Source organism: Streptopelia decaocto (assembly GCF_964273445.1).
Source record: "Streptopelia decaocto genome assembly, chromosome: 16".
NCBI lineage: Eukaryota > Metazoa > Chordata > Aves > Columbiformes > Columbidae > Streptopelia > Streptopelia decaocto.
The window spans coordinates 7869972-7938472 of record NC_138671.1 but is presented as its reverse complement, the minus strand read 5'-3'; the positions used below and the strand labels follow the sequence as shown (position 1 = coordinate 7938472).

At 52.9% G+C, this 68501-nt stretch overlaps 3 protein-coding genes across 8 annotated transcripts; 1 reads left to right on the top strand and 2 right to left on the bottom strand.

The window, feature by feature from the left end:
- Nucleotides 1-21410: 21410 nt before the first annotated feature.
- QRICH2 (glutamine rich 2) lies at nt 21411-30859 on the bottom strand. The gene is made up of 15 exons (XM_082066804.1): nt 27957-30859; nt 26263-27436; nt 26047-26120; nt 25818-25909; nt 25564-25672; nt 25263-25454; nt 24973-25095; nt 24686-24763; nt 24247-24411; nt 23971-24092; nt 23327-23392; nt 23017-23155; nt 22786-22867; nt 22580-22657; nt 21411-22486 (listed from the first exon to the last, which is right to left on the bottom strand). Exons 1-15 carry the CDS (start codon nt 28326-28328, stop codon nt 22359-22361), a joined length of 2994 nt encoding a protein of 997 aa, XP_081922930.1. The 5' UTR covers nt 28329-30859; the 3' UTR covers nt 21411-22358.
- A 157-nt stretch (nt 30860-31016) lies between these two features.
- PRPSAP1 (phosphoribosyl pyrophosphate synthetase associated protein 1) lies at nt 31017-59015 on the bottom strand. Of its 6 annotated transcripts, XM_082066806.1 has the most exons (14): nt 58790-59015; nt 58458-58600; nt 51845-52021; nt 51091-51515; nt 49968-50081; nt 44166-44218; nt 43183-43249; nt 40024-40196; nt 39527-39642; nt 38786-38841; nt 38140-38285; nt 33026-33096; nt 32216-32362; nt 31017-31549 (listed from the first exon to the last, which is right to left on the bottom strand). In XM_082066806.1, the coding sequence occupies exons 5-14, from the start codon at nt 50048-50050 to the stop codon at nt 31391-31393; spliced, it is 1071 nt and encodes a 356-aa protein (XP_081922932.1). In that variant the 5' UTR covers nt 50051-50081; nt 51091-51515; nt 51845-52021; nt 58458-58600; nt 58790-59015; the 3' UTR covers nt 31017-31390. The 6 variants fall into 6 exon arrangements, with proteins under 6 accessions (XP_081922932.1, XP_081922933.1, XP_081922935.1 ...); XM_082066807.1 differs by lacking the exons at nt 51091-51515; nt 51845-52021; nt 58458-58600; nt 58790-59015 and adding an exon at nt 50723-50870; XM_082066809.1 differs by lacking the exons at nt 51091-51515; nt 51845-52021; nt 58458-58600; nt 58790-59015 and adding an exon at nt 50559-50625.
- Nucleotides 59016-59093: 78 nt separating this feature from the next.
- On the top strand, nt 59094-66747 carry SPHK1 (sphingosine kinase 1). Its single transcript, XM_082066815.1, has 5 exons — nt 59094-59565; nt 64135-64284; nt 64606-64700; nt 64931-65046; nt 65478-66747. Exons 1-5 carry the CDS (start codon nt 59151-59153, stop codon nt 66259-66261), a joined length of 1560 nt encoding a protein of 519 aa, XP_081922941.1. The 5' UTR covers nt 59094-59150; the 3' UTR covers nt 66262-66747.
- The last annotated feature ends 1754 nt before the right edge of the window (nt 66748-68501 follow it).

Here is a 68501-nt window from a genome sequence, read left to right as displayed (position 1 = left end):
CATGAATGTGTCCGCATTTTTGAGTTGGGTTAGGTCTAGAGACCTGTGCAAGCTCAGGATAAGATGTGATTCCCATTCACCTGACTCAGTTTACTCATCTCCATGCACGACTCCCTTTAATACCCAGAAGTAGTCATGATATAGTGTACGTCTTGTCTCCAATGCAAATGTTATCATGCTCACACAGAAATTCAAATTAGCTTATGAGAAATCGTCCTGACAAAGCAGACCAAGCACTTGCAGCATCCTGCTGAGCCCAGGTTCTCCCAAAGCCACGCGGACAGCTGGGAATGACACAAATGGCAGCAGCTCCTGAGAAAGATCATCAGTGGGGCGGTTGTGACCCACCGAGCAGGACCTGGCAGTCCCCATGGTCACCTCTTGTTCCTAGGAAAGCTGCATTTAAATCCCTCTGTTCCAGCATTCATAGTATTGGACACATGCAAATGTGATATCCAAATTCCCAGCTGGTCCCCAACTGCTTTTCTCACTCTTCCTGCTATCTGTCCCTGCCAGTGGATGAGCCACCCAAACTCATCCAACGCATTTGGAGACTTCATTGAGCTTTTGGAGCTCTCTTCCTGTTTATTTGCAATATGAAACTTCAGTTGTCCTTTCCGAGCCGGTATGGCTTTGCTCTTGCCTGCTTTGTGTGAAAAGTGAGACTGCAGGGGCTGAAATCACCAGCTTGTTTTCCCTCATCCAGGATCTCTTACTCAGATACCGGGTTTATAGTGACTCTGCTCATGGATGATGTTCATCCCTTGCTGAGCTCTCTACCAACCCCAGAGGATTTGTGTGTTGCTATCAGCTTTTCCCCTGCACAGCTTGAGGAGCGGTGCTGAAATGGGACTGAGATGCTGTCCTGGGTTTTTAGCTACCACATCAGGTGTTTCCGGGCCAAACAGTGTCACTGTCCATGGGTCTTTCTGTACCCGGAACTATATGGCCTTGTGTGTCCATCAGGCTAAATGAAGTGGTTCGGCTTAGTTGTTATTTCCCATATGCAGGGACTGGATATGCATTGAAAAATGAGCATGCTGGTGTATCCTGGCTGCTGTGTGTGTATTTCCTTGCTGTCTGTTGTACCAACACACTCACCTTGCTGGCTAGGCTGGGAAGAGGCAGGTCTGGACCCTGTTTAGTCCCTGATTTTGGTAAATTAAAGGAGATCCTCACTGCACAGCAGCTGGATGTCTGAATGAGGCTGGAAGACAGCACAGCAGGGAGCAGCTCCCTCCGGCACAGCCCGCGGTGTGACTGCCATCTGAGATAAAATGCAGAAAACACCACGGACACATGAATATGGGTGCTTTTTCTAATGCAGAAGCCAAGGTGCCCGGTGTTACCACATTAAACTGGCGCTTGGCCAAATGGCACATCTGTGTGTAAAAGTTTCTGCCAACAGGGAGCCAGAGCAGCAGTTACACTTCTTGGTTGTTTGCAGGCAAAACAAGTTTTTAATGTGCTCCTTTATGAGCAGTATCTAATGCCAAAGCAAGAACTTAAATATATTGATTTACAATATATTTGGGCTTTGCAAGTCTGCTTTGCCAAATCCATTTACCCCTCAGTGTCTGGAAAAAAAAACAAGCATCCAGGACCTGCGAGGAGAAGTTTTCCTCAACTCTTTTCTACTGCTGTGTCAAGAGTTGTTCTTGGAGTACCGAGACATGCAGAGGACAGAGATAAGGATGCTGGAAACCATTGCTAATGAGCATGTATTTTATAAAAGTATAGCAAATCATGGTTAGAGGTGAGTGGTTTTATATCTGACATCAGTGATTAAATGGCTGCTCATGGATTTGTCTCAGTCGAACGCGTCCCTGGCCAGGCGCTGCTGTCTGCGGCGGAAGAGATGGGTCCTGCCTGGGATGGCCTGAGCTAAGTCATAAGCTTGTCTTAGTTTTAGCTGTTTTTTGAAGAGGTTTTAGCCGTGCTAAAGCTATTTCAACAGTGCCCATAGCTGGGTGCTGCTCATTCAAATGAGCTGGTGACTTTCCTGGCAGCCTTCTGCACTACATAGTATGGCCAGTGTGTCATTTGCACAGCTGCCTCATTAAAACTTCTAAATCAAGCCATCCTGCCAGATCTTCCAGGACTTTGTGAAGACAGTTGCCATCCCCACCCCATCTGCACAGCCCCATTTACATTTCTATTTACAAGGTCATCACTGCCCTCTTCGCTCTTGCCTTTTGGGAGATCCTCTTCGGCACAAAAGAGAATTTGGACTGGTTAATATTTCACATTCTCCTCCATGCCAGTTATAATATGAGCATCTTTTTGACAGTATTTTGGGAGTGACTGTGGTAGGGGGAGACAGGCAAATGTTAATGAATTCTCTGTTGGAACGATAAAGGACTCAGCATTCCGATTCAATGTGAATCACGCAAAGCCATTTATTACATAAACAAGCCTCCTTATATACGCAACTATATTCTAATCACGCGTACACGCTCCAAGCATGGATTCGCTAAATGAGTATCATGGGCTGTCCATGCACTGGAGTCTCACTGATGATATGTCCGATGATTCAGGCCACGCCAGGACCCCGCTGATTGAGGACGCCCCTCTTTCTCACAGCAGATTCTGTTCTCAGCTTCTCGAAGCGGCCTTGAGATTCCTTTGAGCCTGACTAATTCAGCAACAAATCTTTATCTATCAAAACCCCTCCACAATTCTCTTTATTGCAAAGCACTGAAGATTAACAAGTGAAAAAAACGCAGCAGAATTCTCCTGGAAATCCTCCCAATCATCACCAAAAAAGCCTTGGGGAGTACAGCCAAACTGCGAGAAGCACCTTCCACGGGCCAAAAACCTGGTGCTAGACTAGAAACAAAAGTTTCCTTGCTGTTATTTGCCATTACTTATATTTTGTGTAGCACCTCCATGTTCTGGTCTGCATGACCGTGCTGACCACAGTGCTGGTTTGCAGGCTGGTTCAGTGTCCTCAGTCATCCCTACTCTTCCCTAGCTGCCCTGTTCCCTCCTAGGAGCTATTCAGTATTTCTCAGCCCAGTTCCTCATAGCTGGGAATCAGAGGATTTAGCGAAGTGTTTTGGAGCCAGAAGACTTGTGGGGAAAAATTCAGGCTGCCACCATTCCCAGCCGAAGCTCCTGTTGCTGGTCCCAGGGGTTTTCTCAGCACGGAGGGCAGCGCATCCTCAGCTCTTGCTGCCTCTGCTTGGCAGCAAAGATTTCTGCTGAAGCTTTTGAAAACCTCTTATAAGATACACAAGACGAAGCGTGAAAGATTGTCTGGCAGCTTGTAAAGAGCAGCAAATGTCATTGCGCAAAGTTGATGGACTGTGGACTCTCTGGTGGCATTTGCCATCCTGCACACAGGGGGGCAGAGCTGGGAGGACCTGGGGATGGTGACAGTCACTGACAGCTGGTAGGGGTCACCTCTCTGAAGCACCAGATGCTAATTCAAATTCTCCTTTAAAAAGCTGCTTTTCTATAATAAACCATACTCCCACATAATACATTTTCTTGCTTCCTCTGATGAGCAACTTCTGTTATGACTGGTGATAGCTCAGTGCTGACTTCTAGTGCCTGTCTTCACATTGCTGTGTAGAAGAGAAGGTAAAGTCCTTTTTTTATTCCTTGTGGCGGTGTCACCAAACTCTGAGCTGGAGTGATGCTGTTTCAGCCCTGTGTGGGTCTGCTTCCCTCTTTCTGCTGTATACAGTGTTCCCTTAAGTCTTTCCAGCTCCTCTCTTGACCAGAAGCATCCAGTCTGTCCCAGCAGTGTGGTGGCAGAGCAGAAGTGTGGGGGTCACCACCCAGGGACAAAGGCTCCGTTCCCCTCCATCAGCCACCCCTGGCTGCAAGATGGACTGTACAGCATTTACCTCCCATGTTCTGTGCACTGCCATGAGGTCCCTGCCAGGGCAGGGGGGAATGACTTCATGCCAGGTGCTCAAAAGACTTGAAGCTAAAAGCACTGCCAGAAATGACAGGTGTTAGTTAAAAGACTCAAAAGCCATTTTAAATAAAGCATTTTGCCCTCCATGGGTTGCTTCCTGTGCTGAGGAGCAGGTAGCAGATGTGTCACTTCTTGGCAGGGACTCCTGCGTCACCAGGATGAAGTCTGGGCAGCAGCGACGGACCCCGCGGAGCACAGGGGAGGTGGTTGTGTGGTGTTCGTTCCTTTGTTTGCTTTTTGATGTAGAAACTGGCTGGAGGACGCTGTGTCAAGCAGGTACGGGACACGGCACTTCACCCTGAGCGGGGACCTGTTCCCCTTGGGCAGCGGTTGCTCCACTTCTTTCATTCTGCTTCTCCAGGGCATGGAGCTCCTCTGCCCACTGTCCCTTCCACCATTGCCTGCTCCTGCCTTTTATAAACCCTGCCTGAGAAGGATGCAGCTATTGGCATTTTATATCAGAAGGGAATTCTCCTGGAAATGGCTCTAATGTAGAAAAAGAGGCTTAATTCCCCAGTTGAAAGCAGTGGGAAGACTGAGCAGGCACCTGGTTTCACAGCTGGAGAGCAAGTTTTATTGTTTGAAGATACTTTTCTCTGGCTTGATTTGGTCTGAAGTAACATTTTGCTTAATGGAGGCTTTCTGGGTGTTGCGTGCTGCCCCACTCAGTGGGAAGGGGCTGCGTGCAGCAAACGGGGGGGACTGAGGATGGGGCTGGGGTTGCTGGGGGCTGCACCCCAGCACTGATCCTGCAGAGAAGGGGTGTGCAGGGGAGGTAAAACCGCCCATTTGCAGCCTGAGAAATGCCCTTCTGCCCCTGTCAGACTCACCAGGCTGGTGTAACGCCATTTACTGTGTGTTTGCGTCACCGTGGTGGCTGAGGCCGCTGGCCACGCCAAGGGAAGCGCTGACGCCCATGGGCTCGTCCTGCCCAGCTGTGCTGCTCCCTCCTGCGCTGAGCTGCTCCGACAGCGCCCTCAGCACAACTAGATCATTTTCCTCTTATTTCTGGAGTACTTGGTGCTCTTCAAAACTGCTCTCACCTCACTTAAACTCTACATATGTGCGCAGCATCTTTCCCGGATCAACCTCACTGCAAATATTTTATTTCATCTCTGCTGCTTTCCCAGCAGCGGCTGAGCCCAGCTGTGCCATATCACAGAAAAGCTTGTTGGCAGCAGCCGCAAAAAAACATTACCATGAAGCTGCCACATAAAAGTCACCGTGAAGCTGCTGCATAAAAAGCCGTAGTGGCTTTAGAACATTTTTATTGTACCATGGCTGCGCATTTGGAGGTCTTGTAAAGTCTTTCTGTTTGAAACGGGCTGTTCCCAGTGGGCTGGGAAGTGCCTTTGAAGCGTGTTGTGGCCTTTTGTTGCTGTGTGTGGCTCAAGAGTGGAGTTTTTTCAGGTTTTGGAAGTGGCGTCAAAGCCACAGCTGGTTTATTGTGGAGTCAAAGGGAGCAGCGTCCCTTGCACATCCTTTGCTTTCCAGGCTGTAAATGCCAAAATATACAAACACCTGCATTAGTGAAACAAAACCCAACCAAAACATTAAAATCTCTATTTCCCACAGAAATCAGTAGTAGGTTGACTTGCTCTTCTTCTGTGTCTCCAGACCCTGAGCACGTCACCTCTCAATTCCCATCAGAGTGATGCGGGATGCAGTTTCTGGCGACGTGACTGAGCTGTCGTGGCTGGTACAGCCGCACCTGCACCTCCTCCTGTTCCATCCTCCTGTTTTGGATCCCGCCTCACTCTGTAGCATCCCGGGGTTGTGCAAATGAAGAGATTTGCAGGAAAACGAAGTGCTTCATTTCCCATGCTTACGAATCATAGCTGTGCTTAAAGCCGTTGGTATTTCAATGCGAAGGAGCTGCAGAGGGGTTTCTCACGCAGCTCCTGGGCTCCGTGTGCCACAGGCCGGTCCCCGTGCCCGCCGGGGCACCCAGCACAGGGGAGCACATCAGCGCCTTTGCCATCCCTGCCACAGAAATGCCCACAATCCCTTCTTAACCCACAACCTCGCTCTTCCCGGGCTGCCACCACCGTTTGATGTCCTCCGCTGACTGTTTTGAATGAAATGGTTCTCCAGGCTAGAAGGGCAGGAATAGACAGGCTCATGGGGCTGGGGCTGGCAGGATGCCTTTAAGCAGTTAGTACTTCACAAGTCAACCGTGTCCAACACAAATGAGAGATATTGGGCACCTGCTGCGTGGGGTGAGCAGTTCTTGCATAGCCCGTCGCTGCTGTGAGCCTTTAAACACCTCAAGTGTTAACTGCAAGCAAAACATTCAAGGATCACAGAGACTTACAGCTACTTTTGCCAGCCTGCATTAGCACTGTGTGACTCAATGCAATTAGTTATCCCACAACTTTTGCAAAGAGGCTCTGGGTGACCTGTGCCGCCCCCGTCTGAGTCCCAGTCCCCTTGGGACATTACCCAAGTGTTGATCCAGGACTGTGTGCCACTGCAACATCTGGCCGTGCCCTTCACCACACAGCTCCTTATTCCTCAGCTGCGCACAGAAAGCAGCGGGAGCTGACAGCATCTCCCTTGATCAGAAGGGACGGGCACCTTTCTGCCTTCGCTGCCTGTGCCAGGGGCAGCTCTCGCCAGCAGTATTGAGCGTTTCTCTTTCAAACTCATCTACCTTTCCCCACCAGCCCCTCTCCGGAGCTGCCCGTTGCCACGGGGTCAGCCGTGCCCGTAACTCTGCAGCACCACAGCCGCACAGTGCAGGAACCCAGCTGCTTTTATTGCCTCAAATTAATTACATTGCAAAGGGCCATCAGGGTATTTGTAAGTGCAGAGGAGTAGTTGCTGCTGGAGTCCTGTTCTGCATGCTGCAGACCTAGTTGTAAGTCTAAGATATTACTGGAATCAAGAGGAAAACCAAATTTTTGCATCTTTACTATCCAGAATCACTTTGTGTCATCAACAAACTTTGTCATTTTCCTGTGTGGTCCTTTTCTTCCAGATCATTTGTGAAGGCCCTGCATGGCTGGACACCACAGGTGACTCTACCTCCCCTGAAAATCGACCATTTACTCCCACACTTTGTTTCTTATCTTGTAACCAATTATTTATTTGTATTATGATCTTTGCTCCTGTCTCATGGAAGATTAGTTGTTGAAGGACCTTGCTGAATGCTTTCTGATAACCCAAGCGAATGACATAACTATATTTTCCCTTCTTATACCCTCATGGGCTCCTTCAGAGAGCTCCAATCTGTTTGAGGCAGAACTGCTCATTTGAACACCTGTTCTGCCTTTTCCCCAGTATACTTATCTATATTCACTCTATTTCAGTTTCTCCTCATTAATCATGTTTACTGCTCTGTAGTCCCCCCGATCATCATTGAAACCTTTTTGGAAAACTGATGTCACATTAACCACTTTCTAGTAATCTGCTACAAAGAGAGCTTTAAGCAATAAGTTAATGTCATAGTTAATGCTGAAGCTATTTCATCCCTGGGCTTCTTTATAGCTTTTGGGTGAATACAGTTCTAAATCTGGCATCCTTGAAATAAGTTCATACAGGAGGGGAAGACCGTAGTCTCGTGTATTTATTTTACTTCATTGACTGTCTGGCCTTTAATTCACTGTATAATCTATGTTTCAGGACATGTGGTGCATCACACTGACTTAAGAATACTTGGGCTGGGAATGTTGCTTTTAAAAATTCATTTGAAATAATCAAGTCTGGACTACTGACCCCAGCTCCTTTCAGAAGGGATAAAGGAGCTGTTAAATGTCCCGCAGAGCATTCTTCAACATCTGCAGCCCTTAATACATAACCCTTGGCATTATCTGGGGGGCTTTCGAAAGAAAAGAAACAATGAACAGGAAGAAAAATAATAATAATCTTTCTACTGTACAGAACACATTCTTTCCTGCTGGGACTGGTCGTGCCCCGGCTCTCGCTGTTCCAGGCTGCCTGTTTGCAGCTCTGTTTGCTCTCTGCCATCATAAATCTTGTCAAGAATCTGACTGGTTCTGTGTCTTTATTCCACCTTCTTAGAAGCACTTTCTGTAAATTTTGCACACACGAGTCTGGAAAATAAATCCCTACAGGTGCTGTTAATGCAAATTGGCTGTGTTTAAGCTCAGTGAGTTGAGTGGCCTGTCAGCTGTGATGAGAGGTGGGCTGCATATATCTGTTTCAGCTGTAATTACAGGGTTAAACCATGGAAAAGTAGCACCAGCGTTAGCTGTGGAAGTCCAGGTTTGGGGGTAGCTGTGGCTTGAGGAGCTGCTGAAACTGCTGCTGAAATCTTGTAGGTCCAGGAGGGCCAAGAGGCAGCAGGAGTCTTAGAGCACGAGCACACAAAAGCTCTAAGGTTTGTTATTCCTTGTGAAAGGTCTTGCTGTGTTTTGTGTTTGTACCCAGTAGTAGCTGGGCCAGGGGGTAGCAGAAGTAGCAAAAGAGCCTTATCCTTATAATAAATGAAAACCATGGTTGATGCTTGAAGTACTTGAGCATCCAGTGTCCCCCAGGGTGGCAGAGCTGCCCCGTCTCTCTTGTTTAGCAGCACCCAGCTGGGTGGGAGGCTGGTGTCTGCTGCCAGCTCCAGTCTGGCCCTTCAGCATGTCCCTGTGCTGGGAAATCCCTTCTCCTCTGTCCCTCCATAGGGAAACTCTTGTTTTTCCTCTCAGGGCCCTGGTTCTGCACAAAGCAGCAATCTTTTTTTCCCTTGCACAGTCTCTACCTGCTGCAGGCGATTACGCTGTGGCCCTTGCAGTCTTCTGAATGCTAAAGCGCTTCAGGTCTTTCCCATTTGAGTCATCCTTCTGCCTTGGATTTTCTGCATTTGTGATTTCTGCTCATTACTATTTTCTTATTCTTTTCTTCCCAGGCTAAGATAAAGTTGACCCTGTGGCTCTTCTTTTTATACATCTCACGTAAAAGTGCAACCCTCCACCTCCCGCTGTCACAGCTCAGACTGTGATAAAGCAGATCAAAGTGCGGGTGATGTTGGTTTTGCCAGGGGAGCCTGAGAATTGGGATTTAAAGCTGACGTGCCGTTCGTGCCCCTGGTCTGACAGCAAACCTGCTGAGATGCTGGGCCTCTGCTGACTCGGCTTCCTCACGCCTGGGAGATGCCAAAATGGGCAAGACTTTTGCTGGGGATGGCTGTATCATGTTCCTCTTTACAACAATATCTCAAAGCAGACAGTGTTAGGTTAGTGGTGCTCCCTCTTTGCTGCAGGTCCATGACACCAAACACTAGAGCTCACTCAGCTCTAGTTCATTACTTAGTAGGTGAAAAAGCTTGATGAAAACCCGTGCCCTCCTGAACTGGAGCTGATGCTCTCCCCTCCTTCCCAGCCAGATGAGGCTGGAACATGAGACGTGCATAGACTCGTGTCTCTTTCCCGCAAAAGCGTCCTACGTGAATAGTTTTGCCAAAGGGACAAGTAAACTTGCAGAAAACTCGCAGCTGGAGCCTGTCCCAAGAGCTGCACTGGCTGTTCCTTGGAGCTGTAACTCACAGCTGAACAGCACACAGCTTTTCCATCAGGGTAATTTTTCAAGACTTCAGAATATATAAGGGGAGGGGGAATGGGGAATGAAAGAGGTTTTCTCCCATTTTGACCAGAGCTCCTTCTCTCAAAATTTGGTAGGGTGTTGTTCAAAAACACCCCAGCTCTCACTGGCCAGCCTTTCTTGACAAAGCTTCTTGTCAGGACATCTGATGAGTTTTACTGTGATTTCTGCTGGTGTCTGCCAGCACCTAGGAGACAACATTTCTCAAACACTTCAGTCTGCATTGCTCATTCCTCCCTCATGTGCCAGATCCCACCTCACCTGTTTATCTCTCGTCTTGCACAACCCTTGCATTGTGCCAGACTTCTCCGTCTCTGTCACTGCTCCTGCCTGCATCCATACTCCCTACGCTCCAGCTGAGCAAACCCCAAATGTCCTTGTATGGGGGGCATCTAGTAACCAGGCAGCACAGACAGCGCCTGGGCCTCCAAGGTCTCCTTGGTGTGCATCTTTGAGGTGCTTTCTTTACTTTCTGTGGGTGCTTTGAGACTTGACCTTACCAAGAGCTGCTGTTCCCAAACCTGTGCCCATCTAAAGGTCCCTGTGTCTGTGACATCCTTGGCAGCAGCAATAATTGGGTGCATTGGCAGATGGCAAGTGGGACCCTTGGAGAAGAGCATGGTAAAAAAATTGAGAGTGCAGAGGAATTAGGAAGGTATAGAGTGAAGAACAACAGAAAATCTGGCAGGTTCTTCTTTGGGTTGCTCCAGTTCAGAAAGCTGGTCAAAATGTCTGCTGGCTTCTCTGAAGGTTGCTAAAGCCCACCCTGACCTTGGTGAAAGCTTGAAACAGTTGATGTTGCTCATACAGATCAGTATAAGCTGGGTAGACACAGGTTTAGTGTGTGGGGACCCTGGTGTTAGGGTACGTGTGTGCACTTTGTGCTTTTAGTTCGAGGGTCAAGGGGAGAAGCAAAGACGCTTGTCTGAACCAGTTAGACTAGATCGTGTGTCTGTCCTGCGCTGTTTCTGACAATGGTGGAAGGAAAACTTCCATGTTCTTTCTCAGACGTGTGGCAGTTGGGATTCACCCCCCCACCTTCCTCCCCAATCCCCCCCCAAAGCCACAGAACCTTCTGGACTGATGAACCACTATGGTCAGACACACGCCTCTTGGTTGGCAGACAGAGCCTTTGGCCAGTGAGACGCCTTGGTTGAGAGAAGTTTCTGGACAACTACCATAAGTGCCCACAGCACAGGTTCAACTGGGGTATAAAGGGGACTGCCAGGAACCGCCATTTTGTTGTTCCTCTCAGAAAAGTGTGAGGGTGGTTGGAGCTCTCCTCAGACTGGCCATCTAAGTAGCCTTGCCCAGGGATTGAGGCACCTCATGGAGCTGGTAAGCAATGTGGGTACCCTTGAGGGTCCTCACTTTGACAGAGAGTGGGAAGATGTATATTCTGAATCACTATTCTTAGAGTTTCGGGGTCTGATCCCCTTGAGCTGGTTGTACAGTAAGTGAGTCCCTAACTGATATCTTAGCCTGCGTCGTAAGGTTTCCAGAATGCTGAATAATTTTGGATAAACCATGTTTGTAGTTGGTTTCTGTTAAACAGCTCTGGTTAGAACAAAGTCTGTTGGGAACTTGTTGCCTGCCCAAATGGACTTTCGGAGTGAACTTTCTGTTGGGGGGAGCTCTGAGCAGACTCATGTGCTTGGCGCTGTGCTGAGCTCCGGTCCTGAGCTCGACAAGCACACGGCTCTGCTGTGGTGCCAATTAGCCCTGCAGCGCATCGCAACTGGTTATAATTCGGGTGCAGATCTGCGCTGATGTGATTATGCTGCTTCTGCTCCCCAAGCAGGCTCCGTGCAGCTTTGCAGTGATTTTGTGGGGCTACAGAGCATCTGGGGGCTTTATATAAAGAAATTACAAAATGAAGTTGCAGGGGGCTGAAATGAGCCCATGAGAGCAGGCACTCAGGGTGACGAGCTGTTGGATTTGATGTTACGTGTGAAGTTTGTGTGGTGAAACGGCTTTGGAGCAGGTTGGACATGTCCCTGGAGTGCCCCGGGGCTGTGCCATGCCGCTGCGATGGGCAGGCTTCCCGGGGGGAATAACAGACCAGCTGAATTATAATAACAGCTCATACATTGTAGATTATGCGCTGGCCTGCCCCTGTGCCCCACGGTTCAGTCCTGCTCCGCTCTCATGCTTGTTTCTACCAGCACAGGCTCCCAGCTGCAAGAAGCGCAATCTGCCAAAACCCACCCCCCAGCCATGGTGTGGCAGCAACCAGGCTGTGCCGACACCTCCCATAGCCTTCTGTTTCTCAGCTTAATAATTCCAGGTCTCAACTGTGTGTGCACCGAATAACAGAATAACTGTGGGTCTAATTCTTTCTCTGATGCATTATTTATAGGTATGAAGTAATAACACTGTCCACGACGGGAACATCTGGGCGCTTGGCTGTCAGCATGTGGTGCAAGTTCTCTTTGGTTTGTCTTGCAGCAGCCTGTACACAGGTATTTCTCTTTTGTTCCTTGGCTCTTTACAGGGAAGTTGGCTAAAAAATACCAAAAGATGAGCCAAAATTGTAGCTAGTAAGTCTTCAACTAAAGAAAAACAAGCATTTATCCCACTTGTACTGATTTACCCACTCACAGCTACCATATTATTGATGTTACCTCTTAGTCTGAATTTTTTCCTGTGTTAACACCTGAATCCCCTAAGCAGAGCAGTCCCCATGTCTCATACCTTTCACTATACTCCCTGCCTACAGACAAAGATGACACAGTCGCCCTGTTCAAATGCTGCTTTCCAGTTCCGAGATTTACAACTCACAGCCCTCATGCCAAGTTAATCATCAATTCATACACCTCTTCCAAAATCTCAACCCTCTCCAAAGCCGCTTCATAGAACAGATTAGAAATGTCAGAGCAAAGGGGGGTTTTTTTAATTGAAAAATGTGGTTCCACCGATACTTTCCATGGTAAAGATTCATTGAGACATTAACCTTTTAAAGCTTTTCTTCTTATTGCTTCATCTGAAGCACAAAAATGTTTGGATTTAGCAAAATATTGTATTTCAATTGAAAAGAAACTTCCAGCTATTCTTATCCAGAAATCTTCAATGTCCTTTTTACAACTCATGAGAGATCTCAGCAGTCCAGCTTTCCATTCCAGTTTGGGGTAGAAAGTAATTGCAAATACCTTAAGATTTTTGAGGGGAATCATCACTTAGCCCCAAAAGGGAATTAAAACTAGAAATAAAATACCTTAGTTAACGTGTGTAAGCACCTGTGCTTTGTAGTGATGCTTTAATTTCACCCAGCACCAGTTTCTGCCTCAGGCATCCCAGTGTGAGTTGTATTGGCGAATCCAGTGGTTTCCTCAGCATTAGCTCTAACAAGGGGAATGCTCCCATAAAGGTAAATGGGTTTATTTAATAGCCTTAATTGTGTCTTCATGTGGACAGAGCCAAATAAAAATGCTATTAAATATTTTTCTTCTCTTCTTCCCCGGAGCCTTATGGGTTGTCACTGCTCTCGTCCATTGAGGGAGTGAGGGGTTGGAGCAGTGAACTCAAACTGGGGTGATTCTGGTGAACTTGGTAAAGGGTCTGAAGCACAAGTCAAATTTTTCCAAATAGGAATGCATACTAACTTGCATCAGCCCTGACAGCAGAACCTCATATGGTACATACATGTCCTGTCCAGAAAGGCTGTGTTGGGTCGCAGGGGCACCAGTCTTTCCTTGTATGTCCCCTACAGATGTGTCCCCTTTGGTGCCAGATGTTGCGATTTGAGTTGATGACTCTAATGGGGAAGGGGAGGGTGGGTTTTGCCTTGATTTAATTCTTTCTCTTCCCCTCTCCCACCCTGGGCTTCTCATGGCACAGCTGCTCCTGGGAGGTGGATGCAGGGCTGGTCAGGAGCCAGGTGCAGGTGAGGATGCTCGGACTCCCCGCCTTCCAATTTCATAGTTCATTGAGATGCATAGGCAGGAGAGGAGGATTACTGCAAAGCCAGCCCTCGCCTCTTCTGACTGCAGAATCGGGGTGGGAAATGGCAGTCTCCGAACCCTGAACTGTCTCACTGAAATCCTCTTGGGTTAAAGGACCTGGAGTTGTAGTCTCTACTCTGCCTCTTCTGGGATGAGCCCTTGAAGAGGGGATCTCTTACTTTGAGATTTTGAATATTATACTGAGGATTTGACTGCAGCTGGTCTTTAGATGTTTTTAGGAATAAGAGCTGACTTCATTTAGAGTGAGAATCTGGAATGTGAGCAGGTGCAGGAAGGGTGAAGCGTGGCTGCCTCCCCAGAGGGGATTAGGGAAGCTTTGCTGGGCTCATTCCACCTGGCAGAGCTGAGACTGGCAGGAGCTGAAGATGAGGGAAGGAAAAAGGTGCTTAAACTGATAGACTGTCGTAATTCATAAATGAGAGAGTAGGTGCCAGTTTAGGAGTTCCTGGGGCATCCTCCGCAGCGTACCTTTTCAGAGAAGATTTGCATTTTCCTGTTGCAGATCCCAGACATGCCTTAGATAAGTGACTAATTCTTGCTCTGAAGGACAAAATGGCTGCAGGTCCGTCGTGTGTGTTCTGTAGGCTGTGTCCTGTGCCACATTGTGCATCACTCCCCAGCCTGGGTTGGTTGTACCCAGACCCCACGCTTTCCCTGCACTGGGTGTAACATCCATGAAGACGGGAGCAATTGAAGTCTCTGAAACACAGAGCTTGGAAAGTGCTTCCTATCTGGAGCTCAGCTCTGGCTCTGTGAACCTTGGCACATTCGGCTCAGTAATTCCTTTCTAATGCTGGGAAACCTTATCCAAGGAGGTGGAGGAGTGTAGCAGGGAGTGGAGTGTGGGGGTGTGTTTGTTATTTTTGGTTGTTTTTTCTTTTTGTTTTGGGTTTTTTTTAAGGCTATTCTCTGTTATCAGCACATGCCCAGCAGTGGCCCTTGGGCAGCTATAATTTTCTTATTGCCCCCAGTGTAAACCTGCCTGGCATCTCAATGCTTCCATCAGCTGTTGCCTCCAAAGGACGGGAGGCAGGAGCTGTGAGCATCCCGTGGCTCTCAGGGAAGATGAGCTGTTGTTGTCTCACCTGCCAGTTTCCAGGATGATTTTGGATTTCCACCCTCTCCCCACCCTCCCTGGGTGGAGGGAGGGGTGCAGATGTCCCTGGCGGCTTTGCTTTTACTTCAGACGGCAGAAGCCAAGAGTAGAACAGGCAGAAAAGCTCACTAGAAGTCTCAGTTTGCTACAGCAAATGGTTTAAAGTGTGGTGAAAAATCAGCCTGGATTTATGTGACCCTGGGAACTATAACAACTTTGTTAGTCCTGGTCTGAAATGCATTCTGAGATACCCCTAAATAGGCAGTGATGAAGCTGACTGATTTGATTAATGCCTCTGCCAGTTCTGCTTTGGTCCAGCCAGCAGCCCTACCTTGCCTGGCCTCAGTTTCAGTGCTCCAGATCTGAATGGCTCTCTGTTACTCTAACGCTGCCTCTCGTGCAGTCTCTTCTATTAAATAATCCAGCATCAGGGAGGGGAGAGGGGAAGTTTTAAAACTGAATATTTTCTTTTATATGTAGGAAACACTTGTTCACAAGGGTCTGTTTTTCTCTCCCTTGCAATGGAGTGCAGTCTGTGTGGCCCTGTGCAGTGGTGAAATAAAGCTTCAAGTCTAGTGTTTGGTCAGGGCCAAGAACAGAAAGCAGAAAAATCACAGAGTAGTTCGGGTTAGAAAGGACTTTCATGGGGCACTGCGCGATGTGGAGACAGTAATGGTGATGGAAACTGGCAATAGGGTGTTGTTTTCTTAGAAATAAGGCTACAAATAAATCTCCTCTTGCTCTCTGTGGAGCAACTAGATCTTCCTTTGCACTGCATGGGGCTGTTGAAAGGCCATGTCCTGTTTCCTTTTGGTTTCTCTGGTACTGCGGGAGCTCAATGGCTCATCTCAGAGGGACATCCTGATGGACACATACTTGGCCACACTCTTATGAGGCTGATGAGTGCGTTTGCTGCTGTGTTAACGATGAACTGGGCTGTGGGGACAGGCCTTGCATCACTAGTGACTCAACATCCCCCTGAGTCATGGCATTAGTATTCAAGAGGGAATTAAAACGCAGGCGGGAGTGCGTGCGCTGACCAGGAGAAAGCCACTCAATAGCTGCACAGTACAGGTCCCATTAGCAGAGTGGTGGGAGCATCGCTTTCAGATTCTCGGAACTACTTACAAAGTTCTAGATGCCTGAAGGAAAAGTCTGCAGGGGAAGAAATACACAAAAATATTTGTAAGGCTTTTGGGTCTTCCACTGTTACTCCCTGGTGGTGGTGTCATTTTTTGTGGTGCGGGGACTGAATGATAATCAGACATCTGGTTTCTGAGGTGATGTGGGGAGCAGCTTTTGGTGCTTCCAGAGCAAGGAAATGAAGTTAATTTTGTTTGGTGGTGGGAGGAGGGACAGTACAGGAAGGCAAGAGGTGTTCTGAATCAGACCTCTTTGCTGAAGGACATATAACCTGTATGAGAAAAAAACGTATAATGACATTTGGAAATCAAATCATGCGTAACTGCAGTGCCATGTTTTAGCCTGATTTCTCCTCCCGTCTTCTGATGAAGCCCGTATGACTCTTCCTCTTCTTCTGCCCCATTTACAAAGCGTGTATTTGTGCATCTTGTTGCCTTGTTGCTGTGGAAGAGGTTGGGGCTGTGATGGGAGGGCTGAGGAGCAGGCTGGGGTCAGGTTTGCCACTGAGCTTGCCTGCGAGCCAAATGTCACTGCTGGCTTTGGCTCTTGGGACAGCATCGCCCTGGTCTCCCTGATGGGTCTCGGCAGGTCCCTGCTCGTGGTGTTGGCCCCATCCTGCCGTGGTGCAGCACAACAGTGTGTTCTTTCACGGGTGTTCATGCTGCCCCAGCACAGCAGCTCTTCACAGACATGACGGCTCCTTCTCGGGCAACTCACCAGGAATTCACCGCGACTTTGAAGTGCCGTGTTGGAATCAGCAGTGTGGATTTCTCAGTCCTGCCCGGCTTGGAGCAGTCACGGTTGGTGCCTCTGTATAGGGCCCATGGTTTGCTGCGCTGACAGTTACCGTAAAACTTCTTTGCTTGCAAATGCTGCCTGGAAGACGTTCGTGTTCGCCAGTTTAGGGAGGCTTAGGGGATGGCAGAGTCAATCTGCCAAATTCTAGTGTCCCATGGGATGAGTTTTCTTCCTGGCACATGGAATAGGGACAGATTTGTTGACAAGGTCTTTCCTTATTCCATATGCTTGTAGCCCTGTGCCCACCCGTGCTTAGTCATTGTTCAAGAATGGTAACATAGCATATTTATTTATTTGCCTAGGTGGTTGTCAAAGGCCTCTCAAAACAGGGAAGGTGGCAGCACTTCATCTGATGTGGAACAGTCTGTCCTTTGTCATCTATTTCTGTCTTTTCTCCCCTTTAACTTCCCTCTGTAAATCAGGAATATTCCCTTGCACTCCTTCGAGGTCAGACTGCATATTTTGATAATAGTGTTATGCTCAAAAATATCTGAAGTTGCAGAATTTTCAACAAAGGAATTGTGGTATTTTGGCACAACCAGCCTGAGGCTTAGTTTTCCCCAAAACCCTCAGCAAAGGAAGTTCAACATCAGGAGTACTCATATAGTAGGATACATTTACGTTAGTAAAGTAAAACTAAATACCACTGATGATCTCTGCTTCTGTGGTATTCTTCTCTGAAAGGTCTCTGGGCTTCTATAACAAAGTTTAAATTTCATTGTTAACAGATGAGAATTTAAAATCTGATTCTGCCACAACCTCCTTTAGTGACCTAGGGCCAAAGATATATACATATATATATATAGAGAGAGAGGTATATATTTAAATTCACTTTATGGCATCCTCTGTGCACCCAGTGACGTTTGGGCTGGGTGAGAAGTTCCCTTGAGCTGCCCCACAGGCAGGACACATCCCCAGGGAGGGGAGAGGAGGGAGGAGAAGGCTCTTGAGTCTCTGTGCTGAGCTGACAGATGATGCAGAACTGCTTTTAGTGCATTGAACTTGTACTGCTGCACCAGAAGCCAAGTAGTGTACTATGGTCTTGAGCATAGTCTTTAGGGACCTGATATAATAACTCCTTGACACATGCTATCCTCATAATGAGATCAGGAGTTACAGTTGTCAGCAGACACATATTATCTCATATTTTGCTGATGAAAGGAAGCAGAGGCTGCAGTAAACGCTGGGGGAGACCGCCAGGGTCAAGAAACCTCTCTGAATCCCCCCGCCGAGGCCCTCGTAATCAAGCCCAGCTCTGTTGTGAGCTGGAGATGCTCACCACGAGCTGGAGATGCTCACCACGAGCTTTGCTGGAAAGGCTCTGTGGTCCCAACCACCAGCAGTGCTACCGCAGCACTGAGTGGCATCTTCCCTGGCTGAGCCAGACAGCTGATGTATTGAGACCAGCGTTAGTTTTGTGTTACATCCCTGCTCTCAGACTCTGAATTTTCTGCCTGTGAGTGCCAGAATGTCAGTCTTTGAGGAGGGGAACAGGGGAAGCAAGGAAAATGGCTCAAGTTTTAAAAACCAAGGCAGCAAATACAGAATCCCATTCAGCCCAGCTCAGGAAGTGTTCTTTTAAAACTGTGGGGAAAATGTTTAGAAAGCACAACAGGAGCACAAAACAAATGCACAAACAAAAACTCTTCTATCCCCAGCGATAATCTAACCACCAAAAAGGGAATTAGCCCGTTCAAAGTGTGACTGCTCAGGCTGGGGAGGTGCAGAATAAATGCAAAGCTGCTTAGAACAGTACAACTCATGTTCCCTCTAATGGCCACTTCTAATTTCACCTCCTGTTTTCCCTGGAAAGCAAGCAGAGTCTTGTTTCTTTTGGATATAATAGCTTTGGGGCAAGCCAGGACATTTTTCATATCAGTTTTCTGTGGTGTTTAAATGTGCGCAGTGCTGTTGCTTGGTGGGAGAGGCTTCACCATTGCGGTTGGTGACCGAAACCTGGGGCTGCATGTGTTTTGGTGGCATTTTTGGCTGTGCTGTTGATTTGCTGCCTGAGGTGGACTTGTGCATGGGGAAGAAACCTTGGATGGGGCGTGAGCTGCAGAGCTGGAGGGAGACCCAGGGTGTGGGAGCACTGGGGGGATGTGGAGCGACACCCAAACTGTCCCAGGCTGCAGTTTCACAAGGGTTGGGTGCTCCTTGTCACGTGGGGGTTCGTGGGGGTATTCCTCCTGAGAGGGATGCTATACCAAGCCTGAAGTCTTGCAGTTCAAATGTAAACCATCAAAACTGTCATATTACGCAAGTGCTCTGTGTTGTAGGATCATGGTGCTGGAAGTCGTTCTGGGGTTTTCTGTATGGTCAAAGTCACAGTCTGTCACTCATCTGGTCTGTCCTACTGGCATCTCCACAGGTCAGTGGAGGAGGATAAGGGGAGTAAGAAGCACAAGGCAAATTCGGCCCCCAAAGAGGCTGGAAAGCTTCTCTGACCTGTCCTTTGCAGGGAGGAGGATGTCAGGGATGGGGATGAGGCTGGATGTCCCCATTGCCCTGGCTGGAGAGCAGAGCCCTTGGGGTGCGGTGATGTTCAGCAGAGGTGGAAGCTCCTCCCTGAAGCCCCTTAATTTGAAAATATGCTTTGAAATCCAAAATATTCCTCCTGAGCTGCGATTGCATTACTGGGAACCTCAGCTGCAGCCAGTGGAGTGATAAAATGAACTGGTTCCCCCCTTGACTTTCTCATACTCACTGTACAACAAGCAGAGTGGAGCGAGAGCAGCTTGAGCTGCCTGTGTGCTCTGTGATGCTGTCAGCTCCTCACACTGATGCTGGACGAGGTGCTGGACATCAGTGGTGCTGCGAGGTGCCTGACAAATGTGTGCCGCCGAGGTTTGGCTGTATTGACACTGGGATAAAAATGAAAGCTAAACAAACAAACAAGGATGTAGCTGGAATTCTGAACAGCTTGTTTGCAGCCCGGTTAGCTGGAGCTTTGTGGAAATTGGGTTGTGCAGCAGAGAGCCATGAGAGAAGTATTGTGGTTTTCGGGATCGTGTTGCAGAAAGCTTTTAAGCAGGTGAAGCTGTTTTCCAGTACCCAGCAGAGCTCGCAGCCCTCAGCCCCTCTTCACACTGGTCACCACAATCCTGCCTATTAAAGCTGATCCAGCAGGTGAACAGCACCACTCTTAGCACTGTTCTGTCTCCGAAGCAGCACAGTTCAGGGAGATGCTGTGATGCATGGCATAGGGCTTCGGTATGGCCAGCTGGGCCTGAAATGGATGTAGTTTCTAAACTGAGCCTCTGCTTTGGAATTAAATGGTAATTTTGCTTGGCTGGAGTAACACATACAACCCTTGTTGTGGTTCATGGCTTGGCCATGTATGTATTACAGTGTTGTGTAGGGTCCCTGGCTGTGGTCTGGATCCTGCTAAGTTGGCCCTGCAGGGAGATGAAGTGAGAGCCGATCCTTCATTTGAGGCCACGTAGGATTTGCTCCGATTGAGCCTTCTTGAGCAGCACGTTTTGGGAGAGTGAAGGGGTTGGGAAAGGCTCCTGGGAAGGGACCAAGCCAGGCAGACTTAACGCTGAACCTGGAAGGTGGCGTTGGTACGATGGCATCTCATTTGAGGACATTGGGGAAGGGGCATCTCTGTGCACGCGCTGCCATCTGTTTGGCGTGCTGCTTGGAAAAAAGCTGCTCCTTTGGAGAACTTACTGAACAGACTCCCAGAATTAATTGCTAACATTTCTTTTTTTTTAAATGAAGTTGTCTCGCCGCAGTGCATGCATGGGGTGAAAGCATGGCTCAGCTTCATTAGACAGCTGGTTCCTGAGAGACATGACGAATATTCATGAAGCTGCATCTTGGAAACCATGGGCCACTTAGTGACTAGTTAGTTAACTCAGACTGTGAAGCAGAATTCCATTTTCCTTTTTCTTTCTGTCTAGTGAGACAGCCTGTGCCTGGAAGAATGAGAACTACTGTCCTTTCCAAAACCCGTGGCTTTTAAAAATAATTATTTGCATGGATTGTGGATGTTTCTCATAGGGTGTGTGAATATTTCACCCTTCTCCTCAGCATGCTCTGTGGTGCTCGCCTGCCCGCAGATGTCTCCTCTGGGTGCCGCACACACAAACAGGAGGCACAACCATTGCTATTGCAGGAGCTCTCAGGAGTTCAACATCTCTAACAGCACTCAACACGCTGCACAGGTTTCGTAATTATTTCATGGTGATTAGTAGTCCAGAAAATCCCACAAAACCAATTAAATACTGTGCACCTGACTGAAGGCTGCTCACAGGATCCAGGGTTGCAGAGCCCAGGCAGTCCCCACAGGCTGAGGATTTGCCCTGGTCTGGGCAGATCCCACCAACGGGAGGAGAAGACTCCAGATTTTTGCACCATCCTTGTCACTCGGATGAGGAATAAAGGCAAAGTGCTACAGGTGTAAGGTCTTACACATTATTTAGCCGTTGCACTTGAGTGCATTTGCATTACGTTTGGCTATATTAAAATTGTTTAAGGATGAGCTCCTGGGTTAGTGGGGGACACGCAGGGTGGAAAGGAAAAACCTCATTTTCACAGCCACCCTGTCACTGTTCTCCCCTGGGAGATGGTGAGTAAGAAGAAATCTTCACTGCTCCAGCTCAGCAAGGGTTTGTTGTCTCAGCAGAGCAGGAACATCCACCAGTGCTCGTATGTGAAGTGGCACTTGGTGTCATGTGTAATGACTCATCTCACCTGGGTTGAATGGATGTTCCCAAAATTAAGTGTTACCGGAACTGCTGCAGCTGGGTTGAAAGAGCATCACAGTCGACAAGGTTTTAAACAGGCATTTCCCCTTTTATTATGCAGGCACCCTGTAAATGATTTATCCAGTTAATTATTTTTCAGCTCAAACAGTAGTTGCTTTGTATGGATTTAGTAATGATGCCATTATTAGTAGTAGCAGCAATAATATTTTCCCCTGTAAGTGCTCCAGCATCTCTGGGTTTAGGTCCTAAAATGTGTGTGCTGTGGCTTTTCTGACCCCTGAATTACTGTGTCTGCTGCTGCTGCTCGTGCAGGAGGTACCGGGAGTGATGCTGCCCAACCTTCTGGAGTAAATCAGCCACGCAGCCCCAGTGTTAATTGGACTCAGTGTATGCTCACCTCCCTTGTAGGCACCTTATAGGTGGCTTGGGGAGCTTGTTCAATTTGGGGAATCAGTTGGGCAATGAAAAAGCTGTTCGTTCCCTCCCCCTGGGCTGCTTAAAACAACTTTTAAACATGTGACTTTTTTCAACAGTAACTTTGTTCTCACGGCAAAAGAGAGGTGGTGGAAGGATCTTGACTGAGGAGACTCCTTCCAAAGGCTCAGGTGCTGAGTTTATTGCTGTGTTTAGTATTAAGCAGTGCTGTGGTACAAGTCAGCTGAGCGGGACCGATGGACTATTTATATTCATTATACTCAAGCAGGCAAAATGTCAATTGAGACAAGCGGCAGCTCCATCCACGTTCTCCGGGAGCTCTCCAGTGGGCTTGGGGTGTTATTACACCTTTGATTTTGCACTGAGCAGCTGAGTTATGGGCAATAATCTCTTCACAGGTTCCCCTTCTTCTCCAGTCTCCTTCAAGCAGTTTTGGAGAATTTTGCTCCCCTTGGGATGTTCCCACCACCGTGCGCCTATTGGTAAGTGTCCTGAGTGTGTTCCACACCCCCCACTCTCCCTCCCTTAAACACCCCCAGGGCCTGGGGGGATTTAACAAGGTGATGCCCCAGCCCCCGTCCCCGTGCCTGCTGCTTGTGGACCTTCCCAGGGGAGCTGGGAGGCTTTTTAGTTTCCTTGCCCCACACCCCCCCGACTCAGATGACACCAGCGCTTGGCTGCCCCTTTATTGCTGCTTGCTCAGTGCCCAGGACCCCCATCCTGCCGGGCTGTCAGGGTGCTGATCCATTTTGGTGGGGCTGGGGGGGCGGGAGCAGCCCCGGTGCTGGGGAGAGGTGACCGAGGGCTGAGGCTGATCCTTGGGACAAGGCTCCTTGGTGCTCCAGTGAGGAGGGGGTGCCTGGGGGTGAGGAGCAGGGTCAGCGCAGCCTGCCCTCCCCCCACCCTGCAGACAGGGTGTTCTCTGTCCCCCGGTGCCCTGACAAGACCATACCTGACTGGCTCAGTGAGGACGCAGTGTCTGGGCTGTCCCTTTGCCTTAGGGACAGCTCAGGGTTGTCCCTCTGGAAGCCTGGCAGGAGAGACCAGAGCAAGCCAGGGGAGTCATTGCGGGGGAGAAAACCTGGCACCCCACGGCCACCCGGCTGCTGTCCCCTTCATGCCACCAGGATGGGCTCCACAGGCATGACCCAGCCGTACCTGCCTGGTCCCCCAGCACAGGCAGCTGCCCGTGCTGCTGGCCCGCACTGATGCTGTCCTGGCACAACAGCATCACGTCCTTCTGGGAAGGAGACAGCAGAGAGAGCAAGGGTCTGAAACACGGGACCAAATTCAGCTCTCCCTGGGGAAACTGAGGCACAGATTCCCCCCCTACGCTCAGCATCCCAGCCTCGGTCACCCCCACCATATCCCCACCTCCATCATCCTGACCTTGTTCGGGCACCGGGCAATGGGTGGGAGCCGCCGTGGGGCGCTGGGCAGGTGGGGCTGGAAGCGCGGGGGGGTGAGGGTGTGTGGGCCCCCGCAGCCCCGTGGAACAGTGGGGTATCTGCACTCGCCCGTCTGTTCCCTGTGAGACAGGACATGGGGTGCTCAGTGCCTGACACAGCAGCACCCCAAGTGTCAGCTGATGCCAGGGAGGGGCCAGGGTCATGTCAGGGTGGGACCCCCAAACCCTGGTGCCTGGCACTGCTGGCACCCACCTCTCCCTGTTCCCCCCGTGGGGCTGGAGGCTACTCACGGTCCAGGCGCCAGCATGTTGAGGGGCCGGTCACAGGACAGGCAGTGAAAATCAGCCAGCAGCTGCCTGGAGTGGGGAGAAAAGAGCTGGGAGAGCAGCCAGGTTACAGTGTTTGCAGGGGGAACCCAGGGGGCTTGAGCCTGGTTTATCCCCCAGCCAGCCCAGCAAGGTCCCAGCCTGCTGGCTGGGTCCAGAATAAAGGGGGAGAGCGGTTGTTTGTGGGATCCCACCTGGGAAAAAGCTCCAGCTCGTATCAGGCACCAGAGACTGTGTAGAGGGGAGCACCCAAACCCACCCTCCCCCCCCCACCATGGGAACTGCTCCCACAGCACCCCAGTCCCATGGGAACTGGGGGTGCTGGCAAGGACACCACCTTTGAGGGTTCTTCTTGCAGGAGTGAGATGCCCCCAGCCCGGGAGCGAATGCTGGGCCTGGGGGATGCAGAATTGCCACTTTTTAGGACAAGCTTTGTCACAGCTGTCCCGAGGATCAGGGTGTGCTGGCAGCTCCGAAACATGGCAGCTGCTCACAGCAGGCAGGGATGTGGGGTGAGGGACGCAGGTGCCCACATGGACACCGGCTGGGACAGCCAGCAGGAACAGGGCCAGCACTGCCAAAGCCACCACTGTCCCCACCACACTCACTTCCTAATCCCAGCAGCATCATCACGCTCTGGCTGCAGCACCTTCTCCTGGAGCTGCCCCCTGAGACTCTGCCACTGCTCCTCCAGGTGCTGCCGAAACGCCCCCAGCTCCCGGCGGTCCAGCTGTGGACAAGTGATGCCCTCAGCCATCTACCCCCAAGATGGGACATCGCAGTCCCTGGGGGGACAGCCAGGACAGGGGACCCTCGCAAGGATGCTGCCTTAGGCTGCCAAGCCCCGAAGGTGCCAGTTCTGCATGGAGGGGACGAGCCCTCACCTTGGAGTCCATCTGCGTCTGGAGCTGTCGCTGGAATTGGTGCCAGCCCTTCTCCTGGCATGTCACCCGGCTCATCACCTCCTCCATCATCTTGTTCAGACGCTCCACACTCACCTCAAACTGGCTGCAACTGACTTTGTTGGCCAGGGCGGCTTTGTCTGCTTTCTAGCAAGAGGGAAAGGCAGGAGAGCGGTGGGAAGAGGATGGAGGGACAATGGGAGAAGTAGCTACGTGGCCCTGTTCAACCCATCACCCCCGTGGGGTTGGTCCCACCAGCCAAAGGGACTCAGGGTGACAGACCCGGCAAGGGACCTGCAGCCAGTCTGGAAGCCCACCCTCCCCCTGGCTGGTTCTGCCAGCCGGCACCCAAGGGACAAGGGGTGTTTGTCACCCTGCCCGGGACACCCTTGGCTGGCACCAGGGCCCCTCGAGCCCGTACCTCATCGATTCCCAGCACCAGCAGCTCCTCCTTGTCTGCTTTCTGCTGCTTCAGCCTCTCCAGAGCCTGGGACAGAGCCTTCCAAGGCAGACAGCAGCCCGTGATGGCAGGGTCAGAGCTGCCCCCCCAGCTGGCTGAGCACCCCCTGCCTCCCCACCCCATCAGAAACCTCCAGGAAAAGCATTGGGAAGCTGTGCAGGGCTGCGAGCAGGGTGGCAGGGGATCAAATCCCTTGAGTTTCCCCACCTGGAGGATCCTGTGACTCCATGGGGGTTTCAGGCACCCACCTCGATGGCTTTCTGTTCCTGGTGATGATCATCCAGGAGGTTCCTGAGGACAGAGCTGAGCTGCTTGTATTCCCCTTGTACCTGCATGATGGTGGCCTGGATGCACTTCAGCAGCTCATCCTGCTGCAGAAAGATGACAAGGTGGTGCTGAGCAAGGAGGGGCAGGCTGCTGACTCACACAAGACAATTTGGGGAGCAGCAAGATGCTCCCACACAGGACAGTGAAGCACAACCAGCTGGGGGGATTCCAGCAGCCCCTCCCCAAACCCCCCACGCCAGCATCTCCTTACCTTGCTCCTTCCCAGCAGCTGCCTCACCATCTTGCCCACCATCTGTTGGGACATGAAGGACTCCACCAGCTCCTGGAGCTTCTCATAGCGCTGGAGGAGCTTTGCCACCTGCACCTTGGTGTCTGAGTTGCAAATGGGGCACCCTGCCTGCTCCTGCCCCCCGCTCTGCGCGGGCACCCTCGGCTCGTCCAGCTGCGGGTAGGGGAGAAGAAACGAGCTCTGAGCTGGGCTGGATGCCGCCTACAAGCCCAAGGACTCCCCCAAGCCAGCGGGGGCTGGGAGCACTGCCCCCAGACCTCACCTCTGCCTGCAGCTGCTCGGACGTCTTGGTCACCAACTGCTCCAGTGTTGCCTTTGTCATCTCTTGCTGCTCTGCCTGCAGCTCCTGCTGCATCTCGTGCTGCGGGGACCTGGCCAGCGAGATGCAGGGGCAGGCTTTGCTTCCAGGAGGCTACTCAGTGGGGAGTCCCTTGCCCCACCCCCCAAAACGGGATGCTCCCAGAACCCCAGGTTCCCTCGCAGCCCTGCAGGGTAGGAAACCTCCCATCTTCTTACCCCAGCAGGAGGGCGATTTGGCCACTATCATCTGCTTTTCTGCCAGCTCCATCGAACCTCAGGTTTTCAAGGGCGCTCTCCAGCTGCCTGATCTGGGAACAGCGGCAGGGGCAGAGTGAGGGCACAGCCCCCTATGTCATTCTGGCACGGGGGCCCTTTGACTGCCCCTTCCTTGCCCAAACTGTTCCTGGCATCCTTGCAGCCCCCTTGGGGACTGCTGCTGGCTCACCTTCTCCGCCTTCTCTTGGAGCTGCCTGGCCAGGCCCTGCAGGTTGGCCAGGATGCTGGTGGTGCTCTCCTGGCCTAGAGAGACATGGTCCAAGAGGATGTGCTGTCGGTGAGGGGGTGTCTCACCCTTGGGGCCAGGCTCTTGAGTATGATGAGCTCCTGACCCAGGGTGTCCCCACACCAAACAACGCCTGCCAGCCCCCCCCACCGCTCTCACCTCTTTCCAGGAAGAGCCGATGCAGGTTCTCAAGCTCAGCACGGTCAGACTTGGTGGCTTCCAGCTGGGCCACCTGCTCCTTAAGGGTAGCACAGAGGTGGCCAAGTTGTCCAATCTGGTGGAAAGCTTGTTCGACCTCCACAGCAGTGCCGCTGGAGCCCGACGATTCCCAGGGCATGGCTGGCTCTTTCCAAGGTGACGTGGCCCTGGGAGTAGTTTTGGGGGGGATCTCAAACGCCTGGGCTGTTGTCAGTATGGTCTGCGCTGCTGGGTGGCCTGCCTGGGCAGGTACAGTGCTGGGCAAAGCCTTGTCTCCATGCCTGGGGTTTGTGGCATTCAGACGTGTCCCTTGAGGTGCCAGCTGCGTCCCTGGCGTGGTGGCACGAGTGCCAGGTGACCCAGGCTGCATCCCTGGGGTGGTGGCACGAGTGCCAGGTGATCCTGGCTGCATCCCTGGGGTGGTGGCACGAGTGCCAGGTGATGCTGACTGCATCCCTGGGGTGGTGGCACAAGTGCCAGGTGACCCAGGCTGCATCCCTGGGGTGGTGGCACAAGTGCCAGGTGACCCAGGCTGCATCCCTGGGGTGGTGGCATGAGTGCCAGGTGACCCTGGCTCCATCTCAAGAGTGATGACATGAGTGCCAGGTGACCCAGGCTGCACCCCTGGGGTGGTGGCATGAGTGCTAGGTGACCCAGGCTGCATCCCTGGGGTGGTGGCACGAGTGCCAGGTGACCCTGGCTGCATCCCTGGGGTGGTGCTTTGGGTGCCGGTGGCCCCAGGCTCTGTGTGCAGAGTGGTGGTCTTGGTGCCAGGGGACCTTGTCTGCATGCCCGGGGCAGTGGCCTGGGTGCTGGGGGACCCAGGCTCCACCCCTGTGGTAGTGACCTGGGTGCCAAGGGATTCTGGCTGTGTTCCTGTGGTGGTGGTGCTACCATCAGAAGTCCTCATTTGATCTGAGGGAACATCACCCAACTTCTCAGGGGTCACCAGTGTTCTGTGTGACCCTGCTTGTATCCCCAGGGAGCGAGACTCCGTCCCTGGAGTCCCCTGGCTGGTCTTTGTCCCATGTTGTGTCCCAGGTCCATTTGGACCCCGTGCTGAGTTCTCTCCATGCTGGGTGTCTACATCCAATTCAGGGGGCTCAGCAGAGGCAGACTGGCCCCCACTGTCATCCTGGGAAGAGGAGGCAAAGGACAGCAGGTTTACTGGCAACCACGAGGACAAACCCCAGAACCCCACACCGTGTCCCCAGTCCCTGTCCCCAAACTGGTGCCTCACGGGGCCAAACTGGTGGTCAGCCCGGCCATGGAGCCGGGAGGTTGGGACCACCAGGGATGGGACCCCCCGCATCACTGCCCAGCACCCCCAACCCACAGGCAGTGCCTCGAGGCAGGAGGGCTGGTGTTCCCGAGGGAGCCGGGGACACAGCCGCCTCCTGTCCTGGTGCGGGGTCCAGGCGCCTGGGCCATACCGCAGCTGTCCTGCAGCATCCTGGAGGGGAGCCCTAGTCTGGGAGAGCAGGTGGCGGGGTGAGCCCAGGGGAGGGTCCTTGGGGACCTGGACCCCACTGTGCTCTGCTGCCCTGAGCTCGGGCTTAGCTCAGCCATTGGTCTGAGGGCAGCACCACGGCAGCGTGGAACCCAGAGGGGGTGTCTTGTGGGTGAGCACCCAGGGGACCAGCAACAGCATCTACCTTGCAGGTTTCTTGTTCTTCTTCTGTTGCTTTTGCCGTAAGATCCTTGACCACGGAGGTGACCTCAGCGTTGCTCCTGGTCCTCTCCAGCGTGTTCTTCCTGGGCAGCTGCTCCTCTGGCTCCTGGGGCTGCTGCCCCGTGCCCAGGGCTCCATCTTCCTCCTCCTCCCGGCCAGGCTGTTCCTTGGTGTCCTGGTCCTTCCCCAGGCAGGAAGTCGGGCTTTGCCCTGGCTGCAAGACAGGCAGTTGGTGCTGGCCCAGCTGCCCGATCATGGCCTTGAGCAGCTTGTGCAGTGCCCGTAAGTTGAGAACCCCATCATGGGGTATCTCAATAGCAGTGTCCAGCATCTTCATGAGGTCATGTGAGGCCATCAGACTGTGCTGGAAAACACTGCGCCTTGTGTGAGGGGAAAGGGCTTTTCACCAGGAGATGATCTTGGAGGGCTGGCCAGCCGGCGGCCTTTCACTTCTCCCTTCTCCCCGCGGCGCGCAGCGGAACCCCGGCCTGAGCGGGGATGGCGGCGGGGCCGGGGCCGCCCGGGGATCGCAAGCAGTGCTCTGCGCTCGGCCCGCCCTCTCCCTTCATTGGTTCCCCACCGGCTCCCTTGCCGTCCATTGGCTGAGGCCGCTGTGTCCCGCTAGGGGGCGGAGCCAGTGGAGCGTCTCCTGTTGCCTAGAGACGCCCCGTCCCGGAAGTAGGCGCTCACGGCTCCCTGCGCCTGGGACTTGGGCTGGGCTTAGCCAGGGGATGGGCTCAGGGCATGGGCAGCGCTGCTGCCTTACCCACTAACACCCAAAGTATTCTTGGGGACGTTTCATCTTTTGCAGCATGTCACTGCAGCCGCATGTCCCTCACGGGCTAGTTTTCCCTGCACAGGGCTGGGCTATGGCTGGGGAGATGGTGCTGTTGCCATGCTGTGTGCTCCAGTCCAAAACTCTCCTGAACATGAGACCAACGAAAAAACTAAACTTGAGGTGGGTTTCTTCCAAGTAGCAAAAACATGACTTTACTCTCTCTATTAAACATGGCAACAGTGGCGGGCTGCTGGTGCCAACACCAACACTCCAGCATCTTGAGCCAGCAGAAAAGTACTTAGGAAAATAACCTCTCTTACAACCTCTAAGCTTTGACCTTCCTGCGGCCAGAGCACTGACACCTACCTCCTTCACAGGTGCTTGCAGAGAACTTCCAGGAAAGGAGGGTGGGCAAGCAGGAAAACAGATGCCTTGCTTGTTTAAAAGATACGCAATAGCTGTTTTCAGGCATTAAAACAAAAGCACGTGTATCTGGTGTGTGTGCACGTCTGCTTTTCTTTTCCAAGCTGGGAGGATTGCTTTCAAAGAGGGAGACCCTGGGATGGGAACAAGATGCACTGAGGGAAGAAGCCAACAGTTGTGGGAGGGATCCCAGGCCTGGACTCCCACAACTGGCAGAGCTGCGCCTAGGGACTGCTCAGGCTTCCTCACAGCACTTGGGGCTGCCACTAAAAGCTCCAAGACCCTTCAGAAGGCTCAGGGCCATGTCAGCACAGAGGTACAGCACCAGCAAGGGCTGCGGATCAGGGCAGAGGGGAAAACAAGACACCAGACTCCATGTTGAGGTGATGGCAACCTTGGCCCAAGCTTGGTCAGGCTGGGCACATGCCATGTCCTGGTGTCCACCAGCCCACACCCATCTCCCCTGAGCTTTGAGGCCCAATGGATGTGGGGTACCACTGAGACAGGAACATCTCCTGGCTCCAGTTTTACCCTGCCTGTAAGCCAAAAGCAGTTGGTTAGGTTTGAACCAAGGCCAGGGGATAACTGGAGCTGTGTCCTGAGAATCATGGGGACAGCAGCACAACCCTCTACTCACTGGTTCCACCGGCTCTACCCAAACAGCGCAGTCAAAGAACCCTGAGCAGGGCAACAGCCCTCAAGAAGCCCTGACCTCACTCCTGGCAGGTCTGACAAGCAGTTTGAAGGGGAAAGAAGAGCAGCACTGCTCACATTTTTAATACTGATTTCCAGTACACAGAGCATGTTCTGGTACTGGCTCCAAACAGGGCAGCACACACTTGTGGATCCGCTCAGGAATACGGGCAGCACAACAGTGCTGTCACGCTGGGCCAAGGAGCCACACTGTGGTCACACAGCACAGCTGCAACCTGTTCTTGTACTTGGAAAACCATCAGCAGCCTTAAGACCTCATCCAGCCCTGCACACCCCTCCTGGCATTTGGCTTGGAGGGATAATCCATGCTGGATGCTGGAGCGTGTCTGTCTCATCAAGGGGGAAGATCAGAGTTTGAGGATTTATTCTTATCCTAGAGACAAAGCCCTTCACAAGCACCTTGTGCTGCTTTCTCAAGTGTCCCCTGTAGCCAATGATTAGTGTCACCCAAGGAAGGAGCAGCAAGTCCTACCTTCCCAAGCAAGGTGTCTGTGAGCTGCCCAGTGAGCCCGGTTACACCAGCAGCCCCACAGTTCAGACGCAGCAGCTGGGCAGAGGGCACGGGGTTCATGGGAAGCACCAAAAATCAAAAATCCTACACTTTTTATTGCAGAGTTGGTGTTAGTGTTTTGGAGAGCACGGCTGCATTAGAGGCAGATACTGTTCCAAGTCCCCTTCCCCACGACGCCGCCACAACTCCTCAGCCCCAGGCAACGCCAGAAATTGCGCCTGGTTTTGCAGTGCGCACGAGTGCTCCAGTGAGGAGCTGGACCCTCCCGTGACTTGCCACTGAAGAACAATCACAAGCCAAGCCTCGCACAATGACACGGTCAGCACACTAATGAGCACCCCCTGCCCCGCCGGGAGACACACGTGAGCTTGTTCGGAGCACCCCGACACAAGGCTGCGAGCAGCCCTGCCCACGGGCTGCCCTGAGCTGCCCCTTCTGCATGTTCCGCTATTCAGTTTCCATGGAAGTCTCTGCTGTGCACAGGCTGAGGCCGCTGGGCTGGCACGGAGCTGCTCTGCCCTCGGCTCTGCCAGCAGCCCAGCCCGCCCACCCCAACAAAGCGCTCCCCCATGTGCCCTCGGACGAGTCACGGTCAGAAACAAACCCACAGGCTGCCCACACGCAGCAATGAACAGCCTCTATTCCCTTCTCATCAGCTGACAGCTACTTCTTTTTTGCTTTGCTTCCGCTTTACAGGGCAAGAGATAACACACTAAAAAAAAAAAAATTAAAGCAATTCAAAAATTCACCACCACCTGATTTCTCCATCTCAGTTAAGGTGTAATCCTCCCCACTGCCAGCAGCCGCTTCTATTCTCCTGTAAAGTGCTGGTCAGGTTGAATTTTTTCTACTAGATCTCATGGCTCAAGTCTCTGAAAACCTTCACCCTTCTACAAGAATAAGCAGTTGTGTAACGCCTATAATTTATGGTATTGCCTTTTCATGCATATTTCCTTCTCTTGTGGAAGCCAGGACAGGAGCAGCACCAGGTCTAGTCATCAACAGTGATGTTGCGAAAGAGATAGGCCATGGACTCGCCGTTGTGGATTCGCCGGATGGCTTCGGAGAGAATCAAACTGATATCCACAGTCTTTATCTTGGGGCACTGCAGCTTCTGCACCTCGTGAGGAACGGTGTTGGTTACTACCACCTACGGAGAGCCAGAAAGAAAAGACCATTAGTTGTGCCACCGATACGCTCACCCTCACTGAGCTGCCACCCTGGATGAACTCCACAAGTGGTGCAAACCTGCTGTTTCACTCGGGGGGAGAAATCCTTGTATGTTAGAAAAATAGATTAAAAATAAATGTTCTCCACTACAGGACAGTCAAATCTGTTGTAGAGTGCTGGTTATGCTGGTCCATCAAGCACCACCTCCACACAGGCAGGTGGGTCCCACTTAGATCTCGGGATCCTACATGTTTTTAACTAGGGGCGAGGTTTGAAATCTCGTCCTCTCAATGTACCCAAGAGCCCAGTGTCAGCTGTGGAGAGGGGCAGGTGGAAGGTCTGCACAGTGAGAAAGCAGCCGCGTGCACCCAGCTGCGGTCAGGGAAGCATCCCAGCAGGGATGACTAATATCTGTGCATCGGGGAGAAAACATACACAGCGGCAGATCTGTCTGAACAACTATAAATCACACATGCTTTTTAAATTATTTTTTTTCTCCAGTGAAGAACCAGCTAACTGAAAGCATCTGATGCAACCAGTCACTTCAGAGAAGAGCTACGTGGCAGGGGAAGAACATCGGCTTCTGATTTAAATCATCACGGCCCCCAGCACCAACCCTTCAGCACAGCCCCGAAAGCAGACGCACCTCATCGATGGAGGATTCCTCTATGAGACGGGGGGCATCTGCTGACAGCAGCCCGTGAGTGGCCATCACGAATATCTTGTAGGCCCCACGCTCTTTCAGGATCTCTGCAGCAGCTACGAAACTTTCCACATCATCGATGATGTCGTCCTGAGAAGAAACAGAAGGAACGTCAAAACCAGAAGTTCACCAAGCCTGCAGGGCAGGAGGGGATCTGCAAGGTGCTGCAGCTTTGGCTGCGCACACAGCCAAAAAAGATGATCCATGGCCACTCCAGCTGTAGCCATGTGCACGACTTAAATCTGTGAGCACCATTTCCCTAATTTACAGACTCTTTTGGCAGCACGCAAAACAAACACTATGTCTTGGAAACAAATTAGTCTCTGCTTGTGCACACACAAAAAGCTTATCTTCAGCAAGGTATTTTTTGCATGGGGATAGAAGCTGCATGTTGATTCCTGACACTGCAGCATTGCACAGAAAGCACGCAAAGCTCAGCAAGTTTTTTTTGCTTGCTTGGTTGGTTGGGTTTCTTCTTAAACACTTCAGGATATTTCTCTGCATGTCCTGGATTTTTTGGGTATTTGTAGATTCAAGTGAACAAGGAAATTCCAGGGCTTAAAGTGCTGAAGTACAAAGGGTTTTCAACAAAAATCTGAAATGACCCAAGCAAAACTGGAGAAAACAATGGAACAATGGAACGATCATGTTCCCACCCCTACACCAGCAGTCCATCCTGCCCTCTGGGATAAAGCAGCTCAAGAAAAGATGCTGGGAAGAAGCCACCCCCCCTCCTCCCCATCATACACATACCACAATGATGGCAATTCTTCCTCCAACGTCTCCAACCACAGTTATTGGCGGTTTCTCCTTGGCCATCATCACTAAAGAAAATTAAAAAAAGAACAGGTCAGTCAGCTCCACCACGTGAGAGGCTCAGCCCTTAACTGCACCTTACATTGGTGCACAGACACAAACGTGCTTTACATGATCCTGACACCCACCCGAGTGAGCAACCACTCGGTTTGACTCATGCAAAAACTACACATGTAACAGGCTTTATCTTGTATCCTGAAAAACATCGTATAACATAGCAGTATAAAAGAGAACAGAAACATGAACTAAGATGCACTGAGAGTGTCCAGTTGTAACACAGTCTACAGACTCGCACCAAATACCAACAAGTCTCTGGCGGACAGCAAGTCCCTGGCCGGTATAAGCCAAACCTCTTGCTTGGTTCATCCAGTGAATGCCGTACAAAACTCCCAGCACGGAAACAAAACAGCGGTGGGCACGCACGTGTCGGTAGGTGATAATCTGGGCTGATCTAAGCACTGCAGCAAACAGGAACACGCAGCATTCTGTAACACTTACCTGGCCCACCTGCACCCCCCAGGTTTTATGCTCTCTGCAGGGAGTGCAGCAACATGTCCTACACTTTGTACCCTCCTCTTTGTAAGCTCAGGTCTTGCCAGGATTCCAGCACCAGATGCCTCTCAAACACCAAAGCGTTTTGGACACCCCACATAGTAATATTTTTCTGCTTTAAGATAACCTGCTTTGCCATAATACTTAACACTTGAGCAGTATGAGAACAAGCAGCATTGCCCATCAAAAAGCCTGTCTGAATGCTGATTTCTGCCCTCCTGGGTCAGAAAAATCCTACACAGAACTCGCCGTCCTGCACAGCTGATCCAGTGCTCTTGCCACACTCTTCAGGGCCTGGGAACACTCACGGCACAAGCAAAGCCGGGCGAGCGAGTCAGACTGAGGGACGCGACCAGAGCAGCTGTACCGCAGCTCCGAAGATTCAGGTGCAGAGCTGTTCTTCTCATGCACGGCACACCCTACAGACCGGTTTTCCATCAGCCTACCAAAACTGCACAAAAGGTGTCCAACGGTTCCGTTTTGACCCAAGTTACATCACTCACTGCTAGGTTTTGCAGTGGAAGTCACAGCTACCTTGGACTTGAGAGTTAATTGCTCTTCGGAGTATAGATTCCCCAGCCTCCCTTGCACTGCCATTCCTGAGTCTCCTATCAAATGCAAAGTCACGTCTAAATCCTGAGGGGAAAACACTCTTATGAGAAGGGAGAGTATTTATAATGAACTAGGATTAAGCACCACAAAAGATAAGCAGACCATAAATTTCAATTACAGGCACTACCTACCTGCTTTGGTTAGTTATTAGTTTATTATCTAGTTTGGACAGTAACAAAACTCCTGGACGGAGCTGTGAAATACCAAAAGGATTCCACATCTGGCTGCCATCCCACCCTCTGTGTGCATCCCCAGATGAGCACCATTCCTGTTTAAAACAGCCAGGCTAGGGAAAACTCTTTTCTAAGCAATGGTGAGCACACCTTAGGAAGCTCAAATTCAACAGTAATTTACTGGCAAACACGTGAAATTTTAGCAAATTAGTATCCTCCCATTCCATTAAGGAAGCAGATTCCTCACTATGCTCAAAGGCTAACACAGCAGCTAGCAACATCAGCAGTGCTTCGCATCTCCTGTCTGCTTTTAAATGCTGTATTTCAAGTTTGCTTTATTTCTGAAGTACGGTAGGCAGCGTGTCGACCTACCCGGATCCTAAAGAGATGTTTTCCCTTTTTCTTGTTCAATTTTCTCTGCAAAGAAAAGAAAAAAAAAAAATGCAAGCCAAAGATCTGCGCACAACCACATTAAATCGCACGTGAACTTTGATTGCTCCAATAAGATAAGAGCTTAGGCAAGAGTTATTGTAGCCAGTTGCTCTTTCTTCCAAATCTTGGGACATATCAAGATGTGCAAGTCAGAACTGCTATAAGAAGGCAGCTTGAAAACTAATTCGAACAATAAAGAGTATTTTCCTCCCAGATACAAAACCTCCATTTGTATGTAGACAAAAGATGTCAATAGGGTAAACCACAGGTGTACTTCTGCCTGGCGTGACCCCTTGGAATATGTACAAGTTTAGGTTAAAAGAGTTGCTATTTTTTTCTGGAAACTCAGAAAAGGTGCTTATGGTATCTGTAGCTTCTGGGATGGGGGGGTGGGGAATAAAGAAAAGATATAAAAACAAACCATTTTTTTAAAAAAACAGGATCTCGAAGAACACTGAAGGGTGGTGGAGCAATAAGTTAATGAGCCAAACACTCTAACCTGCACTTTCATTCTGATGTAACATACGCCAAAGGCGAGATGATCACTGGCATGAAGAAATAGCATCTCCCAGTGCATAAACCTATTGCTTTAATTGAGCAGTCAAAAATGGGTGAAGGAATGCTAAAACAAATTCTGTATGGAGCTGACAGTGCGTATTAAAGTGATAATCACAAGTAAAGCAATGCTGCATTTACAACAGAGTAAATGAGCAAAAGGCTGCTCAAGAATTAACTGTTTTGTGGAGAGACCTGGAAGGACAGAGAACATCCCTGTGCACGCCCAAACACGGGGAAGAGATGGGCGTAAGGGAGTAGGAACAGACCGATGGTCACTCCAGTTTTCACCCAAACTCTCTTCCTTCACGGGGGTTTGCTGGGCTCTGGGTTTGGAGCAGACCATTAGCTATCCGCATGAATCACTGAAATTCCAAATCCACTGAAATGGTTGAACAGCTGGTGCTCCACTCCTTTTCTCCAGGAGGAGGAAACACGCAAAGAGCCCCCATGCATTTGTTAAAGCACAGCCCCAAGCCAGCTGCAAGCTCCGAGACACAAAGAGAATCACCTCGGACTGACATCCCCTCTCAAAGGCTCCAATTTCTGGGTTTTCAGTGACGTGTGCTCTTGCAGCCGCTTTAGCACAGCATTTTAAGAAGCACCTTGGGCATTTTTCTGTTGTGACCAAGCAGACCCAGAGACCGGTTCTACTCTGAGAACTGGAGGTTTTTCTGGCCAGTTTTGGCGTTAGGAAGCACAGAGCTCTGGGCGAGTAGCGTGTGTCCTAACGCTCGCAGACACCACGGGGACACAGCTGAGCCCTGCATCACTCTGCCATCGGCACTTAACAGCACCGGGATTGCTGGTGACAGTTCACGCAGCAGGAAAAGCGGATCCGGGGGTTTGTTTCATGTGCCACACAAGAGGAGAAGACACTTTTCAACTGAATCGGACAAGAGCGGAGCCGTAGCGCAGAGGGTCAGTGCAGACTCCCAGCACTGCCGTCCCTGACCCAGCTGCATTTTCGCCTGTCTGGCAGAGCAGTTCCCCGCAGAGCTTGCGACACAACCAGGACGCAGGAGAAGCTCAGGCTGCTTTTAGACAGACATCACCTTGGTATTCTGCACCTCCAGTAACAGAGCCCAGCTCGCCCAAAACTCACTCAGAACCAAGTATCCACTAAGATTAGAAAACTGGAAAGAAAAGCAGCTTTCTGCTGAGAGTTCTGGACAAGCTCACCCCATAACCCACCCCACATCTCACCCCCAACAGCTACCAAGCCACAGCTTGGTTGTTTTACGCTTATGCCTCAGCCATGCAGGAATTTAATGTCATCAGTCAAGTGCTGAGTGTCTGCAGGAGATAAAATAAGGAAGTGGTGATACACAGCAAATTAGTTAATGTGTGGATAGCTGGGGACTGAAAACATTTTTCCACTGGAATAATAACTAAATTGGACAAGGGCACATTTCTGTATGAGCTACCATTTATGGGACAAGCTCCTACAGCTGAGCTTCCTTGAAGTGACACAGTTGTAAATAAAAATACAGTCACATCAATGTCCTGTCCAGGCAAATGTCAGCTGGTGATGTTTTGGAGGACAGTGTCCTCTTCAAAGGAGCAGGGGAAAGAAAAGGCCAAGAGTAACTGTGCAAATTCCTGTTTTGCTGGAAAAATCCCCTCATCAGAAGGGGAACAATCAAGGTGACGTCCCAAACTTCATTGCCAAACTCCTGCCTGCCCCCAAGGTCCAGGAGGAGCTTCACCAGCAACATAAGCATCGTTTAACTGATTGTATCATGGTGAGCGATGACTGGGGTAATGTACAATGCCTGCAGCCTCACTTCCTCACACAGTGGTTGGATGTTCTCCCTAAACTCCAAACAAGAGGAGACTCTTATCAGTAGCCCCAGCCACTGTCAGTAGAATGAAGTCTAGCTGCAGGATGGACATCTTACCACCCACAGCTACTCGGATCCTTTCTCACCATCAGTTCTCAGCCACACTCATTGCACTCATGATTTCTGTTCTACCACCATCCCCCTAAAAAAGCTAAAATTCTCCAAAAGGGAGCTGCGTTTTGATTTTACTGTTGTTGCTGGATTGCTGCTGCTGCAGGAATATGAACAATCCTAAGAGTGCTGCATTTCCCAAAATACAGATTTCCTCCTTTTTGCTTTGCTCTGTGCTCCCAAATCAGCAGCTTACCAACTGATGGCAAGAGCATGCAAAGCAGCTTAGCAATGCTCTCAGAGAACCTGTTTGCCCAAGCCACACAAGCTGCAAAACCTCATCAAAACAGCCACCGGGACATGATCACCAGGCTCTCAAGACAGAGAAGATCTCCAGCAGTAACAATGGCTGCAGCAGGAGGGGAGGACAAAGGCCAACCCTCCCCTCCACGCTGCGGGCAGCAGCCTGTCCCAGTGGCTGTTCCCACCTTAGTTATGCTTTTGTATTTATTTTCTGTTTCATGAGCTCGACAAGTTTTGCTGCTGAGCACTGTAAAAGCATCACCTTTATCAGAGGTTTGTCAGTCCAACACTGTTGAGTGGGCAAAGCCAACGGGAGCAATGCTGACACTCTGCCCAGCCAGAAAGAGTTAAACAAAAACCTTGCCCTGTACCACCTTCTACAACTCGCTGATATCAACCCTTCCATTAGAAAAATTCCACCAGTCCAACTACCAGTAGGTTGGTTCCACCTTCACAGCTAAACCAACAGCTATTTCCTATCAAACTTTTCTTCTTTTGCCCAAAGATAAGCAGAGAAGCTTCATCTTACACGGCAGCTCCAGACCGGGATGCACCGTTGCATTTTTGACCATGGGAGGGGAGTGACGTCCATCGTCCATGTCCTGCTCCGTGCACTGGGCCTCGCCGTGGATCACCGCCAGCCCCAGCCGCAGCCGCTCGGCGTAAGACTGAGCCCTGCGGAGAACCACAGCGGGTCAGGACGACGTGGGGCTGATGCAGCTCCCCAGCGCAGCGCTGCAGGCCGCTCCCACAGCACCCAGGGGAACAGCACAACAGCAAGAAACTTCACTGGAAGTGACTTTTCATCCCTCCTAACACCCCAAAGCCCAGTCTACCCCTTGGCTCCACCACAGGCATTCCTCCATACGCTAAATGCTTTCGGAGGTGGTCAGGCACTGCTAGAACTCATGCAGCAAGTGTGATCCTGGCCCCAGGTGAACCACCCAGCTCCGCAGCAGCAGAGACCTCCAGAGTTTACTCCCATGGGGCTGGGACTGCAAAATTCAGCTGCCCATCTGCACCACTACAGACACCCATCCCATTTCCAGCCACAAAAGATGATGGCCCAGATCGCTGATCCATTTGCAACCCTCCCATATTTTTCCTGGCGTGTTTCCCATCAGCCCAGATCTCTTCCAAGTCACTTTTAACCAGGTAATAAAGCATCCATTTACCTTTTAGCTGCATCAGGAGATTTGGCTACGATAACTGCATTTCTGTAATCTGGAATCTGGATGTGATAAAAGGTTATTAAAGTAAAGACCTTCTTGTGATTTGATACATGGCTGAAGAATCACACCCACTCCCTTTCCCTGGCCCCATATCTTCATTCTGTGGTAAAAAACTAGAGGGGCAATTGGACCAGCTGCAGTACCTTCTGTCTGCAGGGGAAGGTCTGAACCCAGTACCCGCTCTCCGGTACGGGGAAGCCTTGTTCTCACCACGTGGACACAAATCATCATCTTTTGCACATGGAAAATAAAACCTCCATGCCCTGCCCCCCGTCCCGCTGTGCTCAGCATTCCTACACTCAGCCCAAGACAAAGTCTATATCAATAATTCAGAGCAGTCAGACATGCACCGCAGAACAAAAGGCGAGGGGAGACAGTTTAAGAGGATTTTAACAGGATTTAAAAGGTGATCAGAGGCAGAAGCATAAAGAGCATCTCTCAAATGGCACTGACTCTAGAGAGCAAGCTCATCTTCTGCTTATGGTCAAGAGTTCAATCATGCAATATAATATAACATTTTCCCACTTTCCTGAGGAACATACAATAGGTACCCACTAAGAAAGAATTCATGAACAGAACAACTGGCCTGGCAGCACAAACTCCGCATGAGCAGAGGCCCAATGCTGCTATCACATAAAGACAAGTTAAGACAAGGTGATATATATAGAACTAGAGTAACCTCACTTCTTCCTGTATATACTGAAGCAAGAAAGGGGATGCTCTCAGGTTGTCTACTGGGAAGCTGAAGAAACCTTGAATTTCCTTTTGATGAAGGTCCATAGTGATAATATGTGTTAAACCTAAGAAAAAAAAAAAAGATAGCAATTCATCGAGATGACTCCCACGTGGCTGGAGTTCCTCAAACATCTATTTTAGCTATTACTCAGACTATTATGCCATGTGACAAAACAAGCATAAACAGGTTAACGTAAAAAGTTCCACAGACATAATGAGAAACAGGCACACGGTAAGTTCCAGCACTAGGCTGACACTGTATTTCAACATGACACTTCTAGGCCACTTCCCCAGGTGCAAGTTACAAAGAAATAAAATTAAGTTGAAGAAAATGGATTCACCCAAAGCAGCTCAAGGGCTTGGCAGCACGTCCCCACATCAAGCAGGAGAAGGACGGAGGGACAGACGCCCTCTGGGATGCCCAGCAGCGTCCCAGTGACACTCACCGGCCTTGGCCAGCATTGATGCCAGCAGCTTGCAGACTATGGAGCCCCTCTTGCGCATCTTGCTCTGTTTGCTGTAGGGGAAGTACGGGATGACCCCGATGATGTTCCTGGCACAGGACGTCTTCAGTGCGTACGCCATTATCAGCAGCTCCATGACAGCTGTGTTCACATCCCTGGGAGATTCGAAAACCATTTCACAATTAGTGGGTGTTTTCCCAATGCAACTTCTTTTCCTTTTAAGCCAATACCTCTCCTCAGACTTCCAGGCAAACAGTGCTACATCTTATCCTAATGTATGCAAGACCCAAGTCATGATCTTAAAGCTCCTTCCATCAAGCCACAGCACATCACAATCAGCTGTTACATGCATGGGACACGACTCCAGCACTCGAGAGCTGCAGACTGGAATTGGATTTTGTATTCTAACATTAAGGTGTATGATGATTTCCCTTCATCATCATAACAAAAAAGGCATTTTTTCATTTATGTTGGAACAAATGTCACTTCATGCAGTGCATTTTGAAATAAAATAGTCTTTTAAAGAAGCAGCACACATGCAGCCAGTGCAACTTCACCCACGCTGGATTTATTGGGGTATTTTTATTCTTAACAATGTAAGGCAGGTTATTTTTCCTGCCTTAAGAAATACTGCATTCTGGAGCAGTGCAAACTCCAGACACATCATTTTGATGGAGGTCAGCATCTCCACACTAGCTAGCTATCTATCTAGATGGAACTATCTATCTAGAGATGGAACAACAGCATAGTAAATGCTAAATGACTTTCACTTGCAAGAAAAATAAAAACAAGCAATGTTGGCAGAACATATCTACAGACCACAGCAAGGAATACACATAAAACCCCATTTTCAGTTAGCTTGACAATCATGGCTGAAGTGGCCCTGCAGGAGCGTGTTAATCTGTACCTGAATTCATTGTGGAAAAAGCCAAGCCCTGTCTGCATCCTCACAAACTGACTCGAGACCATTTGGGAACTGAAGAACATCCACTTCAGAGGAGACAGCGGGACAGGGAACCCTTGCACAGCACAGATGCCCTTGCTTGGCAGCTTTCAGCACAGCCTCAAATGACACTCCACGTCCCCAGCGTGGTCCCCAGGAGGGTCACACAGGGGTGGCTCAGCCCTGGAGGTGACGAGCAGGGCTGACCGGGGCATCTTTCCCCAAGCAGCAAAGGAATAAGCACAGAGCAGCTGAAAGATGCTCGAGGACCCGTCTTCCTCCTGACCACTGGGGAGGGCTTCCCGCAGAGCTCAGATACCATTTCCTGAGCCTCCGTTTGTGTGTGACCCATGACAAACCTCTAACCATCCCCATTTCTCCACCGGTCCCCCTCCCTTCAGAAATCAACCTCCATTTGTGTTTCTTCAGCTGTGAGTGCCCCGGGTCTCTGCTCTCCCGCTGCCCCCAGCCCTCGCGCACAATGTTGTTTGCACACAAGAAAGCTTTGTTAGCTCCGAAGCACCAAGCCAAGAATTACATAAAACAAAGCCCCTGCCACGTAGGACAACGAGCAGACAAAGAGCCACTTCTTCCCTTTGGTGTTTTAGCTGTGCCAGTGGGGCCGCGAGAGAGGAAAAAGATGCTGCTATCAGTGTTGTGTAAAAACAAAGTGGCCAAGTTTAAGCCTATTTAAAGGTCATCCAAGAAATTCAATATTTTCCATCACTATTTTTCAAATTACTTTAAAAAAAATGCATGTATATATATTTTTTCACATGGAAAGCAGATAGAGCACCAGACTGCTCCTGGGAGAAAGTGATTTCAAAGGGCACCAGCAGTCCTGGTGCTGCTGCGGGATGCTGGCAGCTACGCTGATGGACAAGTTACTGAAGGAGAAAAACTACTTTGTTTTTCTACAGTCTAAACATGAGCCATTTGGTTTTCACTCATATGAACGCTTGTCCACACACCAACAGTCCTGGAAGATACTTGTCTTTGTCACTGGTTTAGTTGTGCTGTGGGCTTTTTGGACAGGGAGCTTCTATCAAATATCAAATACTCAGGTCTTTCTGTTCTCTCTCCGTGCATTTAAGATGCAGGCCGAGAATTCACACTGCAGCATAACAAGGTTGTTTAGCTCTCTACTCCTTTCCTACTAAGTCCTAATATTTTGTTTGCTTTTCAAACTGCTACCGAGCATGGAAGTCCAATCCTCAGATTAATCACCACAGTTGTTGTTTTTACTCTCCTGCAAAGCTGAAACCCACAGCAAAACAGAGATGCCCTTGAACCTGTCCTCTGGAGCAATGCAGCAAGGCACAGCTGCAGCTTAAGAATAAAAGATTACTTGGCTGCACAACAGTGGCTCCTCGCCTGGAGGGTCCTGAACATTTTGGCTAAAAAGGACCCATTTCTTAGCCCATATCACTGAATTCAGCTTACAAAAAAACAAGGGGATCAACAAATTAAAATCAGGGGAGATTTTCTCCTCCCAAAACTATTGCTGTCCCTAATACTACAAGTTATCACTCTGAATACCTTCTCTGTTTCTTGCTTACATGGCTCTCAGTTACAAGTGATTTCAGAGAACTCTCTCACAACAGACAACACCGTGGCACTATTCACACAAAACATAAACCTGATTCAGTGGGTCTCCATCTTGCAGTGATTTGCTTGCTCCCCGAGGGAGGAAACACTTGGAGCATCTCTCTGGAGAGAGATGAGCTCTAGGAAAATGTCTCAGCCTGCAAGAGGAATCCCAGAGGTGAGCAACCTGATCTTGTGGTCCGACTGATTTCTTTAACAAGAGGCCAAGCATTACAAATAGGGAATAAAATTCAATTCTCACTGGGCTCTGTTTCTTCAGCAAGAAAAAAATTCTCTTTCCAGGGTATTCTGCTGTCTGCTTGAGCTCTGGTACTTACTAGTTTTTGTGACCACCAAAATCTGAGCAGAATTTGGTCACCTGAAAAAGACACCAGAGCAGGAATATCCTTGTTTTGCTAACTGTGCAAAAGACGTCCTATCAATACCTCATCTCTGAAAACAGCATCTCTCCTGCTCATAGCTGGTCATTTTGCAGTTATCATTTGTGTACAGGCTCCCTTCTGCTAGCTTGGCTAATGGTGAGAAAACCTATCGAACCATCTGTGAGCCAGAAATTCAAAGCATATCACAGCTGTGAAACCGTCCCTTACCTGGGGATTGTCTGTATAATGAAGATATCCTGTCCCCGGACAGATTCTTTTATTTCAACTCTTGTTTCTGAAGGGGATTGAAAGCACAGTCAGTTTTGTTTCCAAACATCAGGCATACAGTGATAACACAGCATAACTCAGCGGAAAGCAGAGTGACGCGCTGTGCAGCAAAGCACTTCAGACCTTGTAGCAAGCAACCCGATTTACAGCTGACCCCAAAGGGCAGTGAGCTCACACCGGCACGAACCCAACACCAACCCGACCATCACCAGAGCAGCTTTCACACCGCGTGGCCCGTTCTGGCTGTAAGAGCCGCAGCACTACCATAGATCCTCATGCCAAGCACACACCGTTTCTAGCCCTTCCTCTCACGCATATCAGCTCTCTGGTTCTAGTCTCTTGCAAACACAATAACTGATGTCTCAAAACAGTCAATGACTCTTAGCCAGTGAAACCCATTAGCCAGTAGCCTTGTGGTTTAGCCCAGCATCTCAAAACAGACACCTCCTACGTTTAATGACAACAGCAAGCTGCAAGAGGCACGCTCCGCAGCACAGCCCTGAATCCGTGCTCTTTAAGGCAAGAGGACAGGTCCTTGCTAGGGCAGCTGTAAACTGTTTGTGGCAGGGGAGGGCTGGAAGAAGAGGATCCTGTAAAAGTTTGCAAGGCAGACACTTAGAAAGCAGGCCATTGCTTTTAAACCTGGGAAATGTCTTGCTAAGCACAAGGGCGTGTAAGATTCTCTAGCAGATAGGACCCTCCTTTAGAGGAGAATCAGCTGATTGACAAACAAGACAACAGGAAAACAAGGAACACATTTAACTGCTTTGTCTAAGGTCAGACACGGAGCTTTAGCACTGCCAGTCACAGCAGGAGCAATCACAGTTGAATCGCTGCACTTATTCGACAGGTTTGGCAGAAGGAGCTACCCGGTATTTCTAAGATTACCTCAAACAGTTGCAAATAGTAAAGATTCCTCTTACCTCCATTGGTTTCCTGGTACACCACAGATTTCCCCAGCTCAGCACCTAGACGCCTGGAGAGAAATAAGAAAATGAGGAATGGAAGAACCCAGCGGTTCTTCCAAACCAGAGATTTGACCAAACATTACACACCAACAAACCACAGCACTGCCTGCCTAGCAGGGAGCAGAGTGCCCCTGGCTGCAGAACCACACAGCCGCCCCTTCCCTGGGGTGTCCTTCCCCCCGAGGGCCCTGGGACAGACCCCAGGACATGTTCCTCTGTAGCAGGTCGATGCCAGTCCTCGTATGACTGATCATAAGCTGTGATTCCTGACGGCAAAGGACATCTTGACATCAATGCCACCTTAGGTGGATCTGCTGTGGAGCTAAACATTAATGATTTAGTCAGACTTGATTAATGGCAACTGAGTGACTTTTTTGACTCCCACGTCTTTCTTCTCCCCTCTCCCCTTCCTTCCAAAATAATTCAAGTCGTAAACTTCAAAAAGCTTTTTCAAATTACTCCTTCCTCTTCTCAAATGTCAAACCTACAACATTCATCACAACAAAGATTACAGTCACTCACCTTTTTATTTCTTATATAAGAAATACTCCTTTTGAGGAGCATTTTAAAAGGCTCCAAAAGGCAGACTATTCCCTCAGGTGACACTTCTGTATTTAACTGTACTGACAAGTAATCCATTAGTATTTTGACTCCGAAATACCTTTGTTCAACACGTTGATTACGGCAGCAATTTCCTGTCTGCATATAAACTGCATTTACCTGGACACAGGCCAAAATTATGTGCATCGGGACTAACCCCAAATGAAAAGCCCACATTTGTCACTGGCTTTCCCCTGGTCTCTCCGCATCTCCACAGCCACAGACTCAGCCTTGTCCTTCAGCTGTCACAACGATTTGTTTTTCCAGGAGTAAATGAGCGAGGCAGGCCGACCCTGGCATGCTGCTGGACTCAGCTGCGAGCCCGCACGCTGGAGCTGGCCTGGAAAGCATGGCCGGGACAGCTGCGGTAACAGACACTCGAATGCAATGCAATATATTTGCATACAAAGTGCGTATTTGGCACGCACGCGTTCCCCATAATGTGTCTGGCAACACGTTTTGCCACGGCTGGGGGTGGTGAGTAAATGAGCACATTGAGAATCATACACACGAGACTGTAACTGGTACAGGTACCAACTGTGGCATCACCTGGGGACCCTGCAGTCCAGGGCAGGGAAACACCCAAACCTCTAACCCAGGTGAGTTTTGCAGATGGGATCCCTCAAGTTCTCACTGCCCATCGGGATCCCGCTGTCTTTCTGATGATAATCGGGCATCTGCAACAACTAAGCTTTGGCTTAATCCCTGCCAAGGCGTCCAAGTCCAAACAAGCTCAACAATCTCACACACACACACAAAACAAACCCATGTGTGGGGGGAAATGTCTAATGACTCACACTTGTTCCTCCAAAACTGCACGGCAAGCCTTGCAAGCTCCCTTTGGAGGCATGTGTGCCCCGTTCACTGCAGACAACACATTCCCACCTCACTAAATAGAAAAAAAGTCCATTAACGAGGCTGTGCAAGCAGTCTTGGTCAACCCTGCGTCTCATGGAAGGAGGGAAAGCTTCAGAAAGAGTCCATCTGGACATATCTCAGCAAAACACCCCTTGGAGGGCGGCACTTCCAATGCTAAGAGGTGGCAAACACAGCTGGTGGAGGTTTGTGATGCTCTGCGAGGATGCAGCCGGCAAGAAGAAAGCAGAGCCCAGTGCTCCACGGTTCGGACCACACAGCGGCAATGCGGTTTCTGTGCTGCTGAAATGAGGAATCACAAACATAAGTTTGCTCCCTGATGGAAAAGGGGACATTGAACAGCTCAGTTTGTTGAACCTGGGGGCAGAATCACAATTATCGTACCACTTGTCTGCACACATGGGCACATCTGCACAAGGGAAGGAAAGGCTGCAACTACAGGTAACCTAGAGCACACCCCCCCCGCCTCCAGATACAGCTGCTTCTTGCAAAAATAATACTTTAGGTCCTGTAGATAAATCACATCTCCAAGCAAGATGAGCTCCATTAACAAAAGCTGTGCTGTGTGGTGCAGTATTTGGCTACAGGAACACGGGGGCTTTTACTGATTCTAAATCATTTAAGGCTGGAGAACAGTCCGGCTGATTTTACAGAATTCACAGGAATTTCACTTATTAACCGGCGTTGAGCAGACACCAGAGCCGAAGTTCACTTCTGGAAGCTCCTTTCTGCACCAAAGAGAGACAGAAACCCAGTTTGGTGTCATTTTTGTTTTTAAGAGCAGCAGTCCTCAGAACTGAGACCTGTTCTAAAAAAGCTCCGGACATGTGGCCCTGCCAAGTGTGGTGCAGCAGATCCAGGTATTACTGCTCCAGCTTTTGAAGTTTTTAACGTCACCTCAACACAAGCTTTCTCTGTGTGACCACTCACTGCTCCTGATGGGAAAAGCCCAGCTCCTCACTCTGCTCTGCCATCCGCTCAGCAGCTCCGTCACTAAACCAACTCCTCTAGGACCTGAGAACATCTAAGAGAAAAATTCTGTTTATGGCTTTAAACATCCTACTCAGACCAACTGGCCAGTAAAAATTCATATAGATCCAAAATCTGTAACCATTGCCCAGGAAAGACAGTCTGACTTTCCACAGTCTCAACATACAGCAAGAAGATATTGAGCTGTGGATACAAAACTGTTTATAAAATCAGTCTCAAATTCACGGCCTAAATGTGAACAGCCCACAAGTCACCTACAGTTTAATGAGGAAGTGACACACTGGAGTATTTTAGGAAACACCGCAAGGTTGTATTAGACTGCACTTTAAAACATCCTCTGAAGGCTGCCAAACCATTGTACCAGCCTCTCGAGACAAAGGATGGTCAGTTTAAAGAGACTTGATGTTTAGCTGAATCAAAATTCAAGAGGCAAGTCCACTTGCAGTATTTCATGCCACCAGAGCATGTTTCAGTACTGCTGGGAAGGGCTCCCAGCCTGGGCCGTGTTTCCTTCTCCTACACTGTGACAAGCACCTAGAAGACGTTAAAGACGTTGTTGTTGAAGGAAGACAAAACGAGGAAGGCTGACATCACTCTTCTCCATCCCATCAGAAATGCTCCTTCCTTCAGCTGAGGAACGCTCCTGAGAGTCCTCCTAACGTGCCATCTCTCCCAAAAGCAGTGCTCACCTTCTGCTCACTCACAGAAACCATCACCCTGGTTTCAAATTCAGTATTTGTGCCCTCTGTGCCCAGCGCAGCCAGCGAGAGATCTCAGTGCATCTGTTGGACTCCAGAGATTAAAAAGACTTGCTAGACCTCCCTCCCCACAGCAGCACACAAGACCCATCCGGGACCAGCACTGGTCACAGAAATTATCTTTCTCCCCTGCAAATGCAGCTTGTAATCAGGTGCCAAGTGTCCTAATTACAGCAGGAGTCTTCTTTCCATCTGGGAAAGACTTAAAAAAATATCCCTCTCAATTTATAAGATACAAGTGAACATATGTTTTTATTTATGTTCCAGTGGTCCTGAATCTTAGGAGCATCTTTATTATTTAAAGTTTCACAAGGTAGCTGGTTCTCATAAACAAGAACCATCTCCCCTCCCTGGCAGACACTAACATAAACCAAGGCTCCGAAAACTCAAAGTGAAAGTTAGATTAACCATTTAGTCATTCCTCCTATAACCAGACCAGAACGCATAATGGGAAACTGCAAAGATGGGAAGCGTGCCAGAATGCCACGCTCAGAGCCTGAATCGAAAGCAACTCTGGAAGTTTTGCATTAAATGAAGCAAGGAGACTGAAGAGCTTTTTTATGTCTGGTTTATGTCACTCTGCTCCTCCACAGGCCTAAGATTTTAAAAAAGGATAAGCCAGGACTCCTCGAGTACTGATTTAAACATACCTACAGGTAAAGAGCAATAGAGCCTGGATGGACAAGTGACTCAAGGGGCCCTACTCCCAATATTGTGTGTTGTTTTAAAGTTCTTTTACTACTCATACTAAGGGTCATAAAAAAACTTTAAAAAGAACGCACAATATTAGAGGACAGACTCACCCTTGTAAGACTGCTCCAACCCTATTAAGAGGCGCAGCTGACCTCCCCAGCAAAGCGCGGGCTGGGATGTGACACAGTGGGACAGCCAGCAGTCACGCATCTTTTGTGACCTGAAAAAACAAGGGATGGATTACAAACGGGTTGAGACAGCCCCTGCGCTCCTAAAGGAAGCCAGGGGGTTGCTCTCTGGATCCTGCTGTCATTCCCCCTCAGAGCATCCCTGGGAACCCTGCACAGGGGTACAGCAGCACGTCACACAGCCCGGAGAAGCCTGCTCTGTGTCTCTTCTCATCACATCTTTACAAAAAAGGGAGGTTTTTTAGACAAAGAGCAGAAAATAAAGATTGCTCGTTTGCTCTTTCGGTCCTGAGAACTTGGAGCTCATCCCCAGGGGCCTTCAGCTTTGTTCAGTGTTGACGCAAGAGGACAAGCCTGGTAAAATGATGACCCATCTCTGCAGCAAAACTTTTTTACAGAGAGACTTTCTTTTCAGAGTTGTACAGTGAAGGGAAAGTGATACAGAACTGACCCAACACAGCAAAAATACATGAACAAAAAAGAGCTTTCCACTCCCAAACACAAGGGTTTCTCTTGCTGCCTCACACCCAAAGAAGTCCATTGCTGTTATCCACCACGTGCCCCATCAACACCAGCAATCCTGGCCAAACAGCCAAGTCAGCTTCATGGAGATCATCTGTGCTAAGGATTGAACGCTGTTTGTTAAGCTAGCTGGACAAATAGCAAAATGGTCTTGCAGTTAAAGGTGCCAGCACACCTGTATTTAGTAATGGTTCCAGTCTAAGCATACCCTAGTCCTCTCAATCTTGAGAGCAGCTTCCCATGAACTGTAGCTGAGAGGAAACAGAAAGGAAACCCAAATCCTGCTTCAGGATGACAGCTCCCCAAATCCACAGCTTCCTGCCTCTTAGAAAAGTGCTTTCAGCTGGGAGTGCACACACGCCAGGTGCCCTGATTTGAAACAAACTAACTCGGAACAAAAGATCAAGTGCTGGGAGAAACCCACCACTGCTCTGAGTGCCAAGAGCCCCATTTCAGAGCCAGCTGTTCCACACCTCCTGCAGCAGGACCCAGCGCATCCATCCCTGCCAAGTCCAGGTCAAACTCTGCCCCAATTGATGGGCTGGACAAAAAGGGGCTCACTTCTATCCCCAAGCTAAATCCTCTTTTGTCAGCATGTGCTGCCCACCTTTCCTACCCCACTGAAGGGCAGATTAACTGATCCACTGTGCTCAGTGCAACTGCAGGTGTTGCACCCAGGTTTGCACATGCAACACTCTCCCAGCACTGAGGCTGTTGACCAAATGAGGTTGCCAACCTGCCCCTGCAAATAGCAGCAGAGAAAGTCCTGAGCATCTCCCAAAGCAGTTAAAATGCTGAGGTTTGTTCAGCCCAGTTTCACCCCCTCCCTCCCCAAAACTAACAGCCTTTGCTGCAACTCCGCCTTTCCAGCATCGAAATGGGCGTCAGAGACGCAAAAGGCAGAAAGCAGACGGTCTGTTTTCATCACTGGCTCCAACCGAGTTATCAGGAGGAACGAGCTGGCGCTGCAGAGGAAAAGGGCAGAGCTGCCGAACCTCCCCAGCAACGGTGTTTGCAGCAGACGCCTTTGGCTTGGGAAGGCGGGGGGACACCGGGAGCCTCTGCAGCCACTCTGCACAGATCCTGCTGCTCGGGGAGGGGAAAAGAAACTTGGAAGAGAAGGAACTTACTCCGTGATCCTCTTGGCCAGCTCGGTGCAGGCTGCCGTGGAGTTGGCCGAGAACACCCGGTAGCCACTTCTGGCTGCGTTCATCGCCAGAGAGTCGTGCAGCCCCGGCAGAGCTCTGAAGTGAGAAAAAACAGATTTGTAAGGCAACAACAGCTTCCGTGGCATCGTTTTCTTCCTCTCCGCCACTATCACCGCCCCTAAAGGGGTGGGGAGGAGGAGGAGGAGCGGAACCCTCCCGCTACCTGCGATTCGGCGGGTCCGCTGCTGTGGCCCAGGGTTAAACGGGAGGGAGGAAATACGAATATGAAAATAAACCGGAACAGCAGCACTCCCGGGGGGGAACGGGTTCCCTGCAGAGCATCCCCCCCGGAGCCAGAGCTGGGCTCGGCCCAACCCAAACCCGCCCCACGCTCACCCAGAGGCACCTCAGGCACCAGGGGGCAAGTGACCCCAAGGTGGGGGGTAGGAGGGCAGAGGGGGTTCCCTCTGGCTGGGGAAGGAGGGGAGAGTCGAGGGGGCGCCGGGAAGTTTGGAAAAGGGGCGGGGTGGGGCTCCCTGTGAGGCAGCGAGGCTGGAGGTCCTGTCCCCTCACCCGGCCAAGCGAGCTCCGCCACCCGGCCGGAGCGGGGCTGCCCGCGGCCGCCATCTTGTCCGCGGGAAGAGACCGCCCCCGCCGCCATCTTAGGTGAGGGCGCAGCGGCCGCGCTCTTGCCGCACAGAGATGGGTATCAGCCATTGCCCGAACAGCGCCGGTACCTGAGGAGGAGGCGTGAAAACGGTGTAAACTCCCCCTCCTCCGGGGATGCACCGCCCTCTTCCCGAGTGTGGCTGGCGGCGCGGCCACCTCCCTCTTTTCCCCGGCGGTACGAGGCACGGCCTCAGTGCGGCGGCTTCACTGCCCGTGCTTAAGATGGCGGCCGTGCCGGCGGAAGCCGTACGGCGACGCTCGAGCTTCGCTCTATGGTGCTCGGGGCTGGAGACGTCCGGGCTGAGCCCGGCGGTACGGGAACCGGGAACCCACGGCTCTCCCCGACCCCCGGGCTGTGCCGGCGGTGGGATGGCGGTCCCAAGGTGCTGCTGGAGCTGCAGCTGCTCTTTGCACCGTTTCCCAAGGGAATACTTACTATCAGGCTCTTCAAGGTCCTCCAAGCTCCTTGGACATGAGGACAAAGTCCCACTGGGGTGCAGGCGCTAAATGACTAATATAAGCAGTAAACTTGTGTTCCAGCCCATCTGCCAGAGCTCCGTGCTGACCCTTCCAGGCCCAAGAAATGCGTTTTATATTCCAGGGAAGCCAAACGGCGTTAATTTCATCACCAGAATCACATCACTTTGTTCACCCTGGAGGGACAGTTTTTTCCCAGCAGTTCCTAAGCCGCTGTGTAATTTCGCCATCCCTTGTCCTGTTATCTCCGGGCTGAGGGGGGAGGTCGCAGACATGGAGGATGCTCGTCTCCCTGGTTCAGCTGCGTCTCTCCCCACTGCCAGGCTGCTCTGGGTGTGCAGCCGCTCGGGTACGTGACAATGGTGGTGCCTCTGGCGACGACTCCTGTCAGAAACATTTCGTGTTTAGCTGGGAGCCGCAGCATCGCCATCGGTCCCTTTCCACCCGACACTTCAGTAAAGATTGTCTCCCTCCAGCCTTCACTAAGACACACCATCCTCAATGTGAATAAGACACTAATGCGCCAGTGTCTCCTCCATGTGCCACAGCTGCACCTCCTGAGCACCAGTAAGGACAGTCTTGCCTCCCTTCACTGTGCCTGATGACATGTATTTGTCCCTACAGCGTGGATCCATCCCCACATCTCCCTCCACAATCACTCAAGACCAGCCCCATGGGGTGTATAATCCAGGAGAGCCCCCTTTTCAGCTCACCAGCTGCCTGGGTTTGCTCCCACAGCAGGATCAGGCCATGGGGTTCCACATGGATGCCCTGGAACAGCTGTAGCCCAGACCAGTGGTCCGTGCTGGGTTGGTGGTGACTCTCGAGGTCCCCTCTGTCCCCAGCAGGTCCTCCATCCTTGTCCTGGCAGGCGCTGTTCTAGCTCCACTCTGTCATGGAAGGATGCGAAAAGTCAAGCTAGGCAGATGGCAAACTCAAAAGCAGAATTTATTTTTACCTCTTCCAAACAAAATCCTTTAACCAGTGATTCTCTTAATCAAAATTGCTTTATGCTCCAACAAACATTCAGTAAACCAAAGGGTCGAGATAGTGAGGGGAATCTAAATAGTACACAGCAAATTCAGACTCAGGGGATCCCCAAAACCTGAGAATGGTGATTCAAAATGTGCATTCCCTCACTCACAGAAAACAAGGACCCTCAAGGGTAACCCAGAATATATGATCACTCACCAGTAAGGCAGGGGCTCTCAGTCCTCGATGAAGTTTCCTTAGACAGCACCCAGGATCCAAGGAGGAGACTCTTTGACTGAAGACCCACTGATCAACTCGAAGCGGGTCTCAGCAGCTCCATTTACACCCAAGCTGAACCTCAGCTGGGGTCATTTACAGTCAGTGGTTTAGAAATTTCTCTCAGTAGAGGCTCTGTCTGTCCACCAAGGAACACATACATGACCATAGTGGTCCCTCGATCTGAAAGTTTCTGGTTCTTTCGGGGCACCTGCCACACACTCCCACATCCCTCCTTGTCCCCAGTGGCACATAAGTGAGAGGAGAGCTCACAGCACCAGCTGCTGGGATCCGCTCTGTGCCTCCGCAAAGGCAGCACAGCCGGGCATGCGATGCTAATACGGCCCTCAAGCTGGTGATTACCCTGCAGCTTGGGGTGAACTGGCAGCTTCCATTTGCCAGGCAGCCCAGAACCCCCTCGTGGGCACCCCGACCCAGGCTCGCCCTCAGCCACATACACAGATGCATGTTTAGCAACAGCTGCCGCTGCCCTGCAAGGGACAGTCATCTGACAGTGGTCACAACACCCGTGCTACAGCTGTTCGCTTGTCACAAGTTGCTGGCTTTGTCTTTCAAAAGGAAGAAGCTGGGAAAAAAAAAAAAAAAAAAAGGCGGCTATATTTGTGATGTGGGGAGCTGGCAGTTCCCTGAGGTCCCTCTTGCACCCATCAGAGAAATGGCAGCTCCCAGGGGAGCAGGAAAACCCCAAGAGATGTGGACAGCAGGGATGCCCCGGTTTGGACAGGAGGAAGGGAACAAGTCCTGAGGGTGGGGATGGAGCTGCAGTGCAGGGTGCTCAACATCATTAACTCCTTCCCAGCCCCTGGGGAAGAGACTTGTTGCTGCCTCCCTCTTTTAAAGCACTTCCCTCCTGGCTTGCAATGCAATTCAGGTGTGTGGGAGAAGGCAGGGCTGTTCAACCCCTTCCTACTCGGGGCCTCAGCACACTAGCCCAGGGCTGATGCTGTGGCTGCTTGGAGTGTCCCCAGCCTCTTCTTTGTCCCCCAGGTCCTCCAGCACCATCCCTGGTCCTCATCCCTGCTGCCCTGCAGGGTGCTCAGAGCCATCCCACCTGCAGGGGACGGATCCTGCCCCTGTTGTCACCTCCTCTCGCTTTCCCAGCTGCAGAGACTGAGATGCAAGGAGTTTGTGTGTTCTGCTGTGGGGCAACCACTGGCACAGCAGACCCCAGGTGGCACCTCTGCGGTCACCTCGGAGGGGCTCAACAACATGTCCTGCCCCAACACTCCCCCACTCTTGTGTTTCTGAGCCCACCCAGTGCCACCAGCTTCATCCCCGTGGGCAGAGGCCCAGCAGCCTCACCGGGGTGGCCCTAGGGGTGCCATTGAGATTGCCCTGAGGTTCCCACCAGGATGGTCCAGAGGGTCCCACAGGAATGGGTCCATGGGTCCAACCAGGATGGCTGCAGGGTCAGAATCAGCCCCCAAGGAACCAGGGCAGAGATCACGGCTGTTATCAGTGCAACATCCAACCATCCTCCTGGAAAAATGAGTGACTCTGCGTTCTCTGCAGGCTGAGGGTCACACCTGGTTTTACAGCCAGGCAAAGGAGAAGAAAGAAGCGATTCTGTTTACTTGGGGAGCAATTAATACCCCAGCTCCCAGCACATACAGACGCAGAGGAAACCTCCCCCACAGCGCGGAGAGCAAGGCTCTGCTGCCCTTTATTATTTCATTATCAGCCGAGCAGGATTAGGAGGGTGGGTCAGGGAACAGCACCAGTTTTATGCAGGTTTAGTTCCTTCGAAAAAGCTTATCCAGGCTCAGTCTCACTTGCTGGCTGTGATGCAGTTTTGTGCTGAGCAGAGGGGTTTGAGTAATGTTGGAAGCGGGCGGGCAGGGGCTCACACATTTTTAATAGCAAAAAATGGTAAAGCTTAGCAGGGAAAACCTGGGAGGTTCCTTTACCAAGAACTGCCTTTATTTGTTGAATTTCCACAAGCAAGGAGGGCAGTTTCTCAGCTTTGCCAAGAGCTCCATCTCCCCCCGGAGAAAACCAGACCCTCGGTGCTGCCCTGTCCATGCTGGGGGGCTTTGGGGCATGGGACCAACACAGCACCAGGGCGGGACAGACATTGTCAGGAGCTCCCTGCAGAGCTGGATGAAGTTTTGCCCTTTTCTCCTTTACCAAGTTTCTCCCTGGAGCCCGGGTGGAGTGGCTGGAGTGCGCTGATCCCAGACCGGCGAGGGAGGAGAAGCCATGGGAACCACAGCACCAAACCCCTCTTCTTCTTACCCAGGCCAGACATGTGGGACAAGTGTCCCCATCAGTAATTCTGCCCCGGGGATGCTGCCCGCAGGCGCCGAGCACCGCGGTGGGGATCCCGCTCATCCCAGGACCGGATCAAGTCTCCCAGGTGGTTCTCATTGCAGCCGCTGACTCACCTCCCAAAAATGCCTTTGCTCACATCAGAGCAGGAAACCGCTACTGGGAAGTGGTGAAAACCCTGCAACAGCCTAAAATTTGTCTTCCTCCAGCTAAGGCGGAGATCAAACAGCAGCACTTGGGCCTCAATCCCTCTGACGCCAGGGCAAGTCATCGGGGTGACTTTTCGGCTGAGCGAGTGGGGTGTGTGGTTATTCCAGACTCAGCAGCTTCTCGTGGAGCGTTTGGGAGTGTTTCCCTGTAGGAGGCCTGACCTCGGAAACATTTCTGAGTAATTCGTCAGCTGAGAGGAATGAGCCCAGCTTGCCAGTGTTGTCCAGGGCTCTCCAGGCGAGCCCTGTGGTCCTGGGCTGTGCCAGCGGCCGTGGAGAGCTCAGCTGAGAGTCGGGGCTGGGTAGCAGCCCATAGTGGGTCACCGAGCTGTGATTTAGGAGCTGCTGTAACCTGCAGCTCCTCAGAGGCTGAGAAGCCTGGGCCCCATATGACACCAGGGTTGTGGGTGCTACCTGCTGCCCATGGGTCATGGAGACAGAGACCTAGGGTGTGGTCACTTGCCAGAGTCCTGCAGCAAATCAGTGGCAGACCCAAAACCCATGTCCCGGCTTGTGCATCTAGGTGGGACGTGATCCCAATCGCTCTCCTCCAGGAGATACCTCTGTTATTTCTGTCCCCTCCTGCTCGGTGCTTGTCCCCTGTGTCAGCAACAGCATCTCCCTGGGGAGATGCAGGGTGACTGTTCCCTGTGAGCCCCCATGGCTGGGGGCTGAGAGGGGCTGAGCCGCAGTCCCTGGGCTGCGTCTGCCCCAAAACTGCTGTGTCTACCCCAAAACAGCTCCGTCTACCCCAAAACATCTCCATCTCTGCACTGGCTTCTCCTGCAGGCGCTGGCTGGAAAGTTCCCACTGCTGCAGTCGGTGCCTGTCCCCCTGCCAAACCCTGCAGCCCTGCCAGCCCCGATGCAGCGCAGCGCTGCGCTATTTCTGGCTCCACCTTGAGACATGTACCTTCAGCAGTGGGAACGATGCTAAAAGCGATGGATCTGGGATGAGTGCATCCCCTTCCCGTTCCCATCCCTGGGCGGCAGAGAGGGCAGGGATCCGGAGGAGCCTCGAAGTGAAATGCTGTGGTTCATCTTGCAGCAGAGCTGTGTCCTCTGCACTCCTCCCATGAGGCTGCCCAGTGTAGGCAGCGGGAGCCTGAAATCCCAGCCTGCGCTGGCACAGAGAGCCCCAGGTCTGTGCTGCGGCCGGGGGAACAAATGGTTATGGCAGGGCCGGAGAGCCCCCAGGCTCTCTGCACTCTTCCCCCAGGACATGCTCCCTGGGGGGACCAGCTCCTCTGGCAGCTGGGGGCAGGAGCAGGAAGAGCTCAGGGGCAGGAGGGACCTGAGGGGGTCTTTAATTGCCATATTTAACCCTTGGTTTCTTGCACAACTCAAGGCAAACCTTGTCTGCTGCTTCTGCCTCAGTTTCCCCAAACACAGAGCATCCATCACCTTCTCCAGGGGGCCCAGGGCACAGCACGCCAGATGTACAAGCCTTCCCTTCCAAATTACATTTGTGAGGTCTGGGGTGCCCCACGAGCCCTCCCAGGAGAGGAGTTTGAGGGGTGTTTGCTCTTGAAGCCTGGTGCCCTCTGTGGTCATTGCCGAACCAGACGCCCTGTGCCCTGGGTGAGCCCCCTGTGCAGTGAGAAAGGATGTGGGGGGATTCACCACCAGCTGTCCCCACTGGCATGCTGGCTCCGTGCCACATCCCCACACCATGTCCCCGTGCCGCCCTCCCACGCACACGGGCTCTGCAGCACCGCACGGGCGGGAATGGAGCCGATCAGGACAAACCCGACGGGCAGACACCTGCCCACGGCACGGGACCCCCGGCTGCTGAGCACATTGCCAGGCTGCCGGTCAGGTCAAGGGAGCTCGTTAAGGCTCTCCTAATTAAGATAGCCCCAAACAACTGTTTATCAGCACTGAGCGGTGACGGAAGTGATCCCACTTCCGTATTAGACATCACGTCTGGAGGCAAACAAGTAGCTCCTGAGCAGGACTGGGTCAAATCAGCAGAGAGCAAAGGGACCGGTGGTGGGCACTGGGCTGGCCGTGGCACAGAGCAGGCATCTGCCAAGGGTCGTGTGGCATCAGGATTGGCTCACGTGAAGTCCCCATAGACCAGCACCAAGGCAGAAAAGCTCTGCCTGGGTGTCCTGAGCCATCACGGATGCTGTGATTGTGCTGGTCCCATTCCCCACCCAAGAACAACCTGGCTGTGGCCCCCTAATCTCCCGTCCCCGGCCGTCCCCATCCCTCCGCTCCATGTCCAAGTGCTGCAGCATCACTGGCTCCCACAGCTTGCAATGAACCCGCTCTCAGTCCCGTTCCCCAGCTCACAGCATGGCAGTGGACAACACAGCCCGGCTGGGCGTTCGACTCCTATTTAAAGCACGGGCTGGGTGAGGGGGATCCCTCTGGCGCGGGGCCACAGACGGATGTAGCGCGGTGAGGACAGAGCCCAAAGTTGTCCCGTGGCACCTGCCAGCAGCAGTGAGACAGCTGCTCCCACATCCTCCCACCACTTCTCGTGCCTTCCTGGGCGGAAATGGGGAGCGGGTTAGTCACCAGGAAGGGTGAGGAGCAGGTCAGGACGCTGCATCGCCAGCATCCAGCTATTTCCTCCCATGACACCTTGCTGAGGATCTCGGGGCTGTTTACAAACGCTGGACCATGGCACGGCAGTGGCTGGGGAAGTGACCATATCCAAATTTCACCCAGAACTGGCTGCAGGTGCTGCTGTTCTCCAGCCAAAAGCATCAGCCAGCAAATGGCTGGGAGGGGGTCTTCTCCCGCCTCCCGCTCTAAGCATCTATTTGAACCCACAGCACACAGGGAAGTCTTTTTGGAAAGCACGATGCTCCAAATCATGGCACTTAAGCTCTCATTTTAGGTCACTCTGGGAAAGCAAGACTGAACCATATTATTCACCCAGCCAGTCGTCCTGTGCCGTTCCTGCAACTTTTGGCCAGTTCCAGCAGGTTTAAGTGGGGACAGAGGGCTGAGGGCTCACTGTTAATTAAACTGCTGTAAGTGTGAAGAGCGATGACTCCCCAGGGTGTGAGCTCAAGGTTACAGGGTCTCAGGCTGCTGCTGGCCCAGCAAAACCCGCATGAGTATTGGCACAAAGGGTGGTCTGAGGGCTGAGGAAGGGGTGAGGAAGGCCCGGGGAGGAGGAGGGAGGCACTGGGGCAACTCTGTGTCTGCCTTACCATTCCCATGGCATTTGTCCAAGTGCTTATCACCCGCTTCCCAATGCAGAGGCTCAGCTTTGTTTTGGTTTGAGCCTAAAGAGCGCAAAGGCTCAGCTGCAGCACATGGAGCAGAGATATATCCAGGGGAAACTGCTTGGCCAAAAAAATCCTTATTGGGCTGGGCCAGACCCCCTGGAGCCCAGCAGCCCCTCGGGAGGGTGAGCTCAGTCCTGGTGCCATCAAAAGCTGCTGTCAGTGATTTTTGCCAGCCGTCACAGACATGGAGCGGCTCCCAGCTGTGCTGGCACCCTCCGGGCAGGTCCCCAGGGCCCTGTCCCCAGCGCTCTGTGCCCTGAGGTGGGGTTCATAGCACAGCCCACCCCCCTCTATGGGGCTCCATGCCCATAGCACCCTCCAACCCGCAGATACCTGCTGGTGAGCCACCAGTGATGGGTAGGACATGGTCCTCCTCCATGCTCTCCTGGAGGTGTTCTCTGCCCGCTGTCCGCCTCAGCCCTCACCGTGCCTTGATTTCTTCACACACCCGCTCTGCTCCTCTCACCCTGTTCCAGCTGGAGAGATGCAGAAACGGTGTTAAATGCTGTTCAGCCCAGCGTGGGGGTCAGGGGACTCAGCCAGTGCCTATCTGTGCGTTGCTGGACACGCTGCTGCCCCGCACTTTGCCACTGGTCTCTCGGCACCACCGCGGGTGGGTGCTGTGCCAGCCGCGCACCGTGGGAGCATCCACGCCAGACACCCACCCCGGCAGGGCAGAGCCACTCACGGCAAACCCACGGTGTCGCTTTGCCCCGTGTCTGCAGGGTCTTGCTCCAGCCGGGCAGACCGGGTCCCCCCCCGGCTCACCCGCGGGGAGCCGCCGACCGCAGCCCTGCCCCGGAGAGCGGGCGGCGCTTGGGGAAACTGAGGCAGGCGGAAGCGGGGGGGCCTCGGGGCAGCCCCGGGACGTCCCCCCACAACTCTCGGCGTGGGGGGGCTGGGTTAAATTTTTCTGAATGGGGCCGCCCCGCCTGCCATTGCCGGGCGGCGCGGCGGGTGTCAGCAGCGAGCAGCGGCGGGCGGCGCTCCCCGGTGCGTCCCGCTCCCGTTCCCGTTCCGCCGCCGATGGCCGCCGGCCGCCGCGCTCCCCCGGAGCCCGGTGGGGGCCCGGTGTTACTTCAAGGTATCTTCGGTGCGGGACCGACTCCCGGTGGTGCCGCTTGCTCGCTGGCTCTGACGGCGCGGGAGCTGCAGGTGCGGCGTCCCGGCGGTTCTTCCGGGGGCTCGGCCGGTCCCGACGCCGCGCTCCGCCTGGCCGATTGCGTGGGCTCCTCCGCCTTCCCCGCCGCCGCCGCCGCCTGCTTCTCGCTGGTGTGTTACCCGCTCCGCGGGCCGCGCTGGGGCTCGCCCGCCCGCCAGCGCCTGGAGCGGACCTTCCGCGTCTCCCTGGGACCCGACGCCGAGGACAACCTGCGCATCGCCCAGGCCTGGAGCCGCAGGATCCGGGAGCTCTCGGTGCCCGCCGTGCCCACGCAGGACGGTCAGTACCGGAGCCGCCGCCCGCCGCGGCCGCCCCCACGCTCGCCCGGGGAGGGACTGTCCCGGCTGCGCTGCGTGTCCCGACGGAGCGAGCGCCGGGAACGGGCCGGGGGGGTTGTGGCTGGACCTGGGCCAGCGGCCACCCGAGGGCTCTCTGCTGCCTGTCCCCGCGGGACGGCTGTCCCCGTCCCCGAGGGGCAGCTGGCACCGAGCCGGGGGCGCTGCGCGGTGGTCGGGCCCCAAGGCACAGGTCAGGGCCGGAGGGGATAGACGGGGGCGATCCCCATCTCTGTAGGGTCACCTGGATCCCCCCCGCTCAAAGCCCGGGGGGCGACAGGGACATCCCTGTGCACAGCCCCAGGGTCGGGGGTGGCTTCTCCCTCCTTTCACTCTTAAATCGAAGGGGCAGCAGGGACGTGGTAGCACCACAGGGGCCCTTTGCATGCTCCCCCCCCCACCCCGCATCGCTTTCGTTCAATAACTAGTAAAGCTCCAAAGGGCAGCATTAACCAAGAAAAAAATAAAGTCATCATTGCTGACGCAGGCAGGACAGGAGCCAGGGACTGTCCCCAGCAGGTCCCATCCATCACTTGGGAGGAGGCGAATCCCCCCGGGGACCCAGCGGGGTCCCAGGGTGGCACGGAGGGGCCCGGGTTTCAGTTCCCTCTCCCCTCCAGGAGCTGCCACCAGCTCGAAGGGGAGCGGCTGGCTCGGGGACCAAGTCCCCCAGCTCCTGCAGTCAGGGCAGGGCAGGCTGGCATATATTTGAACATCTGAGCAGAGATTCAATTATATGCACTACTTCATTTATTTAGCTGTCCAGTCGCACTGATCAGACTTGGAAATTAAGAGGCATGCGGTTAGAGGGATCCTGTCAAATCATATTTAGCCCAGCTCTTCCCTGCTTGCATTTTAAAATGCAGCTTTTTTACATGACCTGCAGCTACAAAACAACTTTCTGCTGCTCCTCCAAAAGAACAACAAAAAATCCAGTGGAACAGGGTGAGGGCAAAACCAGTTCCCTGGCTCTATTTCCAGCCTGAACTCTGCAGCTGTAAGTCTCCAAGCGTTTTAAAACCCTCACCCTTTTAGCAGGCGGTGCGAGGGTGCTGGGGCAGCAGCCGCTCGCTGCATGGCAGGGACCTCAGGGGAGCCTGAGGAAGGAGGACGGGAGAAGGTGGTGCGGGATTTTGCAGTTATTTTTCTAGCTGAGGGCCAGCAGGATTTGCAAACCTCCTCCCCCAGTTTGGGACAGAGCTAAAAATGCCTCTCGCCACACCCTGCACTCCAACGCACCCTCACGTGCCGGCATCGCGGCGTGTGCGGGGCAGATAAGGCCGTGCTGGGAGGCTGCGTGCGAGTCCGTGCAGAGCAATCCTGCCACCCGGTCCCCATGGGGAGGAGAGCTGGGGAGCCACCAGCGATCCGTCCTGGTGTCATCTCAGCTCCAGCATCCTCTGGGATAAAAGCCCTGTGGAGAGCTGCAGCACGGGTGAAGTTACCCCTCCTTATTTCACCTCAAGGGAAAGAAAAAGTCCCTCAGCAGTTATAACCACAAAGCTGGGGCTTCCCGCAGCGTGCAGGGAAGTGTCCCACCCTGCAGCTGGCCAGGAGGGACCAGCTGTCCCCAGGCTTGTGTCCTGGTGGGGAAATCCAGCCCCAGTTGTGGCAGGAACCTGCCGTTGAGCTGTCAGCAATGGCCATGGCACCGCGGTGTGTCAGCAGCAAGTGGGACTTGGCCCTGCCGCAAGTCCCCGTTTTGGGAGACCCCCTTCCTGTGCTCATCCCTCACTGTGCAGGGGACAGGAGGTGACGCTGCAAGAGGTGACACACAACAGGCATATCCCGGTCTGTCCCAGCCTCATGCCACCCGGGTCACCAGGCAGGACAGGCCTGTCCCCTGTCAGCCTGGTGTGCTTGTTCCTTGTGCCCAACGAGTTTCCAGAAGGATGCGGGGACACAATGGAGCAGCTGAGGCTGCTGACGGTGGAGCCGCGGCAGCGTGGTCGCTGCCCGAGCACGGCCGGGACACGTGTCCCATGGGGGGACGTGGGCGGAGGGGGGAGAGCAGAGTTTGTGCGGTGGCAGCAGCAGCTGGAGCCCCTTCCTCCTGCTGACTCAGTGTCTGCTCCGCGCAGCGTTTGGGGTTGAAAGCACCCACACTGTGCTGGGAAGTGGCTGAGCCTGGCCGAGGGGCCGGGGCCGGCCGGTGTTGTGCAAGGGAGCAGGATGCTGCTGAAATCTGTCCCCCCGGCCTGAGCATTGCTGTGGCCAAGGCTCTGAACCAGCACCCCCCACTCCGGCCATGGGAGCCCAGGCCGAGCCCAGTGCTGCTGGTGTCACTGGTCTCACACTGGGATTCTGTCCCCACTCCGGTTCACACCCTGGTAGCAGCGATCTGTGCCTGGTGATGGAGTCACACCATCCCGCGGTGTCCTGACAGGGTTTGCCTTTCCCCCTCCAGCCAAAGAGCGGGTCCGCGGGGTCCCAGACGTACCCCACTACTATTCAGGGACAACGGGGTCCAGGCAAGACCCAGGTGCGGCTCCGTGTGCGCGTCAGGAATGATGTGGCTGATAAGAAATGTTATGGGTTTAAAAAACTGTGTTTAGGCTCTTGAAGAGTCTTGTGCTCTCGCTTTGCATCCTCTGGGGTGGGAAGGAGAAAAAGGAGAGAGAAGTCCCCCCAGCCCCTGCCTCTGGCAGGTGGGACTCAAGCACAACCCCCTTGCCCAGGGGCTGGGCTGTGTTTGCCCAGAGGGGATTTAGTGCGGGTAGGGACCAGGGAAGGCTCTGGAGAGGGGGGACCAGGGCCAGCCCAGTCCTGGGGCTGCTGCCCGTCATCCCTGACCAAAGCTGGGGTGGCCTCACTGCTGTCCCCAAGGGCTGCTGGTCCCCTTGCATCTGGCACCCACTGATAAGGGGCTGGGGAGGGCGGGGGGCAGCCGGCCGCTTCCCCTGGCCCTGGGTGGCAGTGGGGAGAGAGCCCAGAGCCCGGCCACAGGCTCAGCCCTGCCTGATGGGCTCTCATGGGTGCACCTTGGCTGTGGTCTCGGTGAGAGGTCCCAAGGTGTGGGGACAAGGAGGTGTCCTGGGGGATGACAGCCTCACCAAGTCACTCCCGGGGGCAGAAAATCAACGTAATAGTGTCCAAATCAGTACCGCTCTGTGTGCTCCACAGGGCTGCAAGAGACATGGAGATGGGATGGATGGAGCTCCAGGCATGATTCCCTGTGGGGCAGCTCTGCCAACCATCAGGGCAGCCCCAGCGTGGCTGTGATTGGTGTGACGCTGGGTGTCACCCAGGGCACGTGGCACACATGGGGACCTCCATTGCCCCAGGCTCCCCTCGCCCCTGTGCGCCAGCAGGAGGGGGGTTAGCTATAAAAATGCTGCTTGTGTTCAAACAGCTCGAATCACTGTGTGTGTGCAGCCTGGGGGGCAGGTTGCTGACGCCGGCCCCCGACTCTGCCCGGGTTGGAGGGGGTTCCCAGCCCCAGCAGTGCCGGGAATCGCTGTCTGCTTTGGTGACTCAGCTCCTGACCAAGCAGCTCTTTCTGCTGACTCAGCAGGCACAGCCCCCATCCTGTCCCACAGAGCCCCCGTGCCCAGGCTGGCACCCACTGCCTGGGGCCAAATCACAGCTTAGGGGGCCCAGAGCTGGTGGGGACACCCCCACACCTCCCAAAAACCCCATCACCCTGCAGGGCTGGGGCTTTCCAGTGGCGCTGTGGAAGCTCAAGGCGCCCTGCCCTGCTCATCAGGGTTTGGGGTGTCCAGGGAGCACCTGGGGGCTCTGCTGTTGAAGCACGCTGCCACCAGCTCCCCCAGGTACCATCGCATCCCTCCTGCTGTGTGGGGACCACTGGGCTGGGGGGCTGGCAGAGGCACGCGGGCCCCTGCCAGGCATGTAATTACAGCCCAGCCAGGGGCCTCACACATGAAACTTGAGCCCCGTGGGGAGCAGGGGAAGCAGAAGCGTCCGTCTGCTGGCACAGGTGTCTGTCCTGGCCCTGTTCCATCGGGGATGGATGTGGGGAACAGGGACCTCAAGGCCCCTGGCCCTCGTCCCCCGCTGTCCTTGGCTCACTGCACATTGTGTCATGAACTGGGGAGTTCATAAGGGAAAACTCACAGCTGAGAGTGTTTGGGGCCAGACGCCCTTGGGGAGGTTGTGTTTCAAACTTCCCCTTTGCTCCCCCTTTTCTTTCCCTGGTGTGTCTGTAAGGGCAGCCGGCAGCGCCCGCAGCCCGGGGTGCACAGGAACGCTGGGGGCTGCAGAGCCCTCGCTCCGCTGCGGCATCGCTGGGTGGCTCGGGGCTCCGGCCTGGGCGTCGAACATCTCTGCTGATTGCAGGAGAGCTCAGGATGAGTCCCCGCAGGACCCCCTGTCCCTGCAGGACCCCTTGTCCTTGTATCTGCCACCTCCCGTGCTTTCCCAGCGCCTCTGGGCAGGTGGGGATGGGGGGCAGCTCCCCTTCCCGCGGGGCTGTGGCAAACGCTGCCCTGGTTCGCAAAGCCCTCCCTGGGCAGCACCATGGCCCCACCACCCTGACCCCCTGTCCCCGCAGGTGACAGCTATGGGGTGCTGCCCCGGCCCTGCCGCGCGCTGGTGCTGGTGAACCCGCAGAGCGGCGCCGGCCGCGCGCTGGAGGACTTCCAGGCGGTGGTGCAGCCCATGCTGGCCGAGGCCGACATCGTCGCCACCGTCTTCATCACCGGTGAGTCCGCCAGCAGCTCCCCCACCTCCTCCTCCCTTCCTGGGATGCCAGCTGGGTGCTGCCACCCTGGGACGGGCTGCTCCGAGGGCCTTGTACCTTCTGCATCACTGCAGCTCCAGCTCCCATGGGGCTTGTTTGGACAACACGATGGGTGGGCTGTCGCAGGCAGAGGTGACAAAGGGTGTGAGAGGACATGACTGCACTCAATAGGGGTGGCAGCCTCACCTCCTGCACTCCCAGCTGGGACTGTGGGTCTGGGGTCACTGTCTGTGGGGTGGCAGGAGGATGGAAGGTGATGCTTGACTCTGCTTTTCCCCTCAGAAAGAGCCCACCATGCTCAGGAGAAGGTGCGGGATGAGGACCTGTCACAGTGGGACACGTTGGTGATCATGTCTGGGGACGGGCTGCTGCACGAGGTGAGAGCGAAACCATAGAGCATCCCCAGGCAGGATGGGCACAGAGCGGGAGGAGAGGGCTGCCCAGGGCATGAGCCAGGCAGGGAACGGCAAAGGAGAGATGACACCCCAATTGGAGCAAAGCGGGGCAGCCGCGGCCTCAGTGCTGCCCTGGCCAGGGGCACCATGGGCTCCCCTCTCCCTGGTCCTTGCACGGCCCCAGGTGCCACCAGCTCTGTCCGTCCTCACAGGTGGTGAACGGGCTCATGGAGCGGCCGGATTGGGCAGACGCCATGAAGAAGCCGCTGTGCATCCTGCCGGGGGGCTCTGGGAATGCCCTGGCTGCCTCCATCAACTACTACGCTGGGTGAGTCCCAAGGCAGTGGGGTCACTGAAGCGAAGGGCTGAGTGTGGCTCCAGCCCAGGGGACGGGTGCCAGGTACAGGGATGCCCAGCACAGGGCGCCCACCTGCGTCCCCACCTCCTGCAGTCCCTGCGAGCATCAGTTTGCATCCCTTTGTCCCCTCCAGGCTCGGGGTCTGGCACAGCTTCACTCCAAAGCAGCCACCCGGTGTAGGAGCCAGGATTGCCCTGACCCTGCAGCCCCAACCTGGTTCCCTCTTTCAAAAGCTGCTTTATCCTTCCCACCCCCAGCAAACCCTGCCCTGAGGGACACTCACCCAGCTGGGATACGTCCCAACCACAACACAGGGGTGAGGGCTGCATGTGGATGCTGGGACAGGAGGGAAAAACCCTGAGCTGGGTCCAGCCCAAACTCACCCTCTCCGTCCCTCACAGCAATGATCACGTCGCCAAGAAGAAGCTGCTGACGAACTGCACCTTTATCCTGTGCAAGGGGCTGCACACGCAGATGGACTTGGTCTCGCTGAGCACGGCCTCGGGCAAGCGCCTCTTCTCCTTCCTCGGCTTCGGCTGGGGCTTCATCTCGGACGTGGACATTGACAGCGAGAAGTACCGCCGGCTGGGCAATGCGCGCTTCACGCTGGGCACCCTGCAGTGCCTGGCCAAGCTGCGGGTGTACCAGGGCCGCCTGTCCTACCTGCCCGCTGTCCCCGAGCAGGGCACACCCCAGGCACACAGGGACCCCCACGCACCCGTCACCAATGGCCAGGCTGCTCATGTCCTGCCCCCAGCGGGGACAGAGGCGCCCGGTGCTCTGCCCACCGACTCGCTGCTGGTGCCGCTGTGCCAGCCGGTGCCAGCGCACTGGACTGTGGTCCCTGAGGAGGAGTTTGTCACCGTCTATGCCATCTACCAGTCCCACCTGGGCACCAACCTGCTGATGGCACCGGCGGCCCGTCTGAACGACGGCTGCATCCATCTCTTCTACCTGAAGGCCGGCATCAGCCGCCTGGCGCTGCTGAAGATCTTCCTGGCCATGGCCAGGGGGACACACCTGGACTTGAACTGTCCCCACCTGTGCTATGTCCGTGTCCGGGCTTTCCGCCTGGAGCCGCGGGCGGCCGCGGGCATCATGACGGTGGATGGGGAGGCGCTGGCCTGCGAGCCGGTGCAGGGCCAGATCCACAGCCGCCTCTGCCGCATCGTCAGCGGGTCCTGAGCAGCCGGGTTCAGCCCCCGGCACTGAGCTGCCAGCATGGCCCAGCACAAGGGCAGCAGAGCCTTCCTCCCACTCAGGAACCTCCTCCTCCTGTAGCAATAGCTCTTGGGGGCCATGGGCACTCATCTCTTCACTTGCCCCCATGCTTAGCTTTACCCCCCTTGGGACAGCCAAAGTGCTGCCCCAAAACTGAGCCACGAGCCCCATCAGGTACTCGGTGCCGACAAGACACCGGTGTGTTTTATCCCGGTACGAGGTCCCGGCCCAGGCGGCTGCGCCGGCACAGCCCCTTCCCCTCCCCGGCTCGGACGCACACGGTGGCATCGCTCGTGTCCCTGCCACGGAGCCAGCGCCACCTCCCAGGGATGGTCAGGACCAATATATCTGATACAAGAAATCAACTTTTTTAAAGAATGTTTCTACCCAAAGCTTCCTGTAGAAGCAGAGTTTATTCTTGTGAGAAATGCAATAAATATCTAGAGTTTTCAAAAAGAGTCCTCCCTGGGTTTTCAATCTGAGCTCCTGGCTGCTGTGGTGCTGTCACCCTGGACCACCATCACCTGGGGGCAGGATCAGCATGGAGCGATGGCCACAGGAGATGCTGGCAGGGCAGGTGCCTCAGAGGCAGGATATAGGGCAGTATTGCCACCCACCCTAATTTTTTGGGGTGTGCTGGTGCCTTCTTGCACAGCCTCACACTGGGGTTGATTGAATCCTGGCAGCTCAGCACCACAGCATTGATCTGGGACATCTTGGGAAAGGCTCCAGGGTAGGGAAGGGGTCAGGGAGGAGGCTCAAGGAGGGGGGTGTTGGATCTGAAGGGTTTGGTTTTCTGCGGGGGCCCTATGAGGAGCTCAGGCCTCCCCTTTCCTGGGCAGCCAGGCCAGCTGGAGCCCTGCAACAGGTTCCTGCCCAGGGGGCTTGCCTGGGGGGCAGGATTACTCAGCCTGTTCGGTATAAAATTGCAGTAATTAAACCTCATTTACAGTGCTTAAGTACAAAGTAGAAGAGCAAACAGTGGGGGTTGTTTGCATTTATTCATCTGCAAACTATGCAATTAGGATTGCAGAGCTGGGGAAGAAGAGCACGATTGTTCCTCCCCCCCCAGCCCCACTCACTCGCAGAGCTGAGCTCGGGTTCCCAGGCCAGCCAGGCGGGCAGGGGCTGGGAACCCCCGCCCAAAATAAAGTTATTTCCCCCATGGCATGGGGCCAGGTGTAAAAACAGGCTCAGCGATGGTTTGCTGAACCCTCTGATCATGTCAAACAGCCGGGGGAGGCTGCGGGGGAGCCCAGGGCAGGGGATGTGCTTGGAGCTCTTGGCTGCGGCTGCCAAAGGAGACGGGTCACTGGAGCGGAGCCGCTGGGGTTCACAGCACCTGAAAGGCTCCGTGGAGCCAGCCCTGGGCCTCTCTGGGGGATGGTTGCATAGAGTCACAGAATGATTTGGGTTGAAGGGACCGTCCCAGCTCCCCCAGTGCCCCCCCTGCCATGAGCAGGGACATCTTCACCAGCTCAGGTTGCTCAGAGCCCCGTCCAGCCTGGCCTGGGATGTCTCCAGGGATGGTTCAGCCACCACCTCTCTGGGCAACCTGGGCCAGGCTCTCACCACCCTCAGGGCCAACAATTTCTTCCAGCCTGAATCTCCCCTCCTTTGGTTTAAAACCGCCACCCCTTGTTGTTTTGAAGCCCCGCAAAGCTGCAAGCTGACCTTGTGCTGAGGATTTGTGTCAGCCCGGGCCTGACCCTGTCTGTGGGGCAGCAGCCAGCTGTTGTGGTTCGACCCGAGCTGGCAATATAACAGCTGCTCATTCACTGCCCCCCGGCACCAAACGGGAGAGAAGCAAAAGGGGAGAAACTCATGGACAGAGATAAACACAGTTTAATAAAATAACACTAATATACCACTACTAGTGCTAATATATATACAATGGAAAACAATATAAAATAGAAGATGGTCCAATTCCTCACAAACTTTGCCCGCACAAAGCAGCCGGTCCCAGGGAACAGCACCTGGTCCCAAACAGACAATCCCAGAGAGAAAAGAGAAACAAGCAGAAAGGCCCAGAGGCCTCTGCAGAGCAGCAGGGTGACAAAAGCCCAAAAGAAAACTCCCCAATGGAATTCCACTGCCAGTCTCCCCCTCCCCAGCCAGAAAAATCCAACTCTTAAATAGGAAGGGTAAGGAACGTTTAACAAAGGAATGTTGTTTTTACAAAACTAAGGAGCTGGTGCCTGACC

What these genes read in the sequence shown, in the direction of transcription:
- QRICH2 (XM_082066804.1), bottom strand. Translation starts at nt 28,328, where the DNA reads ATGGCCTCACATGACCTCATGAAGATGCTGGACACTGCTATTGAGATA. An exon ending in AGCTGCTGGGAAGGAGCAAG is followed by an intron (nt 25,096 to 25,262) that starts GTAAGGAGATGC and finishes ATCTTTCTGCAG; the next exon opens with CAGGATGAGCTGCTGAAGTG. An exon ending in TGTGCTGGGGGACCAGGCAG is followed by an intron (nt 22,658 to 22,785) that starts GTACGGCTGGGT and finishes CTCTCCTGCCAG; the next exon opens with GCTTCCAGAGGGACAACCCT.
- PRPSAP1 (XM_082066805.1), bottom strand. Translation starts at nt 50,131, where the DNA reads ATGCCACGGAAGCTGTTGTTGCCTTACAAATCTGTTTTTTCTCACTTC. An exon ending in GTACCAGGAAACCAATGGAG is followed by an intron (nt 43,250 to 44,165) that starts GTAAGAGGAATC and finishes AATCCCCTTCAG; the next exon opens with AAACAAGAGTTGAAATAAAA. An exon ending in TCCCGGTCTGGAGCTGCCGT is followed by an intron (nt 33,097 to 38,139) that starts GTAAGATGAAGC and finishes AATTTTCTTTAG; the next exon opens with TGATGATGGCCAAGGAGAAA.
- SPHK1 (XM_082066815.1), top strand. Translation starts at nt 59,151, where the DNA reads ATGGCCGCCGGCCGCCGCGCTCCCCCGGAGCCCGGTGGGGGCCCGGTG. An exon ending in CGCCGTGCCCACGCAGGACG is followed by an intron (nt 59,566 to 64,134) that starts GTCAGTACCGGA and finishes CTGTCCCCGCAG; the next exon opens with GTGACAGCTATGGGGTGCTG. An exon ending in CGCCACCGTCTTCATCACCG is followed by an intron (nt 64,285 to 64,605) that starts GTGAGTCCGCCA and finishes TTTTCCCCTCAG; the next exon opens with AAAGAGCCCACCATGCTCAG.